This window comes from Monodon monoceros, unplaced genomic scaffold (genome assembly GCF_005190385.1).
Source record: "Monodon monoceros isolate NGI ecotype Baffin Bay Population unplaced genomic scaffold, NGI_Narwhal_1 Super_Scaffold_11, whole genome shotgun sequence".
In the NCBI taxonomy this organism is placed as follows: domain Eukaryota; kingdom Metazoa; phylum Chordata; class Mammalia; order Artiodactyla; family Monodontidae; genus Monodon; species Monodon monoceros.
The window spans coordinates 127821973-127892458 of record NW_021703767.1 but is presented as its reverse complement, the minus strand read 5'-3'; the positions used below and the strand labels follow the sequence as shown (position 1 = coordinate 127892458).

The 70486-nt window shown below is 51.7% G+C and overlaps 1 protein-coding gene across 3 annotated transcripts; it reads right to left on the bottom strand.

The window, feature by feature from the left end:
* Positions 1-32683: 32683 nt before the first annotated feature.
* Positions 32684-49931, bottom strand: AMOTL2 (angiomotin like 2). Of its 3 annotated transcripts, none has more exons than XM_029214770.1 (10): positions 49734-49931; positions 46412-47206; positions 43381-43678; positions 42203-42347; positions 41763-41855; positions 37803-38098; positions 36720-37024; positions 35722-35939; positions 34976-35155; positions 32684-34228 (listed from the first exon to the last, which is right to left on the bottom strand). In XM_029214770.1, the coding sequence occupies exons 2-10, from the start codon at positions 47143-47145 to the stop codon at positions 34170-34172; spliced, it is 2328 nt and encodes a 775-aa protein (XP_029070603.1). In that variant the 5' UTR covers positions 47146-47206; positions 49734-49931; the 3' UTR covers positions 32684-34169. The 3 variants fall into 3 exon arrangements, with proteins under 3 accessions (XP_029070603.1, XP_029070601.1, XP_029070602.1); XM_029214768.1 differs by lacking the exon at positions 49734-49931 and adding an exon at positions 49061-49081; XM_029214769.1 differs by lacking the exon at positions 49734-49931 and adding an exon at positions 49061-49081 and having other exon boundaries at positions 34976-35152.
* Positions 49932-70486: the final 20555 nt, after the last annotated feature.

Genomic DNA, 70486 nt, shown 5'->3' with positions numbered 1-70486 from the left:
AGAAAGAAAGAAAGGAAGGAAGGAAGGAAAGAAGGAGGAAGAAAGAGAAAGAAAAGAAAAGAAGAAAAAAATGCACTAAAATCTCTAGAATTCCAGGCTCCCATATTCAATAGTCTATACAACATCTGAAGAAGTAGCTCAATTTCTACACGTTTAAAAAATGAATTTGAGTTTCTCACCTCCAGTGATCAAACCCTGCTCTTCTTGCAGCCCTACTCAGTTTCTGACTCCTGTTTGTCTGTAGATGACCTGTTTTCCTCCTGCTGGAAGTCTTTAGAATCTTTTTTATGCCAGGTATTTGGAAATCTCTCCACCACTTTTCTTGCTCTGGGTCTTTTTTCATTTACTGTACTGGGTACTTGACAGGCACTTAACTCATGTCCTTCCGTTCAGGGAAGTTCTCTTGTGATATTTTTACATATGATTTCCTTCTCTCCACTTCCTCTGTACCTCCTTTCCTCATTGGGCCTCTGATTGAGCCTCCAAATTTTTTCATGTTTTCTCTCCTGTCCTTTCTCTTTTTAGTCTCTCTGGATGATTTTTCTAATCTCCAAATCTTCCTATTAAATCTTGTCTGTTTTATTTTAGAATCACAATTTTAATTTCTGATTTTTTTTCTTCCTGTCTTTAAAAAATATTCTGATCTAACTTAACAGAAGCCAGTTTCTCGTCTCTCTAAAGATATTATTGTTTTTCTTGACGTTTTCTTCTACTCTGTGCATTATATGCTGTCTGCTTTATTCTGTTTCTTTGTTGTGGTTTCTGTCTTTTGTGGCAGGAGTTTTTTCAAGTGACTGGTGACTCTTGCACATCTGTTCATAATTCAAGAGGGGTGCTCAGAAAAATCTAACGGGAAACTGTGTGCTTAGCTAGAGCTTTATTTCACTGGAGGGTGATAGGAGGACCGGGGTTTGTCTGGGGACAAAGTTTCTGTGGGTCTTTCCTCTGAGGCCATTCAGTTTCTTCTGAGAATGGTATAATCTACCCCTGGTGGGGAGGGCAGGGCTCACAGCATGGCTGAGTGGCAGCCAGTGTTTGGGGGTGTGGGGGGAAAGGCGTCATGGGCGCATCCTCCATTTGTGGACCTTCACCCAATCCCCCGTTTTCAGTGCTGGGTCCCCCTTACCCTCTGTTGTACCCTGGTGCCCCTGAATCTGGAGTCCCCCGGGGTCTAACTTTACAGTCTCCTCTGGGTGAAGGATAAGCTAGTCTGCTTCCCAGTGGGGAGGGAGCCGCGGTCTCACTGCTTGTGCCCTGCTTTCCACTCCAGCCCCTCCTGCGGTGCCTGCCTCCTGAGAAACCAGAGGAGTAGTCGGTGGGCTCCTGATGGGCAGGTCCCTCCAGCACTTGGTTTTAGTTTGTCCATCTGCCACTTACCTTTCCTCTTTTATAAACGCACTAACATCTTTGCTCTGTTAGTTTTTCCCCTCTACCCCCTGCCTTCTAAGGGTCCTTGTGGGACTATATATGATTTTATATATATGTATCTCCCATATATACATATATATATGTAGTTGTGCAATTTGCTTTTTTCACTCATTACTAGGTCATGGGCATTATTCCATACTGCATATTCAGGTCTATCCATCCCCTGAATGTATTTAACTATCCCCCCTTGTCATGACTTCATGTGGTGGCTTGTTCAGAATTTTCACCCCTGAAACCAGGGTTGCTGGGAGCTTCCTGTGTGTCCACAGTGGTGCACCCCGCTCTCCATCCTGAGCCTCCATCTGCAGGACCCTGCCGGTCACAGCTGGATCGGAGACCCTCACACCACGTCTCTGCTGGGAGATGTGCTGAGATGGAGTTGGAGGGTGGCTCTCGCCCTTCCGGGAGAGAGTAGGTGTGCAGGAGGGTGCTAGCGAGGGACCTGGCTTCCCTGCCAATCGGCCCATCGGAGTGCCTGACACTGACTCACTCCCAGTGTCTGCACTTTTCTAGGGAGGAGGCCTCCCCACCTGCCCAGGGCAGCACCGTGAGTCAGAGATGAGGCTCCTGTCCCACCTGCCCCCACCCTCGAGCCCTGGTTCCCAGGTCCGAGTTCCCAGGCAGGCTGCCGCAGACATGCCAGTGAGAGGGTGTCCAGGCTTTAAGATGACCTGGCAGCCTGGGCTAAGAAGGTCTTCAATGGTATTTTTTGAATAAGTAAGATATCCATAGACTTTTTACATTCTTGGACTCAAATATGGTGAAATTGTCCCTCACGTTCTTGTCACACAGCCAGGCAGCTCCTTTCATTACAGGCAACTGGTGCTAATTTCTTGTGCAGTCTTAAAGAGATACTTTAACGGGAAAAAGAAAAGGTCAAAAAAGGTCCACACGTCCCTATCTGGAACCCTCGGGGGCAGGTGAGTTTGGGAATTCGGAATTCAAGGAGTGTACAAAAGTAGTACGTGTATATTATGTCACACTCCCAGCAGAGTCTGTGACAAAACACGCTAGTATTTCTGCACCAGGTAGGATAAATGGAGCCATAATCAGCCTTAAGTAAGTTCAGTTCATTTCAGTTCAAGTTTTGCTACCACATGAGTTTGTGCCAAATTTCCTAAGCAAACAAACAAACAAAAACTTTTTTTGAGAGAGTTTTGAACTTCATAATTGTGGATAAGGGAATGTGGACTTGTGTTTATACTACTCCTTATTTAAAAGCTTACGGTAGTATTCTGTACACAATGGATCAGTACTAAGGAGCTTTTTTTGGGTTGTTTTTTGTTTTTTGTCTTTTTTGCATCCGCATAGTATTCCATTATACACATGCACCAGTTAATTTAACCTTTTCAAGGACATTTGGGTTACTTGCAGTTTTCTCCCCAGCTGCATCAGCGCTGCAGTGAATACATTGTACACTCATTTAGCACATGAGCAAGCGTATCTGTAGGATAAATTCCTAGCAGTGGGATTGCTGGGCCAATTAATAATAATGATATTAACATTTGCATGGCATTTGCTAAGAGCCGGACACTATAGTATGTGCTCTACAATTACTAATATATTTTAATCCTTTCATGAGCATCTCCAGAGGTAGGTACTATTATCATCCCCTTTTACAGATGAGAAAAACTGAGGCACAGAAAACTAGGCGACCTGAACAGCTAGGATTCAGACCAAGGTTCTGGGGCTCCACTTCATTCTCTTAACTATTACATTCTACCGCCTTTGGAAGGTCATGGGAATTTGTCACTTAAAGGGATATTGTCAATCTTCCATACAGCGTTACCAATTCCCATTCCCACCAGCAGTGTGTGAGTGCCCTGTTTTCACACCGACGCTGTGCTGAATCAAAGGTTTTGATCTCTGTCAATCTGATATGTGAAAACAGTATCTCTGTGTAGTCGTAACTGGAATTTCTTTCATTATGAGTCAGGTCGGGCATCTCTTCACCCAAGGGCCGTTTGTGTTTTTTTTCCTATGAACTATCATTCGTATCTTTTGCTCATTTTTATGTTTCGTTATGTCTGTGACTTTTGTTGAGCTTTTTATATCTTGGGAAGGTGAATCCTTGGTGACTCAAGTAATACAGATCATTTCCCAGGTAGTCATTCATCTTTTGATTTTCCTTGTGGTGAGTTTTGGGCAGAGTATCGTGAGGAGGTGAATGAAGGAAAAGGCATCAGCGTTGGGAAGTGGAAAGAGGGAGAAGACAGAACAGATCCCTGAGAGAGATGTCCTCTGCTGACTGAGGCAGGAGGGAAGGAAGGTGAGAGTGAAGGGAACCCTTGTGGAGACTGGAGGACAGGGCTCAAACGCTCCAGGTGTGGTCCACTCAGACTGGCAGGTGTGGGGAGGAAAGGTTCCATGGCAGATGTGAAGATGTCTCTCCAAGAAATGACTGCCCAGATGCAAGGCTGTGGTCAGCTCACAACCTACAGCTGTTGACTCCTGCTACATCCACCCAGCTTTCAGAACAAGTTCAAGGCCTTCTTGGGGGTGGACTTGGCAAATGACTGAGCAAAGTGGTGGTACAAGGGCCAAGGCATTTCCACGCTTCCTCCTAACCCTGGGCTCCTCTAGTGCTCCCTGGTGGGCTGGCAGAGACTGTCAGGTCCACACCGCAGTCTGGAAGCTCCAATCGTGTTTTCTCTCCCTTCTTTCACAGGTGTTTTCTCCTCTGCCACACTTCACCCCATAAGTCATCTTGCATTCCTAACTCCATCTCAGCATCAGCGTCCTGGAAAACCCAAGCAGCCCAGACTCCTAAAATCTTCTGGTAAAAATTGACATAAAAATTTTAGAATTCAAGAGCTATTCCTCAGTTTTAAAAAGTTCACTGAAATATATTTCTTGTTTGAATCTAGAGATTTGCTTATTTGTTTTCCATTTGGTGGTGACTGTAAGTGTCCTTTGGCTTGGGCATAAAACAAAAATGTTGGCCTGTGGGTGAAGCCAGCTGAGGGCAGGCCTACCAACACCTGGGGGTATTCTGATCTCAGCTCAGAGGCTGAAGGAGCATTGTGGAGTAGCCGATCTGGGTCTGGGGTGACTGAACAGGCAGGCCAGGACCTCTGGACGGGTCTCTGAAGTAAGGAATGTGGGAGCACCTCCAACACTGGCCCCAGGCCTGAGAACACACCACACAGGAGGTGGGGTTCAGAAACGTCTTCCCCAGCAGCTACAGGTGGACCTGACTGTGCAGCCCCCGTGGGCAGCCTCTCTCTGGCCCAGCCATCTCTCCCGGGCTTGCTGCCATGCCCTGGCTGGTCTCCAGTTTGCCAGAGTGACCCCATTATAACACTTCTCGGCCTTCAGTTTTGGATGATAAAACCTGGAGTCCATCTCCTTAGCCTGCGATTCAAGGCCCTCCATACACTGGCCCTGCTTTTCCTTTTCAGTCTCTTTTTAACCACCCCCATCCTTTAATCCCTTCATTCCACAGTCACAGGACCACCGGCCAGTCTGAGAACCCAGTGGGCATTGTGTCCCAGCTAGTGTCTCTGCCTGAAACACCCTCTCTTTCTCTCTCCACCCTTTAAGGCCTAGCTGATATACCAGCTCCTCAGATGTGATTTACAGAGAGAGAGGTAGAGAGGAGATAGGAAAGTGTGGGCTCAGTTTGCCATGTTCAAGTTACCTTAAGGGACTGCAGTAAATATTCAAAGTGCTCTTAATTAGAAAACATCTCTCCCCCACCCACTACCCCGTGGAACTGCCACGTCTTAGCAGATGTCCAGTGCAGAGCCTGGACCACATGGGAGCTGGGTTATATGGGTTACACATACATTCCTGGAAGAGAGTCTAGCAGGCAGTTCTTAGCCTTTCTTCCTGCAGCCATTTTCACCCCCTGCTGGCCACCCCCATTTCCTCTGTGACCACAATGACTGATCAACATTAAAACCACTAATTTGTGTCAGACATTCTTTCAACTTTCTTACCAAGATTGCCTGAAATGTTGAAATGCAGTAGAATGTAAGTCAGCCTTACTTACACTTACTGAGCATGTAATATGGGTGATGCATGGTCGTGGGTGGTAGGTCGGTGTGTTACAAGGAAGCATAATATGCAACAGAGTGCGTGCCTCCACGGGAACAGATAGCCCCATTTGTAGACAAGGCAAATATCAGTCCATCAATGGCTGTGCATGGTAAGTGACACAGGTCCTAAGTGACCGGGAACCTCAGAGGAAGGTGCTCACAGCAGCCGAGGCAGCCGGGGAGCGCTTCCCACAGGAGGTGGGGATTGAGACGGCTTTTGAAGAATGGCAGGAGCTGAGACTCTCCTCTCACTCTTAGGGAGGAGGGCCTCGAGGGAGAATGCGGCTCTGTGAATCACTTAGGAGGAGCCCTACTTTGTTTGATGAGCCTGGGATGCATCAGATATCTTTGTTCTTTCTTTCATTTTTTTAAAAACAAATTTATTTATTTTCAGCTGCATTGGGTCTTCGTTGCTGTGCGCAGGCTTTCTCTAGTTGCGGCGAGCAGGGGCTACTCTTCATTGCAGTGCGTGGGCTTCTCATTGCAGTGTCTTGTCTCATTACGGAGCACTGGCTCTAGGCACGCAGGCTTCAGTAGTTGTAGCACACAGGCTCAGTAGTTGTGGCACGCGGGCCCTAGAGCACAGGCTCAGTAGTTGTGGCGCATGGGCTTAGTTGCTCCGCGGCATGTAGGATCTTCCTGGACCAGGGCTCGAACCTGTGTCCCCTGCATCGGCAAGTGGACTTTTAACCACTGCGCCACCAGGGTACCCCAGATATCTTTTTAAAGCACTGGTTGTCAACCATGGCTAATATTTTAATTACCTGGAAGCTTGAAAAAATGCTAATATCTGGGTCTCGCCTCCAAGGAGCATGATTGAGTTGGTCTGGGGTGCGGCCCGGCTGCGGGGAGTTTTAGAAAGCTCTTCTGGTGATGTGCGGTGTGCAGCCAGGGCTGAGAGCCTCGGCCGTATGGGAAGTTCAGGCAACATGAGGCTGTCAGCCTGTCAGCTCTGGCACTTCTGAGGCATGCCTCTCATTCCATCCTCCTGGACAGTAGCCACCCCAGGGAGGGGTCCGGGCCTCTCTTAAATCCCACTCGCACACCTGGCACGAGGTTCCCAGGAGGATTTCACAGTTTCATATTAAGCAGGCACGCAGTCATCAAGCAGGCTGCGAGCTGCTTGGCTTTCCTTCTGCCATCAGTTCCCCTCTTCTGGTGCTTTCCTGAAGCTGTGGCTGTTGGAGGGGGTGGGGGGCGGGGGCAGCTCCCAGGACAGCGCCACGGGCGGGCTCCCTGAGCACACATCTACACGCGCGGGCTGGGCAGGGGCCTGGCACAGACCACAGAGGTGGTGCCAGAGGGGATTTCTCTCCCTGCATTTCCTGGCACTGAGCGGCGCCTGAATAAAGTCCAGATTGCCGTTTGAAGCCCTCTCCACTCAGTGGTCTCAGGAATGGTGCTCCTCATTTCAGAGAACTCTGTAGGTGTGTGGTTCTTGGCTGCACGCTGGCATGCCCATGCTGGGTGAGGACTGGCCACCAGTCACAGGTTTGACCCAAGGAGGCCACGGCCCCACCCCCATGCAGCAGCGAAGGCAGGTGTCCGAGCGACTCCAGGAAAGGGCACAGAGGGGTAACAGCATGATTTTCTGACAAGAAAGATTGCTACACCCTGGGGTTTACAATCCAGACAAGAGGTGAAATGCCCTAGCTTGGTGGTCCTTTTATTTAGTTATTTATTTTAAAATAACTTTATTTTGTTTTTAAAGGATCCATGTTCTTTATTAAAAGGAAACAATGCAAACAGCAACACCCCCAGAAGAAATTGAAGTCCCACTGGCTCAAGAAAGCCGGTCTCTTTAACACTTTGTGAGCATCTCCAAAGGTCAGTGCTGCTGGCACTGGGCGTGTGCGCCAGGCAGGGGCACAGAGAACTCGACCTCTGAAAATCTTCTCAGTCCTGGGCCTGCATAAATGATGCGATGACTGTCTCTCCAAAAACCCCCTCTAGAGGCTTCCCACCACCCTGCCTTCTTGGAGAGAACATCCAGTGCTCCCACACCGGAACCGGTCCAAGCAGAGAGGATGCCGAGGCGGTGGCTCATCTTCCTCGGGTCTGGTGGGAGCGGCCTCCTGGCACTCGTGTGCAGTCAGCTCCTTTGCCTCACAGCCCTGCAACTATGCGAAGAATGTGAACCATTTCCCATGGGACTGGCAACCGAGAAGCAATTCTGAGCCCAGCCTCCCCAAATATCTGCCTTGCAAACAGATAAAACAAAGAAGCATCCTGAAAATGTGATCTTTGGCCAGTCACCTTAGGCGGCGTGCACACCTGCTCGCCTGCTGGGAGTGTTTCTGCTTCCAGAGGCATCTTGGAGTTGCTGAGGCTTGGGATGTGTGTGTTCCCCAAGAGGGCAGAGAACAGAGGACTCTCTGTAAGGGGCCTCTCAGGGGAATGGGGACCAAGTAATGACCCAGGTCCTCTGCAGGGCTCTGCCTTCTATCCCAGTTCTGGGGTCTTCTGGGTGCCTTTTGGCCCCTGAGATGTCTGGGCTGCCTTCTCCGGCAGTAAGAAACCACCTAGAGCAGCCTTTGGCCTGTCCAGTCCACAGCACCTCCGATTCTGTGGCCTGATGAGGCGGGGACAGCGGCAGGGGCAGGGCCAAGACCATGGCAAGCTTGTGAGAGGGGGAAGAGGACACAGCTTTCTGAGTCGCTCTCACCTTCTGAGGCTCCAGAATACCTTGCTGCATCACTGCAGGTATCATGGGGTCCCCACGACCTAAATAACCTTTCAGACGTAGGGCAGGTGGGAGCCCTGACTCATCCCAGGGGAGCCTGCCTTGGGGAGGGTGGAAGTGGGGATTGATAATCCCGAGACGTTGAAACCACCACCATGCTCAGTGATGGCTCAGTGAAACATGGTATGTCCACAGTGTGGAAAATCACATAAAAATCATTACTGTGAAGACTATTTAGCAACATTACAAATGTTCAGGGTACAATGCTAGGTGAATAAAAGAAGAGATTCATGCAGAAAACACTACAAAGGGATTTAAAAAAATAACAGTTGCTACAGTGGTGTGATTATGGACATCATTCTTTTTTAAAAAAATTTATTTATTTATGTATTTATTTTTGGCTGTGTTGGGTCTTCGTTGCTGTGTGCGGGCTTTCCTAGTTGCGGCGAGCGGGGGCTACTCTTCATTGTGGTGCGCAGGCTTCTCATTGCCGTGGCTTCTCTTGTTGCGGAGCACGGGCTCTAGGCACGTGGGCTTCAGTAGTTGTGGCGCACGGGCTTAGCTGCTCCGTGGCATGTGGGATCATCCTGGACCAGGGGCTCGAACCTGTGTCTCCTGCCCTGGCAGGCGGATTCAGATTCTTAACCACTGTGCCACCAGGGAAGTCCCAGAACATCATTCTTTTAAAAGAAAGCAGTGGATTTAATGTCAGACGGATCTGGATTATTTGCTTAGTTATACAGTTATTTCTCATTAGAAGCAACATTGGCAGGTAGCTTAACGTCTCTGAGATTGGTTAATGTCTCTGAGATTGGTTCCTCATCTGTAAAAGGTGCACAATAATTCCTACCTTACAAGATTCCTGGGAAGATAGATCAGATGATGCGTCTCCTCTCTTCTTACCTTCTTTCCTCCTCCTCCTCCTTCTCTCCCTCCCCCTGCATATTTTTCACTAACACAGCACCATGCAGTTACCCACAGAGGATTCCACCACCGAGGTGTCCTTAGGTCTGCCTAACTCTGTCTGTCTCAGGGAAGCGCATTTGCCTGTTTGGGCTCCAAGCAGAGCTGGAGCCCACATGCTCAGGGGAGGAGGGCCACTAATGACAAGAGTCTGGGCCGCCAGGGGCTGGGGAGGCCTGTTTTGTTTTAAATTTAATTGTTATTTTATATTATAGTTGATTTACAGTGTTGTGTTAGTTTCAGGTGTACAGCAAAGTGATTCAGTTATACATATACACATATCCATTCTTTTTCAGATTCTTTTCCCATAGATAGTTTATCACAGAATATTGAGTAGAGTTCCCTGTGCTATGCAGTATGTCCTTGTTGATTATTTTATATATAGTAGTGTGTATACGTTAATCCCAAACTCCTAATTTATCCCTCCCCCACCTCTTTTCCCCTTTGGTAACCGTAAGTGTGTTTTCGAAGTCTGTGAGTCTGTTTATGTTTTGTAAATAAGTTCATTGGCATCATTTTTTTAGGTTCCACATATAAGTGATATCATATGATATTTGTCTTTCTCTGCCTGACTTCCTTCACTTAGTATGATAATCTCTAGGTCCATCCATGTTGCTGCAAATGGCATTATTTGGGGAGGTCTGTTTTGTCTTTGTTTTCAGAGCTGCAACCGTGGTGCCCATCTCCAGCCCCCAAGCAAAGTCACAAATGCCATAAAGGTTGAAGCAGGGGTTTGGGATGCAGCCCAGCTGACACCACACAGCAGACCCTTCTCCCCTCCCTGCTGGTGGGCTCTAGCAGGATCCATGATTCCCAAGGCAGGAGGGCAGAGAAGTGATTTCCAGTGGCAAGTGGACATACACGTTTCATTTCAAGAGTGTAGGATTTACATAGATGTTCGGAAAAAGTGAAGCAGTAGCTATAATGGTACAACAGACCTAAAACTGAACTAACATAAAGGGAAACATTATGTAAATAATGATTGGGGTTGTGCCTGGATATGTCAAACACCAGGAAGGAGCAGGGGGATGACTGAAGCTTGGGGGCCACTGCTCTGACTTCTTTTTTTAAAAATTTATTAATTAATTTGTTTATTTTGGGCTGTGTTGGGTCTTCGCTGCTCTGCGAGGGCTCTTCTCCAGTTGCAGTGAGCGGGGGCTACTCCTCGCTGCAGTGCACAGGCTTCTCATTGCGGTGGCTTCTCTTGTTGGTGAGCACGGGCTCCAGGCGCGCAGGCTTCAGTAGTTGTGGCTCGCGGGCTCTAGAGCACAGGCTCAGCAGTTGTGGCTCACATGCTTAGCTGCACTGTGGTATGTGGGATCTTCCCAGACCAGGGCTCGAACCCGTGTCCCCTGCATTGGCAGGTGGATTCTCAACCACTGCGGCACCAGGGAAGCCCTGCCCGACCTCTTGCATCCATCCTCTAACTCTGACCCAGCCTCGTCTCTTCCAGTGTCTGTCCTGCCGCCCCCCCCCACGACGGCCAGAGGTCTTCCTAAAAAGAAACCTTCACTACAAGGAAGTGCCCTTAGGGAGAGGAGACAGCTGGACTTCTCCTTGGCAAGGCCTCCAAGATCTTCTAGGATGGGCCTCTGCCCGTCTCGCTAGATTCCCTGTCACCCTTGTCCTTTTCCCACTTTAGATTCCTATACGGTGGACTTCCAAACCCAGCTTGCTCACGGCGCCTCTGAGTCTTGGGAAATGCTGACTCCTCTACCTGTGATGTCCTTTCCCCCTCGTCTGTCTTAAGGACTCCTATTCAACCTTCAAAGCCTTTGCAAGGGTCTCCTTCCTCTGTGAAACTGTCTTGATCTCTTTGCAAAGGGTTAGCCCACCTCCCCCTCTACCTTTTCTTTTTATATGTAAATTTATTTATTTATCTTTGGCTGTGTTGGGTCTTCGTTGCTGTGTGCTGGCTTTCTCTAGTTGCGACGAGCGGGGGCTACTCTTCATTGCGGTGCGCAGGCTTCTCATTGCAGTGGCTTCTCTTGTTGCGGAGCACGGGCTCTAGGCACACAGGCTTCAGTAGTTGTGGCGCACGGGCTTAGCTGCTCCGTGGCATGTGGGATCTTCCCAGGCTCGAACCCGTGTCCCCTGCATTGGCAGGCAGACTCTTAACTGCTGCACCACCGGGGAAACCCCTCCCCCTCTGTCTTGAGCACCATTTTATCACATGGAGCCCAAAGCTGCTGTTTCCTTGACTGTCCCATCGGTAAGGTGGCCTCTGTGGGCCCTGAACTTTTAGTTCAAAGTTACTGTACTGGGACTTTGTACGGTAGCTGTTATATGACAGGCACTCAAATACTAGAAAACATACAATAATTATAGCTACTGTTTGTGAAGTGCTCTCCGTGTATTATCTCCCTGAACCCACACAGCCTCCTTAAGAGAAAGAAACTACTGACGCACCCACGTGAGACATGAGGCTGAGAGATGGAACGCATTTACTGCAAAGCTGATAGGTGGAGGGGCAGGACCGAAGCCAGGCCGCCTGACTTTTGTGCTGGGCCCTCGGCCCACTGCTCTCTGCTCTCCTGCGCTCAGAGCTGCTCCTTGGTGGCGTGCACCAAGGCGGGCCTCTGGACCCAGTTGGTTCACAGGACTCCTTCTGGCCACCAGGTGTGGCCACAGCCCCAGGCTGGAGCGCACAGGCTCCTGGGGCTGCTCTATAAAGGGCACAAGGCTCAGGGTGGAAAAGCAAGAGGAAGGAGAAAATAGAGTTGAGTCAGATGCCTTGTGGAATTTCTGGCCTTTTTTGAATTCTGGGAAGAGAAAAAATGGCCGTACTTATTCCAAGTATGTCAAGAGAATAAGGGGCTCCCTACTGTTTACATGAAAAAAATCTCTGGCAGCCAACACCTGCAAGCAAGAGGCTGGGAATCTGTGAGACCCAGACGCCCTGAGCTGGGGCCCCAGGCCCCCAGGGAGGCAGCTGGCCAAGAGGGAAGAAGCATGAAGGGAAAGGGGCTGACAGGACCGTCCTCGCAGCCCCAGCATTTCCTGCAGGAAGAATGTGGTCCCCGTCCCTGGAATGTGGGTGGCCCCTCCTGTGTGGAAGGGGAAGTGAACAGCCACCTCCCTCCAAGCCCCCACTGCCGGCTGGGCACCCCTGCTCTTGCAGACACTGGGCTGTCTAGTCCAGCCTCATTCCTCAGCAGGCCTCTCCTCGGAGGAGAGGCCCCGCGCTCAGAGCTCTGCAGAAATACATTGAGAACAATTAATTAGCTATCTTCATGCACATGTACGTGCATGAATTCAGTCAACAAACATTTATGCCTTCATTCAATATGTGCCCTGGGGCTGGAACTGCTGTCAGGTCCTCAGGAGCTGGAAGCATCTGGGAAGGTCTAGACCGCAGTTTCTCCCTTGGGGGTGGGTTTGCTTGAGAATCACATACATGTGCTGGGCCCCACCCAATCTAGGAATCAAGACTTGTGGGGAGGGGTCTGGGACTGGGCCTGAGGAATTTGAAAAACTCCCCAAGTGATATGGACGGGAATCTCTGGTTCAGACACAATGACCAGATTGGAAACATTTTTGTTCAGAGCTATCTCCACAGTCCTGTCTCTCTGGGATGGTGGAGGCATGATCTCCATCTTGGGTTCATTCATTCATTCATTCGTTCCACCAGTATTTAGTATTTATTGAATGCTAGGCATGGGGTTGCAGGCTGACCCTGGCCTCCCCGGGCTCTCACAGGTGTGAGGTCCCATCACGCCACCCCCCTCCTCTGCACTTCATTCTCACAAAAGCCAAAGTCCTCACCGGGCCCCATGCGGTCTCTTCCCTGGTACCTCTCCCACCGCCCTAGCCCCTGCTCAGACCTTTGCTCTAGCTGCCCCTTCCATTGCCAAGCTCCTCCCCGGGGTCTCCTCTGCTAACTCTCTCGAAGGCTACCACATGCCCCCACCCCAAGCACCACTTTCCCTGCTCTTCAGCTTCTGTTTTCCCTAGTGCGTATCACTTTCTACTTTCTGTCATTTGCTTATTAATTATGAATACTGTTACTGTTGTCTTTCTCTCCCTCTCCTCCAACGGGATGTAAGCACCCAGAGGGAAACATCTTTGCTTTATCACAGATCAGGAATAGCCCCTGGCATAGCGTGGGTGCTCAGTAAATATTTGTTGAATGAATTAAGCAAATAATAACACAGATAAATATAAAATTACTAATATGGTAAGTGCTGGCTAGAAAGAATGATCAAAATTATCTCTGAGCTCCTCCCGGCTTGTCAACTGTATAATTTCACTTTTGTGTTGCTTAGAAACATCGTTTGGTGTTTACAGTTATCCCCTGTGGTCAAGACCATTCCTTTCTATCTTTTCATTGTGTTCTTCCCATAATCCAGGCCTCAGGAGGGGAGAGTATGTTGAAGACCCAGAGGTCTCGGTCGCTCCACTGCCCCAGGAGTGAGGGCAGCAGGGGACCAGTTGGTGGCCGGTGGCCAGTCACGTATTCAGCCAGGACCACTCACAGAACCTGTTCAGAGGATGAGATAATGGGATTTTAGAACAATTGTAAAAATACCTTACATGCCAGCAGGGAATGGATCAGTGGGTTCAAGAGGTGCTAAGCCTTCTGACCTTCCATGGAAGCCAAGGGAGAGAGAATTCCAAGGAAAGTGCTCCAGGGTGTCAGCATTGCATATGTTTGTTTTTGTGTATGTGTGCACGTATTTGTGTAAAAGGAGCTGACGCCAGTGACCCCATTCCCAGAACCCCAGCAGAGATCAGAAAAGCCACTTCTGCAAGGCAGAAGGAGAACCACATCCAAGAACTAACCCATCAAAGAAAGGATGTGTCAGGCAGCACCCTGGCACAGAGGGCAGAGGGGACATCAGCCTTAGCCCAGCCATATGGACCCTTAACCATCCCAGGGATGGGGCGGGGGGCAGCAGGTCAGTGCAGTCTGAGACTCTCAAGACCCTTTCTTCTGTCTCCCCTCTCTCTCCCCAGGCGGCTTTTGGCATCTGCCTATTATGAGTGCCCGGCATTCTGGTCAGGGTGACCATGAGGGTTAGTCTTTGGCCTGGTTGATGTGCCCATCTCCCAGAGAGCCAGAGATGGGCTCCAGGAAAGCTGGGATGAAGAGCAGGCTAGGCCAAGGAGAGAGTGCCCTCCTGTGTTCTCTGGAGCAGGGGCCACCCGCCAGCGTTTTCTGCATGCCCAGGTATTTCTTGGTGCCCCAGAGAGGTTACCCTTCTTTAAATGTGCCGAGGGCAGCGCCTGATGGCGCAGGGAAGTGGCGGGGGAGGATGGCGCCACTAAGGAGTGTGCAGTGAGGGCGGGGAGCTTGCGAAAGCCCGGCGCACGGTTTTCCACCAGGGCAACGTGAGGCCATCTCAGGGCCAGAGGGGGCCTATGGAGATGGAGACACCAGGCCAAGGAGGCTGCAGGAGGCGGGCCCAGGTCAGAGGTGGCATGGCTGGGTCAGAGCTGGCACACTCCAGCAGGGGTGAGACCAGAGGTCACAGGCGGTGACTGAGGTCACGTGGTGGGGACAGGTCCTGGGAGCCCACGGGGAGGAAGGAAAGCATCCCTTCTGCTGGGTATGACTCCAGGCTGGAATTGTGTGTGGATTGATCAAGTCATCCCTGTCTCAAGCACCTTCTGTGGTTCTGATACCCCCAGATCCAAGTCGAAATCCCTCATGGACAGCCTTCAAAGCCCCACCACAGGTACCAGCTCCCTCTCCCAGCCTCTCCCAGCCTCAGTCCCACTTCTTCCCATAACCGCGGCTTCTTCCTTGACGCTTTCGATCTTCTCATCCCTCACCATAAAGTGCCACCAGTTCCCAGAAACCTTTCCCAAACATGCCTGTGCCCTTGGTGACCGGGAATGGCTCTTTTGTCTGGGGTGTCCCTCCTTCAACCACAGACAGGCAATGGGCACAGAGTGGAGAGGGCTCTTGTGAAGGCTGGGCCCAGGGAGCCCACCTTCCCCATTCTCCTCTGCCCAAGCTTGCGTACCCGCAACGAACCAAGCCTCTCAAACACAAGGACAGCACCAAAGTGAGCACACACAAAGCATAAGGCAGGCAGGCTTCCAGAGCCCAGTCCCTGACTCTACCTTCCAGACCAGCAGGCCCCAGAGTGGCTCCTTGGAGACAGCAGCTCTGTCAGGGACGAAGGGATTCCATGCCAAATGCATTCAGAAATCTCTCCGGTGAATCACCCATTAGCACATTAAAGACCCTGAAAAGTCCTGCAGGAAAGTGCCTCTTTGAGTTATTTAAGCCAGCACTTCCCAAGTTTACATGACCAGGAGATCTGTTGTGTATGTGTGTGACACAAAGTATGACACCCATTAACATTGCCCAGAGCTCCTGCGTTGGACAGGCTTGGACCTCCTCTGTGCCTGATGTGCCGCCTGACTTCAGGCAAGTTCGCTGGATGTTCTGAACCTCAGATGCCTATTTGCAGAATAAGTTCCCCGTGTGGTCAATGAGAGTGAGTACGTGTTTGGCTGGTGGTCCCAAGAGGACATACCGGGGCTCCTGTGGGTCCAGCCTTGCAGTTATGGTCCAGGGCTCATGGGGCAGAAGCAGGAGTGAGTCCTCTGGAGGACATGATCCTCGCGATCACACCCAGGACACCCACTTCAGACCCACCCTGTGGCCATCCGGCGAAAGAGGCCCCCTTCCGGGCAGCAGGCATTTCCTGGGGTCCGTGCTGTCCTGGTCACCCTCTCTCCAGGCCGTCTCGTACCCCTTGGCCCTCCACTCTCTGGCCGTATAGAATGGCTGCCAGTCCCCCCTGCCCGCTGATCTCCCTGCCCTCACCCCGGCCACCCGCCTTCCGTCCTCAAACCTCTTCCTTATCTGACAGGTCAAGCTACAGGCCTCAGGTGAGATGCTCTTCCTCTCTGAGTTTTCCTGGCTTCCCTCAGGTCTCTGCCCTGGGCTCCTGTAGAATCTCTGCTTCCACTTCACGAACTTCACGAACGCTTGCTCCACACGTTGTGAGTTTCTCTTATCAGCTGTCTCCAGCCGGCTTGAGCTCCTCTGAGGCAGGACTGCTGCACCATCCGTGGCCAGCATGACAGCAGAGGAGGGGTCAAAAATGCTGTGATTCCCTCTCACCCACTCTGGACCTGTCCTGGCCTCGTCCTCCCTCCTCCTGTGGGAGCCGGAGACTGTGTCAGCCTTCTGCTGCTAAAAGTGATGACTCACCTGTCCCCACATCAGCCCCACATGGTGAGAACCCCCTCCCAGGAGCGTGGAGGAAGTGCTGCAGACTGTGGCTGGGCCCTGTCATTGGGAGCAGGTGAGCGCTGGGTGGCAGGTGCCTGTGCGAGGCGTGGGGAGCTGGTGGGGGGTAGTGGGGGTTGGGAAGCTCCCACCCTCGCCCTGAGCATGTTCTTGGTCTCTGCCAGCTGGGGCTGTGCAGAGGGGCGGTTGTGTGGCCCTCAGCAGAGGTGGGTCTTAGGGACCTGGGCATCCTGGGCAGATGATGGGGGAGGATGGCTCCCAGAAGCCCAGCCCAGCCCAGACTGCCTGACATGCTGTGGGATCCGCGAGCCCCGGGTAGCTCGTGACGAGCCAAGGCCCAGGTCATCCCCTCCTTAAGCCTGAGGGGGGAGGCGGACAGCAACCCTGACGCGGGACAGGTGAGTGAAGGACCTGAGACAGAGCCCTAGGACCTTCTAGCCTGGCCAGAGCAGCCTAATGGGCCACCAGTGCAGGGAGCGCTGGGCAGGATGGGAGGCGTGCAGGCTGGGCCCAGGGCCTCGGGGAGCCAGTGAGCTGCTAAGGGGCTCCGTTTTGGGTGAGGCCCAAGGCCCAAGGGCCACGCTTCCTCCCATGCCGGGGACGCTGGGCCTGAGGGTTCCCATGGTCACTGCCCAGCAGGGAATCTCCCATGGGCAACTTGCCTGCTGGGGCCCCTGGCTGCCTCCCCCATCCCTCCTGTAGGTCACTATTTTGAACTTAAGGCCAGAGCTGCCAAAGAAGTAGCAGGATGCATAGCACTGTGGGCCTTGGGATAGGGATGGCGGGGCCCACAGGGTGAGTCTCCAGCTCCTGAAATGCAAACTGACCTTGCCACTCCCTGCCTCCCATCCCTCCCTGTGCCCTCCAGGTAATCAGGGTAACATGCAACCCTTGCCTCCAGTGATGTGGTCTCCACACACTAGAAAAGCCTCACCTCTCACTCTTCTCCACTTGTGACTCACTTCTGCTTCCCCCTGCCCTGAATGCTGGGTACCAGCACCCAGCTCCATCCGCCTCCTCCTGTCCTTGCTGCTCCACCAGGGGTGACTCTGACCCCCAGCTGCTTCCTCTCTGCAGCCCCACCTCCCCTCCCGGCTGCCAGCTCTGTGCACTGCCAGGTGGGCCCAGATGTCACACTCTTGACCAAGATGCTGAGGATCCTCTGGGAGCCTCTCCCCAGCAGTCCCCTTCTCAGCCTGTGGACGCCTGCACCCATTCACCTCCCTGAGTGCAGGGGCCACCTGGCTCTACCAGGAGTCTCCTACCCAACCGTCCCGGCCACTCCTGCTCCTGGGGGCTCCCTGAGCCTAGCTGTGGGGTCTTGCTCATAATATCCTGGCAAGGTCTGACATCTTTCATGTTGTTCACATTAGGACTCCTCTATGGGGACCCAGGCCCCTGGGTCCCTGTTCTTTGCCCTGAGCCCCTCACCTGGAGATTCTCCCCGCAACACCTTACTCTCCCCCTGCCATCACCTCCCTGCATCTCTGTCCTCCCTGCTCTCAGCCTCCTCTGATAGGATGCTGCTGGTGGGGCAGCCTGAGTCCCCTTGTCCCTCTCCCCTCGCAGAGCTTGTCTTAGATCAAGTTTTGCTGGTCTCAGCTTGCTGCGTGCTCTGCTGCTCTTGTCTGAGACCTGCCCTCCAGTCACTGGGGCTGTCCTGGCCCTGACACCCATTGCTAGCCCTCCCTAAGGTCCTCATGGGAGCTGCTCAAGAGGTCGCTTATCCACTGACAGCTCCCACTGCCGGCCTCCACCCCATGCCAGGCCTAGGCTGGAGCCGGGTCTGCAGTGTGGACAACGGGCCCTGTCATCAGGGCTCTCACAGCCTGCTGGGCAGACAGTTTACAGAATCAGATAGAGCCATTACTGCCGGAGCCGACCAAGGTACTTGGGAGCTTGGTGGGCAAATGGGGCTATGACCGGGAGAGAGTCCAGGAAGATGTATTTGACCTTCTCCAGGCTCTGGCCGTTTGACCTCTGCCCTTCACCTGCTCAGACCATCTCCTCCCAATGGCTTCTGTGATGCTCGCTGATCTCTGATCACAGCTTTGGGGGTACGTGTCCAGACAGTCCCATTGCCTTAAACTGACCACCTGCTCTTGAGACCCCATCATGTGCTTCACATGGGCTGAGTTCTTGGCTGCCCCTGGAGTGAGGGTGTGCAGAATTGCACTTAGGGACTACTTGGGGAAGGAAAGGCTCTGATCCCTAGGAGGGAGCTACCCCTCTAGTCCTATCCAGCTGAGGGGCCTCCATAAAGGTCCCTCTGCCTCCTTCCCATCTGAACCAAAGGCTTCACTTGTCATTTTTGTTGAGGTTGTGAGCAGATGTGTTTGCTGTCAGGGCAAGCTGATCCAGGTTTTTGTGGGAGCAGAGGGCATAGTACCTAGAGCAAAACCAGCCCACCATGATGGTCTGCTGGCCAGTGCCTGCTGCTGAGGGGGCAGCCAGGCTGTACAGAGGTGCTGGCTCTCATCGTTCTGGTAACAGGGCCCAGACATGAGAGCACTGGAGGAGGCTAGCTCCATTCTCCCCTGCTGACCACCTCCAGGTGCGTGTCCCAAGGTTCAGGTTGAAGGCTGTAAGTGGAACACCATGTGAGTGGTCCTGTCAGCCCCTGGGCCTCACCTGGTGCATCTAACACCAGCTAAGGGTGACCCTGGATGAAGATGGAAGTTCCCATTCGAAGCACGTGGTTGGTGAAGGGTGAAGAGCAGATCCCAGGAGGAGGGTTCTGTTCTGGACAGACAAAACAAAGTTAAACATAGCATGAGAGAATGAATGAATAAATGAATGAACCAGGAGCAAAACACATCTTTACAGATGATGGTACAGTTTGCAAATCATTCTTGTTGGTTCTTACAGAAGGCCTGTGACCCCATATTTTACACAGTGAATAAATACATCCAGGATTCCACCCATTTCTGTACCAACTCCCTGGTTTGAAAATCTCTTGCCTCAGTCAGCATTGTGCATGAGGATATAGCTGCTTCTTTGGAGATTTGAGATCATGCCATCCTTGCTTTAGGGTTAGACTATGATCCCTAGCAATGATTATCTGAGCTTGTGACTAGAGCCATAAGGGCCCAAGACATGGGTCATTGTCCAGAACCAAAGATGAGAGGGCCCTTCACCTGGGAATCAGAGAGCAAGAGGATTACTGAGTTTAAACCTCATACTATCTTCCTCTACATACACCAAAGAATGGTGCTTTCTCTCATGCCTTTATGTAAACACACAGCTCATTCGCCAGTGCATCACGATCATCTGTTGCACTTGCTTCTTAAGGGCAGGACCTGCATCTGCTCATCTTATCCTCCCAGAACTTGGGACCTATGGTAGATTGTTTGCAAAGATAGTTTCAACAACCCCTCTCATTCCTGTGTGTATGGCCCTTTGCAATGTGGCTCTGCTGCGTTTTCCATGAAGAGGTGGAGTCTGTCTCCCTACCCCTTGAATTTGGGTTTGCCTGTGATCTGCTTTGACTACTATGATGCAGCAGCCTCTTCCTCAAGAGGACTAGCTTTTGCTCTTGTCCTCTTAGAATCTGCCAGCCTGTGTGTGAACACGCTTGGGCTAGCCTGCTGGAGCATGAGAGACACGTGGAGAAGAACAGTACCATCTCAGATGGGACTCACAAGACTGACTGCCACCAGCACCAAGAACCGGACATATTAATAAGGCCATCTTGGATCTTCCAGGCCCAGTAAAGCCACTAGAAGACTGTAGTCACACTAGTGATCCAGGTGACACTAGTAGAAGAATCCCCCAGCTGAGCCCAGGCCAAACTGCTGACTCATAGAATTGTGAGCAAATAATATGGTGGTAGACAGCTAAATTTTGAAGTGGCGTGTTACACAGTAATAGGTAATGGGTACAGGGAAGTTTGTAGTTGTAGAGGGCTGAACTGTGTGTCCCCCCAAAACATGTTCAGGTCCTAATCCCCAGTACCTGTGTAATTTGGAAATAGGGTCTTTGCTGATGTAACCAAGTTAAGATGAGGTCATACTGTATTAGAGTGGACCCTAAATCCAATGCTGTTGTCTTTATAAGGGAAAGGAGAGAGATATTTGGATACAGAGGCACAGAGGGAACACAGGGAAGAAGGCCATGTGACTATGGAGGCAGAGATTGGGGGTGTGATGCGGCTATAAACCAAGGAAAGCCAAGGATCGCTGGGAGCCATCAGAAGCCAGAAAGAGGCAAAAAAGAATTCTCTCCTAGTGCCTTTGGAGGGAGCATGGCCCTGCTGACACCTTGATTTCAGACCTTCAGCCTCCAGGACAGGGAAAGAATGCATTTCTGTTGTTTTAAGCCACCCCAGTTTGTGGTGATTTGTTACGGCGGCCCTAGGAAATGAATGCACTAGTTCAACACTTTTGCTCAGGGAGTGCTGGCTGGCTGCATGGAGAAACTGAGAAGCACAGAAGCACAGAAGCCATCCTTATGGCACCTCTTCCCTGCACTGGCTGCAGTCACCATGTAGCTGGGTCACCACTGCCCATGCACACGCATGTCCTGCTTAGCCCTTGAGGCCTGGCTCCAGGTCTGCCAGGCATGCTCATGGCTTTCTTTGAAATGAAGATGCAGGGTGCGTGTGTGTGTGTGTGCGCACACTTTTTTCTGCACATAATAGTAGTTTTGTGAGCCTTTAAATATGCTTAGAAAATATAACAAATTAAAAAGAAGAAAAATTATCCATAACTTATCTTCTAGAGACAGCCACAGTCAGCATTGGTTTGTAAATCCTTAGTCTCCTCGTTTATACAAGTATTAACATACTATATGTGTTGTTTTGCGTCCTATGTTTTTCACTCAGTAATATGCCATGGACTTTTTCTGTGTCAGTAACCACGAGTCTGTTTACTCAGCACATGTTTATTGAATACCCCTTGTGTGTCAGATGCATGAAACAGTGCAATGATGAAAATGACTGCATTCACAGTCCCTGTCCTCGTGAAGTTTATAGCCTAGCAGGGGACACAACCATCAAGCAAATAATTACGCAAATACTTTTTTGATTTTCTATTTTGTGACCATTTTAGAATTACAGAAGACTTGCAAAAAATGATGCAGAGTTCTCATATACCCATCACTTAGCTCAGCTTCCCCTGATATTAACACCTCCCACAACTAATATTATAGTTCTGAAGACCAAGAAATTAACATTGGTGCAGTACTATCTAGTACAGATTTTCTTATATATATATATATATATATACACACACACACACACACACACACACACACACAAGAATGGTTTTTTTCTGTTCTAGGATTTAAACCAGTGTCTCATGTTATGTTTAGTTGTTATTTTTCCTTAATCGCCTCCAATCTGTGACAGTTCTTTAGTCCTTCATGACCTTGAGACTTAACAGTACTGGTCAGTTACTTTTTAGAAGGTCCCTTAACTTGGGTTTGTCCAACGTTTTCTCATGATTAGATTGAGGTTATGTGATCAGAAAGGATGCCACAGGGGTGGTGTGCCCTTCTCAGCGCATGGTATCAGGAGGTACATGATCACAATATGTCTTATCACTATCGATGTTAACCTCTTGGTCACTTCGTTAAGTTAAAATCTGCCAGGTTTCTACACTCCAGTGTTGCCATTTTTCCTTTTGTCATTAATAAAAATTTCGTTTGGGGAGAGTATTTTGAAACTATGCAAATATCATTTTTCTTCTTTAATTTTTGCCACTAAGATTAACATCCAGGGGTGGACCTTGCCTGCAGAGATCTGAAGTTCTAATGGTAGTTTTGTATTTCCTCATTCCTTCTATATTTAGTAAGTAGAATTCTTCTGTAAGGGAGAGTTGTCACAAATACTTCTTCTGTGACAGCAGTGAAGAGTTTTATAAGGATGCAATGAGAACAGAAAACAGAGTGACTTAACTCAGTCGGGGTAGTCGGGGAAGTCTTGCCTGGGGAGGTGACATTTGAGAAATTCCTGCAGGATCAAAACAACTTAGCAGGGCAAAGGGTTGGGGGCACAGGGGAGAATGTTCCAGGCACAGGGAATAGCATGAACAAGAGATCTACACCTAAAGCCGATGGAGACTGCATGAAACTGCGTGATCGACTTTGGCCAGGTAGAGACCTTGGTCATCTGGAGGGGCTTCCTCAGTTGAGAGGAGCAGCTGCTTCTTACTCCAGCCAAAGCCTTGCCAGGTGGAAATAAGGGCCTAGAATTGCCGGAATTTCTGGAGTTCAAGAGAAGATGGACATCTGGATTTTTTTTTCCATAAAAATTTTCAATCTTTTTAATTTCAGCAAATAATCCCATTCTCCTTAAAAGCCAAATGAAACCTGCGAGCTGTCAGGGTCTTGGGTTTTTTTTTTAAGACTTTATTATTTTAGAGCAATTTTTGGTTCACAGTAAGATTGAGGCGAAGGTACAGAGATGTCCCATATGCCACCTGGCCCCCACCTCCCCACACAGCTTCCTCATTATCAACACCCCACCCCACAGTGGTACATTTGTTATAACTGATGAACATACACTGACACATCATAATCACCCTAAGTCCCAAGTTTACATTAGGGTTCGCTCTTGGTATTTACATTCTATGGGTTTTGACAAATGTATGATGACCTGTATTTACCATAATAGCATCATACAGTGTGGTTCATTGTCCTAAAAATCCCGTGTTCTGCCTCTTCATCCCATTCCTCTCCCTTCCCTCCCACCCCCAGCTGTCAGGTTTTACCTGTGCATGGCTGAATCACAATTTATTTATCTCTCTCCTATGGCTGGACCTTGAACTTATTATCAGTTGTTCACTGTTGTAAACAACGCTATGATAAACATCCTTGTACAGACAATCTTGGCACCTTCTTTAGCTGTGAAGGTTTGCTCTGAATAATCACCTCTGGCCTCTCCATCACCAGACCCCGTGGCTTTTCCAGGCCTGCTCTCCTCCACCCCTCTGCACCTGATGCCTCCATTCTCCCTCTACTTTGCTTCAAGCCAGAGTTGACCGAGACCACCCTGGAGTTCACACCTTAGTAGAGTCTGTGAGGTGATCTGGGATGTGGTCCCATTGAAGGTGCTTAGATCTCACCTGGGCAGAGGGGCACTGCTGGTCCTGGTCTTAGGGGCATTTCAGGCCAGAGCTCTGGCCTGGCTCATTCTGCTGCTCTGCTTCCTGGAGGAGAAGGGCCCAAGGCCAGCTCTGCAAGAGCTCTGGTTGCTGAAAGGGCAGCAAATACATTCTTGGTAGATTCACTGAATTGCTCTGATAAGGCTGGTATGGAGGAGATAAGGAGCTCAGGCCTGATGCCAGAATCCAGAGAGGAATTCCCAGCACATGGGGAGGGAAGAACCTGGGGTCCATTCTTAGAGCTGGCAGGCAGGGCCCATCACCCCAACTCTCTGGCCATGATCAGGTTTCTTCCAATTGTGCCCCCTTGTGCCTTGGCGCTGTGACTGGGCAGTTCTCACTGTGTGAGTCAAAAGCCAGGCTGCCACGTGGTGTGGGGGAGAGGCAAAAGGAAAGGCAGCTTTCCTTTCCCCTAAAGCTCCTACCTGGGGAGACAGGAGAAAACTTCCTTTCTGGCTTGTCCTGAAGAAGTCTTCATCTGTGTCCGGGTGAGGTGGGGGATACCTCATGTTCTCTGGGTCTTAGATTGGTCCAAGTGGCACCTACTGGGGGATTTTTAAAGTTATGAATAGAATAAAGCTACAAGAGAGTCTGGCTGTCAGTGGACTTCCTTCCAGAATAATTTTAAAAGTTTAAAAAATGACCATAGAAATAATAATGTCCCCATTTACTGAACACCTAATCTATGCTAGACATCATGCTAAGGGCTCTTCGCACATTTTCTCACTTAACCCTCATGCCAGCTTCCAGCGGTTCAGATTAACAGCCCTGTGTTCAGGATGAGATTAAAAACCTATTCAGAAGTTGTATTAAGGCCAGGCCTGTGAGTGGTGACAGGCTTGGCGGCCACAGCATCCAGAAATCTCCGCCCAGATCACAGTGGACAAGACTCCGCTGTCCACCACACACCCACTCATCTGTCTTGTGTCTGCTCTCAGGGGCCCTAGAACATATGTCACCACCCTGGGATCTTGTCATGTTTCCCCAGCTTGGGGGTGGGGGTGGGCTACCTGTGGAGGGAGGGTTCCAAGTCTCCAGAAGCTTCTGCCTCCTGAGTCTGGGCCATCAGGTGAAATACCCTTGACTGACGGAACAAGCTGCCCAGTGTCCCCTCCCCTGGGAAGGGCTTCATTCTAGTTCTGGATTTTTCATAGTCTCCCCTGACTCTGTGCTTTACAAGGATCACGCATACTCAGACATTTGTGATAATGAAATAGACACTATTTCTAACATGGCCTCTTTGGAGGCTCTTGAGATCCTATGCTTTATAGATTCATTTTTTTCATTCATTTCTTGGGGCTCAGTGAGTACTCACTGTACCTGGCACTGCTGGAGGGACTGGGAATACTGCAGTGATGTGGCCCCATCCTTCCTGGGCTTATATTCCTGTGGGGAAAATCCTCAGTGAATCCATATAGAAAAGATTATATACCATGACCAGGTGGGATTTACCCTAGGGATACAAGCTTAGTTTAGCATCTAGAAATCAATGTCATTCTCCATATTAATAGATTTAATAACAATAATCACATGATCATTTTGATAGTTGCAGAAAACGCAACACTCTTTCGTGATGAAAGCACACAAGAAACCGGGAATAAAAGGGAACTTCTGAACTTGCTAAAGGGCATCTCCAAAACCTCACAGCTAGTATCATACTTAATGATAAAAACTAAATGCTTTCCCCCTAAGATCAAGACAAGGATATCTCTCCACTCTATGCTCTATGCTCTCACCACTTCTATGCAGTATTGTACTAGAAGTTGTAGCCAGAGCAATTAGGCAGGAAAATTAAATATAAGGCATCCATATTGGAAAGGAAAAAGTAAGACTCTCTCTATTTATAGATGACATAATCTTGTATATAGAAAATCCTAAGGAATATGCTAAAAAAACTAATAAATAATAATAAATTACTGCACACAGCAAAGGCTCAGGCCCCTGACACAAGCTCCCCAGTGCTGCAAAGACCTAACCAAAGGGCTAGAATAAAAGACAACTATTTAACACCTGATGCTCCATGACAGCTGGGTTTTCCCCAGTTCTGTTCCAGTCAACCTTGGGTCCCAGCATGTAGGCAAGCACTTCTCATCATGGTGACCTACTTGTTGGGAATGCAAAAGGCTGTCTGCTCCTGGCCTTGAGTCAGCTCCCGGGAGCTCTGACACATTCCTGCCCCAGACTGATCCCACCCCAGCATTGACCTCCCGAAGGCCTGGTGGTGAGGGGACAAGCCTGCTGCTTACTCCTGTGTGGCTGTGTTGGTCACTGAACACATGAGTGAACTTTGTCCCATCTCTCTGTCTGCCACTTGATGTAGATACCACATGTTTTATCTTAGTAGAAACTCTCTTGGGAAGAGTGAGTCCATGTGTAAGGAGCATGTGTGCATCTCTGGGGGTTTGTATGTGGTGTGTGCATGGGTATGGATGTAGGCCCACAAGGCTATGTGTGTGTGTGTTTTTTGTGTGTGTGTGAAAGTGTGCATACCCACTTTAGTGTACCTGAAGGTTTACCATAGATGTTGGTGGGCAGGTGTGCACGTGGCCAAGCCCGCAAGTATATTTCAAGTCTGGGTGTGTGTTTGGTGTGGAAGTGTGTGTATGTAACTCTATGTGAAAGTGTGTTCAAGAAGAGGAGAGACTCTCACCTGTCCACTGTGCCACATATCTGGGCTTGGATGCAGAAAAACGTCAGATGGAACCTTCCCTGCCGTCATGGCCCTGCACCTATGTTCACAGGAATGGGGCTCAAATCACCTCCTGAGCTGGAAGCACCTCTTCTGTGCAAAGCTGGAGGTGGATGCACTGAGCAGGGAGGCCCTGCCTTAGCTTGAGATGGATGCTCTGAGGGGGTGTGGATCACCCCAGGCCCACCCTGGGGGAAGAGCCACCCCAGGGAGCTGCAGACCCTGCAGGATTCAGAAAGGTCATCCTGGGGGATCTCCATTTCTTCCCCCCTTACAATGCTCCCTCACTTCCTGCTGCCCTGCCCCTTTCCCTCAAGAAGGCTTCAACCAAAGTCCAGTCTTCATACACATGTGTGACTTTCTCTGTTACCTCCCTCAAATCTTTGCTCAAATGTCACCTTCTCAATAACCACCCCTTTAAAACTGCAACTCTCCCCTTAGCCCCGCTGCCTTACTTTCAACTCCTCATGTCTCTTACACTCGTGTTTTTCCCAAAGCTCTTTTCATCTTCTCGCACAATGTGGACCAGCAGCAGGAGAGGACGTGAGTGTAGAAATGGAGAGTAAGCATTTAGAAACTTCTGTACTACAGTACCTATAGATACTTCAGCATCTATGGCAATTTGACATTGCCCTGAAATCCAAATGCAGACTGGAAAAAAATAAACCGGCTTTTTGCCACAGAATCATTGTTCTAATACACCTATAAAATTAATTCAGTTTCCTGTTTTTCTCCCCACCATCCCACTGCTGCTTGAATGCAAGCTCCACAGGGCAGGGATTTTGTCTGCTTTGTTCCCCATGTTCTCCTAGGACCCAGAATAGTCCGGCACATAGTGGGGGCTTAACTGATATTTGTTGAATACACAGAGATGGTCTGAGAGGGTGAAGGATCATCAGCTCGACATGGGGTAGGAGGGCAGCAAATGCTCCCTGAGCCCCTTCCTGCCTGGTCTGGCTGTGGGCACAGGGCTCCGGTCTGAAGCCTTGTGAGTTGTTCTTGGGACTCAAGTATCATAGGGCATGGCTGGGAACTGTCATCCTGATACAAAGAATTCCATGTTGCCCTTACCCAGAGGGAGCCCGGGGCTGGCAGGGGCAGGTGGGAGCGGCTGCCTTGGAGGCAGAGGGAGTTTGGTTCTACCAGCTATTCCCATGGCTGGGGCTGGCCGGGGCCCACGTGGCCTGCAGTGCCTGGGCCTGCCTCACGGGCCAGCCATCCTGCAGGGCCGGTTCTGGGCTCACACACCCACGGCCACCTGCTCAGCTACTCCCCTCCACGTCTGCCCAAGTCCTTGGGCTCAACCTCTCCTTCTCTGACCCCAAGACTCCACCCGTAGAATCTCTTTCGTCCTCCCTTAGCTCCAGAATGGTGGGGGTTTGGCTAAGGAGAGGGGCATCGGCCCTCTGGCCAAAACATCCCAAGAAGCTACTGTCCAGGAAGTGTTCAGGGCCACTTGTGACCCCAGCATGGGGACAGGAGGAACCTCTGCGTGATTGAAATTATATATTCTTTTTTTTTTTGCGGTACGCGGGCCTCTCACTGTTGTGGCCTCTCCCGCTGCGGAGCACAGGCTCTGGACGCACAGGCTCAGCGGCCATGGCTCACGGGCCCAGCCGCTCTGTGGCATGTGGGATATTCCCAGACCGGGGCATGAACCCATGTCCCCTGCATCGGCAGGCGGACTCTCAACCACTGTGCCACCAGGGAAGCCCTAGTCAACACTTTGACCACCCCTGCGCTTGGCTCAGGATGGGGTATAACAGTAAAAGAGATGGTGGGAACATAAAGGTGTTTGGACACACAATTTGCCTTATTCATCACTGTACCCTCAGTGCCTGCCCCAGTGCTGGGAACATGGCGGGCACTCAATAAACATCTGTAACACAAATGAATGAATGAATGAAGAGATAGCCCAGTCACTTACAGAGAAATAGGATGGAGTAAAGAGAAGTCAGTCTTGCTGAGTCAGAGAACCCAAGCCTTAGAGAAGAGCTTCTGGGAAGGAGGGCTGTTTTTCTTTATTTTATTTTTCATTTATTTGTTTATTTATATGATCACCTCCTTCTTTTCTTTCTCTCTCTCTTTCTCTCTTGGCTGTGTTGGGTATTCGTTGCTGCACACTGGCTTTCTCTAGTTGCGGTGAGCCGTGGCTACTCTTCGTTGCCATGAGCGGACTTCTCATCGCGGTGGCTTCTCTTGTTGAGGAGCACAGGCTCTAAAGCGCAGGCTCAGTAGTTGTGGCTCACGGGCTCAGTTGCTCCCTGGCATGTGGGATCTTCCTGGACCAGGGATTGAACCTGTGTCCACTGCATCGGCAGGTGGATTCTTAACCAGTGCGCCACCAGGGAAGTCCCAAGGGAAGTCCCTTTATTCTAAATTAAAGAAAGTTGCTGTAGTTTTCAGGGTGAACCTCGGCTGTGGCTTCCTCAGTTAATCACTCCGTGGTTGTGATTTTGGTATTTTTGCCGCTGATGCAACTCGCTGTGAGGATTTCCACAGCACATTGTGTTGAGCAAGCAAAAGCTGTAGAGGAGAAATGGGGCAGGGCCTCCTGGAGCTGGAAAAGAAGGCCAAATTGATGCAAGAAGAGGCAAAGCAGTGCAGGGAACTGTCCACATTGTTGCTCAACCACACCTGGAATGTGGCTGCAGGTAGGAGTCTTTGGACTCTCAAGAGGCATTTATCTGAGGACAGCTTGTGACATTTGGCCAGCTCAGAATCAAAAGCGGACAGACAGGCCCTGCCACCATCAAGTTGGCATGGCTCTCCAGGGTACCTGGGGAGCTGACTGTCAGATGCCTGTGTGTCCCCGCACCCACCCCAACCCCATGGCCCCACCAAACTCTGGCTAGGGGGCTGGAGCTTTGCTCGGTGGGTGAGAGCAGGGGGCGGACATGGGCCAGCCATGGGTCTGGTCCTCTGCAAGGCCTATTGTCCGGGCTCTGTGGCGACATCTTTCCGCCAGACTCCAGGCCTCCTGGTTGTAGGCACCTCTGCCCCAGGGGAAAAAGCTGGGTACCCCAGGTGGGTACCGAGAAGTAGCCACTCCTTGTGTCCTGGGTTGGAGTAACTGCAGCTTCATTGATCCCCAGCTCCAAGTTTCATCGGAGAGAAACAAGGATGAGCCCAAATTGAATCATGGTGCCTCCCAGGGCACCGTTCGTTTGGACACTCGATGCCGGAAGCCCAGATGCAGACGGACTGGGAGGTTAATGAAGCTTATGCCTTGAGGCGCTCCCTTGAACAAGCCCCTTCCAAGACTCTAGACCTCCTTCTGTATTTGCCATTTTGCATTCTTCTTCTTCAAGGGGGACCCCTCAAATGATATAAACTTCAGGTCCCACAAAACTGAACCCACCCCTTGACTCTGTAAAATCTTGAGCAGACAGTGGGTGCCTGGTGGCTCAGCGCTTGTGGGCCTCTTGCCTGAATCTCAGACCAGGACTTCTGCCCCAGCAGCCTGAGGGTCAGATGGCGGAGGGCTCCAGCTCAGAGCAGGCAGTGTCCTCTTTGCGGCCCAGGGTGGATGTGCTGGAACTGTCGGGCAGGCCCAGTAGAAGGAGACCGTCAGCTATAAGAAGATCAAAGCTTCATCTTGAGAAGAAGGAGCCGACAAGTGTGAATACACCAGATCAAATAGCACTTCTAATTATGTCCATATGGCCTACTGGCGGGGCGTTTGGTGCTAACCCATGGTTGACCGCTGGCTTAAAATGGATGCTGTGATATAAAATACCCTGAATTGTACACTTCAAAAGGGTGGATTTTATGGTATGTGAATTACATCTCAATAAAAAAAAAAAAAAAAAAAAAAGAAGGCTGAGATCTGGGTTGCTGTGGAGCTGGGTTTCTGGGTCCCGGCTTGGACCTAGACGTGGCGGGTCCATGAAGGCACTGCTTGGTGCCGGGGCTTCTGGGCTGCTTCTTGAGGCATCGGTCACGCACAGGGACCAGTGTTCAGGGACTACTATGTCCTGGCCTGGTCCTCACTGAGCTAGGAGACAAGACGGTGGCACTGCAAACAAGGTTCCTGTCCAGCTCAGGTTCCCGGGGCCCGTGGAGGGGCTTCAGCCACTCCTGGGCTACTGGGCCCCAGTTTGCTGCCTGCATCTTGGCATTTTTCACCAAACCCTCTGAGCCTGGTACCTGCTCTGCTGGGCCCAGGGGAAGAGTTAACCATTAACCTGGAGGCGAGAGAGAGGAAAGGGCTGGGACAGCGCCCACTGGTTGCCTTCCCGCCCTCTGGGGCAGTGGGGGCCCCTCCTGAGCCACACTCCCAGCCCTGTTAGCGGAGGCACTGGGTGCGGGCAGGGCAGGCAGAGCAGAGCTGTCCCTCACAGAGGAACTGGGCCTCCAAGCACCCGGCAGAGCCACCTGTGGGACCCAGGGACTGGCCCTCTCGTGGCCCAGGCCCCCTCACCGCGGGTGCCCGGGTACATGGGCAGACACTCCCCTCCCCAGGGCCAGCCCCCAGCACGCCCCCAGCCCAGAGCTTTGTTAGTTAGACTGCACGTCAAATGGCACTGAGAAGCCTACTCAACCCCTTTTCTGAGAGGACATGGCCCCTCATACTCACTGGTGACCCTGTCTCTAGACGCTGTGGTGACCCGGCAGGGACACCAGCCAGAAGATATCGGTGCCCCTCCAGTCTTTCTCTGTGGGGCACACTCAGGCACACACGTGCACATACACATACACAAATGCACATGCACGTGTGTGTGTTGTACACACTGGTTTCTTCTACCCCCTGGTCTGTGCCAAGGAAATATTAAAGTGACTCTTCATGGACTGGCTCCTGCCAAAGGCACAGATGCTTTGCAAGCCTCCGGCCCAGGTCCTGGGGGTGGGATGGTGCCCTCGTCAGGCCTTACAGCACCGGGTCTGAGCTGCCCTCCAGGGCTCTTTTGGGGGCAGGTGGAGGTGAACAGGAGCCTCGTGGCCAGGCTCTTCTTTGGAGCGCCCTGCCACAGGCGCTGCCGTTTTGTCTGGACACCACATCTTAGCGAATGTCTCTGTGGGCTGGTGTGGCCGAGGGAAGAAGATGGGAGCAGCAGCTCCACTGTTCGGGCCACCTCCGAGGACCAGGCCTGCATCTGAGGAGGGCAACCTAGCCACAGTCCACATAGCAAGTCACAGTCCGGGGCCTGGGAAGATGGGCATCGATGCTGCCCACGTGGTGGGAGGTGGCCTGGGGGGGCTGGGGTGGAGGCGTGGCCACGGGGTGCATTGTGCTGGCCGGGGAATCTGGGGCCCATCGCTGTCGCAAAGTTGCTAGAAGGTCCTTGCATGTTCCCAATTCCTCCACCTGTCTGGCTCCATCTCTTGTGGGCAGGTCGGCCGGCTCGGGAAGCTGATCTCTACGATCCTGCTCGGATACCCATCAACATGGCTGCTGAGTCCCTACACCAGCCCTGAAAATACTTGGCTCACTGCCGTGGAGGTGACCGTTCCCATCACGGGCCTGTCTGGCCGCCCTCTGCCTGGTGGTTGGCTTCTGACTGACAGCCTGATGAGGCTGGTTGTTCCTGACGGGGAACCTCAGTGTGCTGACTGGCTCATGGCGGCAGGGGCTTTGTTTCTGATACAAGGACCCCTGAGATTGAGATGTTTTCTCTTTTGTGGTTTGGAGTGATATGCTTTCCTGGAGCTTGGGCAGGGGTGCTGAGGCCACAGCCAGGGAGGGAGGCAGAGCCCAAGATCCTGCCGCACACATGAAGACCCTCTGCAGGGCTCCAAGCAGCACGGCTCCCTGTCTCTTGGATGGTCCCAGACAGGAACTCCATGCTGGGCAGGGGGAAGGAAGGGTAAAGCCACCTTTGGACACCCCTTCCTACTGTGGAGTAACCACAGCGTGTGGGCAAACAAAGTCAGTTAGGACAAAGTTACCTGGGGAGGCTGCCCCTCTGCCAGACTCTCCCAGACTGAGAGAAATGTTCTCTGGGGAAAGCCAACCACATCCTCATTCCAACCTTGTCCTTAATGCAGCCTCACAAATTCCCAGGACTTGTGGGTCCTAGAAGAAATCACACTGTATAGCCTCCTAGCCTTGCAGATAAGGAGGCACCAGCCTTGCCCAAAGGTTTCCCACAATCAGAAAATGGAAACCAGCCTTCACTCCTCTTGTATGAGAAATGGCAGTCACGCTGAGCTGGTGGTTTATGGACATGCTCTGGTCAGTGTTTAAGAACCAAGGCATACAGGAGCATGGGGTGGACGAGTAGGGGTCCAGCTCAGTGCTGAGAGTGGTTGGGGACTATGACACAGGCGGCCCCCCCCAAAGTTCCTACCCCCTCTCCTTTCCCTCTCAGTGTAGTCTCTCACCTGTGCAAAGACACCGCTTTTAATTAAATTTTTTTTTTTTAATTAAAATACTGTTATACCCAGTGGAATGCAGCAGCAATCCTGGTACAGGGTGGCATAACAAAACAGCCATGTTTACATTTTAAATATTTACGATAACTTAAACATACAGACACACATCATGGTCTTTGGCAGAAAACGTTCACAGCACAAAAAAATACTTTAAAAGAAATACCAAATATTAATCCAAAATATATTAAGTTGTTTTTTTTCTTCCACAATATTTTTTTGCCTTTTTTTCTCTTTTTTCTTTTTTTCTTTGTAAACAATGCATATGAACCAAATGCATTTTTCAGCTTTCAAGAGGGGTAGGGAGATTTAAAAAAATATGCAATTGTCCAGCAAATGCAAATGTTTAAAAAGGAAACTTGAGGAACCATGGGAATAAAATAACACATATAAAACCTAAAAACGGTAAAGGAAAAAAAAAAAACAACAACAAAGATTCAAGGAGAACTAAAAACAGCCAAGACAAACTGCTAAAACCCACCAATCGCTCCTGGGGCTGAGCTGGGGGACTCTTTAAGACCAGAAGTCAAAGTCACGGCCACTGGCAGGCTGCCATTGGATGCTTCACTCCAGTTCTCAAGCGCCGGCCCTGCTTCAGGGCGCTGGGCACGGGTGGCTCGAGGAGCCAGCCTCACGGCGCCATGCTGTAACGGGGGCTCCATTCAGAGGACTATCTGAGTCACGTCTCCCAATCCCTCCAGGGTGGGTGGACAGAGACCCTGATGAGAACAAGGCCATGTCTCCAGTTTCCTTTGGGAGAACTGGTGCTGGGAACCCCACCACAGCAGACTTGTGTGGTAGCTCACTTCACCTGGCTCAGGGCTCATAACCAAACTGACAGGATGTCCCAAGGACAGGAGCTGTGGAGCCATTTCAAGAGGCTGGTGATGGTGGTGGTGGGGGAGGGTCACGTGGGCATTTCAAAAAGGGTTCAAGATGGGGAAAAAGACAGCCAATATCCCGTGGATCAACTGGATCACGGGCCAAGGGCTTGAGAAGGGGAGATAACTGGGCGGAACCGTGACAGCAGAGATGGGAGCACAGAACGAGGGGACAAATCTGAAGCGGCCCGCTTCAGTCTTCTGTTCCACAAGGAAGGGAATTATATACAAACCACACGGCGCATCCCAGTCCTTTCCAAGTGAAGGGGTGAGGCTGTGGCCTCAACGGGCCCCACAAGATGCAAGTGTGGGTGAGCCCAAGGAGGTGGTGAGGGGCTAAGGAGGTTGGAGGGACCACACTGAGCCAGGCCTGACTAGTAAACCAGCCCACCTGGCGTCCACGGGCAGCCATCCTTGGCAATCAGCCCCCAAATCAACATATCTTGTCCCCCTCTGCCCGAGTGTCCACTGGGGGTGCAGAAGGGGCTGCTCCCTTCTGAGCTTTTGGTTGTTACCCTGGCAGCAAGCCTTGGGCTGCAAGCAGGTTAAGGTCCAGTCCTCATTCCATGTGGGCCCAGGAGGAATGTGGGGCTAAGGAGCAGAGTCTTCTGGGGGCCGGCTCACAGCTCCCCTCTCCTCTGCAGCATCCTTCCTCAGCTCCTGGGACCAGATGGTCAGTGGGAATGAGTGCTGGGCTGGGGGACGGTGAAGCAGCCTCTGGCGGGGCTGCTGGAATGGCCACGTGGCAGAGGGCAGAGGAGAGCAGGGAGTGGTTCGGAGTCCCCAAGGCACCACCTCCTTCAGATCAGTATCTCCACCATGTCCGACAAGTCCTGGACTCTGGATGTAGCAACAGAATCTGGAGAGATAAGAACACAGGCACATGCCAACGAGCATTACCACACTGCTCTTTTAAATCCTACCACGTTTGAAAGATAGGATCTATCTCCACCAACTTTTCCCAACTCAGCTGCCCAGGTCGCCATAACTTGGCCAACCTAAGCACAAAGCTCTGCTCCCTCTGGGCTCTCGGTCCAGACCACCAGCCTCCAGAGTGGAAGACACAGTTGTTTACAACTTGGAACTGGTCGGAGGGCTCGGAGGGAGGGTGGAGAGCCCCAAGGGAGGGAGGCTGCCGCATTCTTTTCATGCCTGTGGTTTTCTGAGATGGTGAGGCCAGGCAAATATGCAAAGGCTAATGTGAAAGGGAGCAAACACAGTAATGGCATCTTCTCAAATTTCTCCTTCCCGGATTCTTTTTAAACAAAGTCTCCTAACTTGAGTGGAAGGGTAACTCACCAAGCTCCATTATCTTAGATATTTAGACTGGCAATAAAAGAAGACTTCCAAAGAGAAGATAAAGAGCTTCCCAGGTGGATCTGTCTGTAATCAGGGTTTTCAGTTCCCCTATTCATGCATCCAACCAGCTCTCATGTACTGTGGTGGGCCTCACACCCTGCTCACCCGTCCCTGTGCAGGGCTCCCTGTGGAGTGTGGGCAGTGAGTGGGGCCGGGTCTGGGAATAAAGGGTCAGGGGCCCCAATTCACACCCCAACATGCCCTCAGCCCCGCAGAGAAGTCGGGGGTGGGGGGGAAGGGGACTTACCCAACAAGGCTGTCCTCTGGCCACTGCTGCACCCCAGAAGGCCGTCGGGCTCCAGGCCCAGGCAGGCGGTGGCGCTGTCTGGGGGGCTGTCAGTCTGGGTGCTCCCATCCCTGCTCCCATGTTTGGCGTGGGCAGCTAGGGGAGCCTCGGCCACTGGCTCCTCCGCTGGGGCCCTGTCTGCTGGAAAGGCAGGAGGTTCACAGTTATTGCCTTGTCCATAAGATGGAGCCCCCAGGAAGAACACCCCTACTTAACAGTACCTATTAGGGATGCGAATTGCTCTCGATTTGCAAGAACTTCGATTACAACTAAACGCTCCTGTTTCCAAATGGGAATAACTATCAGGTTGGATTGGGTTCCAAAAACTTCGAGTAGAAGAGGCTTTCTTAAAGGGGTGTAGATTAAATCTTAAAACCAGTAGGGACTCTCAGGTTTCTGTGGCATCTGCTTAGAAGGGGGAGTGGAAGGGCTGGCCCAGAAGGTACATCTGTACAGGGAGCTCTATTTTTACTTAGATGGTAAGTGGCTGGGGCCAGGGTGGTGGAATTTCCAGAGATGGGGGCTACAGCCTGCCTCTTCACACCAGGGGGACAGCTGTGGGCTGCAGGATCACTGGAGCCAGAGTATAAACCAGCTTCCCTGGGTGAGGGGCTGGGACGCCCTGGCTCCTCTGAGCCTCAGTTCTGAGAGGAAAGGCCTGAGGACACCCTAGCCTCTGCCTCTGCCGCTTACCGGCCTCCTCTCACCTGCAGCCAGCCGGGCAGGGGCATCCACCTGCCGCTCGCTGGAGGAGAGCCCTTGCCAGCCCTGGGCCCCTGCTGCTGCAGCCACGAAGATAGATGGCACCGACTTGGCGGGCCTCAGGGAGCCCTGGGTGGCCTTGCCAGGATCCTTCCTGGAGCGCTGCTGAAGGACCTTGATCACCGCATCCTTCTCCAGGATCTGGGCATGGAGCACCTTTAACCTGAGGGGTGAGAGGTCATGCTTGCATCTTCAGACCTACAGATCCAACAGCCCCCATCCTTCCCGCCTTGTAGACGTTGGAGGGAAAGCCTTTCCTACAACCAGGCTGGGCTCTCCTGGCCTTGCAGCAGGGGCAGGAGGGGGCCTTCAGAAATGCCATCACAGCTCTGGAACTGGATGCTCTGAAAACTGCCCATGCGTGAAGTGCTGGGCCCTTCTCACACCAGCAAAGGCAGGTCATCAAAGGGCAGGTTCTGGGTTCATCCAATGACAGCAATGGTACAATCCCTGTCCTGGAGGATCACCCCCAGGGCTGTTGACCAAATGGGCTCAGTCAACGTGCTTGTGCTTTTGAGCCAGGTATAGGTTAAATGGAAATCTTGTGGGGCCTCTGAAATTGTTTTTGGAGAGAAAATACTAGCTACCCCCAGGCCGGGGGCCTCGGCCACATTCCTTCTGGGGGTGGTACATGGTGTGGACTCAGTAGGAAAGTCTTACTCTCTGATTTACATGGGGGAGGGGGAGGGGATAGAGTCCCAGAGCCTTGGATGGCATCCAACAGTGGGGTCTCCTGGGCAGACCAAGGACTTTGTTGGTACCTCTGGGAAAGAATACGTGTATGATGCCAGGTACGCCAAAAGCACGGGGGTCAGCTCAGAAGTAGGAGGGATTGTTAGGCCAGGTGGGGCGAGGGGTGTTTATCACGGATTAAGGACGGGGCAGGGACTTGACATCGCCACCCCCCTACCCCCACCCAGGTACCCAGCCTGTAATGCCCAACCTGCTTTCCATCTCCTGATGCCTGTGGCCACCGGTGAGCAGGCCCTCGTTGAAGCTGCTGCTGGGCGAGGGCTGGGGGGAGTGCCGGATGAGAGTGGTGTCGCGCTGGGCGGCAGCCGTGGCAGCCGCATCCATAGCAAACTGCCTCATGGCACGCTCCTCCAAGTACTTCTGCTCCCACTTGGTCATGTCGGCCTCCAGTGCCAGGACCTGCTCCTCCTTCTCTCGTAGCTGCTCTGACAGCCGCAGGGCACTGAGCTCCGGGGACCCACCACCGCTACCACCACTGGGGCTGCCCGCCTGTCTCTGCAGAGAGAGGAGCACCGTGGTCAGGGGCGGCAGCTGGGGCGCGTCGGCCACAGGTCTTTGCCTCCACAGGAGGACTATCACCGAGCCTTGGGCTTGGTCAGCCTCCCCGTACACTCTTCGCAGCCCGCTTCCACCCAGAGACAAAGGGGAGGTGTGGGTCCCCGCACCCCCGCCCCAAATCCTGCGGCCAAGGGTGTGAGAAGATGAGGTCTGCCTTTGCATAGCGACCACATAAATTATCTTCCAATCCGGGAAAGGGGTGCAACTCAATGACACTGGGACAACTGGTGTAAACTAGGACAGAACTGGGCAATCCAGGAGGTCTGGTCACCCTATCTCTGTGGGAAGGGTAAGGTTGGGAGTGGAGACAGAACCCTATCTGGTCTGTAAACACAAGAGCTATTCACACAGTCCAAAGTGAGGATAAAGACTCAGGATCTGGGTGACTATCCTCTCCCAGGACCCTGAGGAGACACACAAGAGGTGGCTAGTCTCCTCCATCAATGCTCCTGAGTGACTTTCTCTAGAGACCAAGTGTGCCAACCTGTGCTGCTGCTGAGGACAGAGGCCCAAGTCCTGCGTCCCCGAGGTCGGCACATGGCCCCGTGGCAAAGCCTCTGCTAAGACTGGTGGCTGGGAGGGGCCTTCAGCAAGGCCGGCACAGATCACCCTGGCTTTCCAAGGGGGCTCGGCCTGGATCTCAGCAGGGGCTCCCGAGCTGGCCTCCTCTGATGCTGCTCCAGTTCTGCCACCTCCGTGGGTCTTCCCAGCTCACCTGCTGCGCACGCAGGGCCTTGAGTTCCTGCTCCAGGCGCGTCCGCAGCCGTAGCTCCAGCTGCTCACGCTTCTCGCAGGCAGCCTGCAGCTGCCCCAGGGCCTGCTGCAGCCGCTCCACCTTCTCCACGTAGGCCTGCTTCTTCCGCAGCTCCTCCTCGGCTCGTGCCGCCCGGCCCTGGGCATTGCTCAGAGCCTGCTCCAGCAGCTCGGCCCGCCGCCGCTGGTCCTCGATGGCTCCGCGCAGCAGTGCCACCTCCCGCTCCAGCTTCTCCTGCTCCTGCTGCTGCTCGTAGCCTGCAGGGACGGAGAGGGGGGGCCTGGTCAGTGACGGCAGCCACCTCGCTGGCCCCACGGAGCGCCCCCCACGTACTGGGCTCTGGGCTGACCACTGCAGCAGCATGACTGCATCTTATCCTCCCCGCAACCTACGAGTTAGGTACCCTTATTAACCCCATTGCATGGGCCAGGAAACTGAGGCTCAGGTTAAGTCATGAGTAAATGAGAGTGCCAGGCCGGGGCCCTTGCAGTAGTCACTGGGCTACACTGCTCCTCTGCTGGGACATGGTCTTGCCAAGAGAGAGCCCCAAACACTGCCCTCTTGTGCCAGGTGTCACCATTTCCAAAACACATTCACAGTTCCCCTCGAGCCTCACGGTGACACTAGAGACTGGACCGGTAGGAACTGTGACGCCCATTTGCAGATGAGAAAACGGAGGCTCAGGTGGACTGTCGTGTGGTCATCATTCAAGTGGAAGAATCAAGGAGAGGGGAAGAGACCACCGTGTGCTGCCCCAGGAGCCAGGCACTTATACATCTTATTCCACCAAAGCCTCCAGTAACAGTCCCTTGAGGCAGGATTTGTGACCCCTCAACTTAAAGGGGAGGAAACATAGGAGGTGAATGGTGCTGCCAGGATGGGGACCCAAGTCAGCCTGCCTCTGACGGATTAGGCTGCTTGGCTGTGGTGTGAGGCCCTCACACCTAGAGGGCTGCTGAAGTGGGCTCCAGGGCTCACTCTGCGGACCCAGGTGCCCCTACCCGCAGAGTGTGTGGGCTTCCCGCCTTGCTGGAGGGCAGAGGCTCTGGGGCCTGCCTGGTGGACTCAAAGGCACTCTCTAGGGCAGCACTATCATAGCACAGTGGAGTTTCCTGTCGTAATGGGCTGGTCCTACACCGTGCCAGCCAGTGCAGTAGCCACTAGGCATGCGGGGCTACTGAGCACTGGAAGCGTGGCTAGTGTGAGGGAAGAGCCAAATTCTTCATTTTATTTAATTTTAATTAATTTTGATCTTTGAGCCATCTTTAATCTTTATACCTATCACATAGGACAGTACAAGCTCTGGAACAGACGAGTGAAGGCTTGGGACCTGGCAGGCAGAAGGGAGGATTCATTTACTCAGGGCCCTGGGGCAGAGAGGGAGGACACAGGCGACTGACCCAGGTCAGCTCTGGTTCACGCTGGATTTCAGAAGGCTGGGTCCAGGCTGGCCTCATTCTTTGGGGTGGAGGGAAAAGATGGCAGAGCTCAGTAACACTGAAATTGAGCCTTTCATCCCAAGCTGGCCTGACCCCTGATGGAGTGGAGGGGGCAGGCGGGAGTGCTGACTGGGACTTTGGACCTGGAGGTAGTGACCCCATCCTGGCAGGCTTCACAGAGCCCAACAGCTTACAGAGTTTGCATCTCATCCCAGTCTATGATGGCCCCATCTTACAGCCTCAGAATCTGAGGCTCAGTGGGAAGAAACTGCCCAAGGGGGACAGGGCTGGGAGAACCAGGCCTCAGGACTGAAGGTCAGCTCCCCAGGGAGGACAGGGCCTGACCTGAGCTGGAGGTCTGTATGGCTTGCCTAGTAGGAAAAGCAGATGGCACTGGCGATAGTGGCCACACTTCCCTACTAGTGTTGACTGACTCCAGAAAAAAGGTGAGATCAACCAGAGGCATCTTCCCTGAGAATTCTGGTTTCCCCATGGCTATTGGGAGCAAGGAAGGGCTGCATGGCTTCCGTCAGCCCTTGGGGAGGATCCCCAGGACCCAGCCTTTGGCTTCCAGAAGTTCCTGCCACCTCCCACACCTCTAAGGCCCCGGTAGGGGCTGGGAAGTCTGAGACCTTGGCCATTCCCAGCCACCAGGATAAAACCCTGGGCCTGTCTGGCGGGCAGGGGGCGGGGGCGCTCCCAGGCGGGGTGGCCGCGAATCAGGGAGACAGGGCGAGGGGCCAAGGGCGAGCGAGCAGTGGAGGGAGCAGAAGGCCTTTCCCCCTGGGAAAGCGAGGCCCCACCGGCACGTCCCAGTCCCTTTGTCCCAGTGTCCTCCCTCCTCCCGCAGTGCGGGCGGGCGGGGCGCGGGAGGGAGCGGCGGCGGCGGCGGCGGTGGGGCGGGGCGCAGCGGAACAGCCCGGGCTCAGGAATGCCTGGCATCCAGGTCACCCGCCGCTGCCAGATTAATGGCTCCAGCCCGGAGCCAAGAACAGCCTGGCGCTCGCTCCCCGGGGAGCGGAAACGCCTCCAGGCCGGCCTCCCCCTTCGCCCCTCCCCTGCCCGCTCCCAGAAACCCGCCGGTGACTTCCTTTCTTTGGCAGAGCCCGGCCCCCAAAGTCGGCCCTCTACTACAGGGCGCCCCATTCTGCCTCCTTCCAGAAACCCGCCCTCCCCGGACTCCAAACGGGACCCCCGGGGCCGTCCCCTCCCCACCTCCCAGAGACCCTAAGTCATCGCCTCCCGCCAGTACAGCCCCGCCTGCCCCCTGCCCACCCCTACCCCCCAGCCCTTCAGTGCTGGGCTCCGGTCGGCCCTGTTCAGGGCCGAGCCCTCCTTGAGGAGGGAGGTGCTGCCAGCACAGCTCAGCCCTCAAGCTGCTCCTCCACTTCTGGACAACCCCTAAGTATCCAGCTTCAGCACAGCAGGCTTTCTGAATGTGTTCCTCCTTCCTCGAAGCCACCCTCGCCCGGACACCAGCCGCCCCCACTCCACTCCTTTGCAAACACCCTAACACCACTATAGAACGTAGTAAGAGCATACAGGAGGAGTTTAATAAATAACTGCCTCTCTGTCTCTTCTGACTGCTGCAGCTTCTTCCTACTGCTGAGCTCGGGGCTCCCTTTGTCCTCCCCCTTCCCCCAAACTCCCTGCTCGAACCTCCACTTGAGCTATCCTGCTGCTTCTTCACCTGTGGCCTGCTCCCCACCCTGCTACCCCACAGAGCCCCTCTCTCAGGCTGCTGGGGACCTCTCCTCATCTCGCCTCTGGGGCCAGGCCACCCTTGTTGCCTGAAATCCGGGGTGGGAAGACCCTGCTCCTTCCTCAAGCTCACTGCCTCTCTTGACCTCCCTGCCCTGGCACCTTCCTGACCTGTTCCTGCTGTGCTCCATGCCGGCCAGGGGCTCAGCACAGCTGTGCTAGTGAACAAATGAGTGACTGAACGGATGAGTCAACAATGAACTCATCTGTTCTTCAAGAAGCCTCTGACCACCCTCTTTAGGGGATCCTCCTGAGCCCCTTCTTTGGGCTGCCCTGTTGGTTACGCCCCATTTTTGGCTGGTGCCTCCACCTGTTATGGCCCAGCCTCACCATGCTCTCCAGCTTCCCGCATTCCCCCGGGCACCCCCTGGGAGACTCAGACTCTTCCTTCTCTCTCATCTCACCTGTCTCCAAGGCTCTCTGGCCTCCCCCATGCTTCTGAAGGACACCGAACCGATGGTCAGCACCACAGCTCAGCAAACCACAGCTCCCCAGCTATCCCTCTGGATCCGCTGATTTCCCCAATACACAGAGAACCAGATCTTTTTCCTCTTCAGAAACTACCCCTCCCCTAGGTCTAGTCCACTGCTGGGTGTGTAGTAGACATTCAGTAAACCCAAGCTCCAAGCACTGCTTTGACAGAGGAGGCCGATCCTCCCTGTGCTGAGGGGCTGTCCTGGCCACACCTCTGGCCAGGCTCCTGAGTGGGACCCCTACTCACTTTGAGCCAGCAACTTGGCCACCATGTCCTGACTGCCTGCCTGCGCTTCCTGTGTCTTGCTTGCCAGGCGCCGGTTTGCAGATTCCAATCTCTCTGTTTCAAATAAAGAAAAGAGGTTTTAAGGAAAAATGTTTGAATACAGGTGAAGCCGCCTGCTGAGGTGTCCCCTCGGTCCTATCTGTCGGGCTGCATTCTCCAAGTTGGGGGTGGGCTCGTAGGGAAGCTCCAGGTCATCCTGGGCCACATGGGTGGGAGCTCCATGAGGGGCCCTAAGGTCTAGAACACAGAGACAAGACTCCCCAAGGAGTCTCAGCCTAGTCTCCTTTGAGTCGATTTATACTATTATTGCAGAGGACAGATTCTGAATTATTCCCTAGAACAGTGGGATCAAGCTGTCCGCAGGCACTCCCCACCCCTCCACCTGGGTAAGCCGTCCTCACCTCTCAGATCCCGGTTGAAGTCCTGCAGCCGCCTCATCTCACTGTCCATCTTGTTCCGCATAGTCTTCTCCAGGGCCTCCCGCTTGGAAGAGGCCCTCGTCAGGCTCTCGTGGGCCTCAGAGAGCCGCTGGATTTCGCTCTCCAGCTGCAAGAGGCAGACAGCAGAGATGAAGGAAGGGGATAGCTCCCAGGGAGGGAGTGGCATCAAGGTCCCCTCCACAGACCCCGGCTGATCTGCTATTCTCCATCAGAAAGGGTGAGAGAGGAGAGGATCAAAAGCCACAGCAAAAAAATCCACCTAGTTCTGGTGGGACGGGCTGCAGCCTGTAGCCTCTAGAGGTGGACCAGACTGCTGGAACAGGCAAGCGAGGGTCCCTTCAACTGTCCCAAGGTCCTGAGCAAACCCAAGGCCAGGTTCTCTGGAAGTGGCTGCCTGCAGCGTGACTAAGCGCAGTTTTCTGGGGCCCACTGTCCAGAAAGAAGCATCTTCCTTTTGTCTGGCTTCTACTGAGAAATCTGAGCACAATGGGCCCAGGAGTGGGCACTCAGACTCCAACCACGGTCTGGAGGGTGGACTTATCTTGGACACCACAGGATGGCCTCGGGAGGCCTGAGGCCACCTGCTAAGGCTAAGCGCACAGCTGGTAACCCTTCACTAAGAAGGGAGCACCAGACCCCAGCCTGAGCTGCCTCTGCTTGGAGGATTTGCCTCTCCAGCCACCGCCATCCACCCCAGAGGGCCAGCCTGGCTGCCCCTCCCACTTGGCGGCTGGCAGGTTCCGCACGTGCTCTTCGCTGGCCTGTGATTCCAATAAGTCGCTCGTTTTTTCCAAGAGGAGGGGCTTCCTCTGTGGCCAGGGCTGGCCTGGAACAGACTTGCTGTTGTGTGGGGGATACAAAGGGCTCTCTGTGGGAGGTGTCCACGGGAGGGGGTGTGTGCAGGGGAAGGGTGCGAGTGTGAGGGAGCCGTGAATGGGCTCTTTCTAATCACCATTGGGCAGCAACAGCTCATGCTCCAGGCCTGCTGTGCCGGCTGCTCCCCAGCTGTCTGGAGTCAGCCAGGGAGGGTGCACGAGGGATGGGGGCGGGGGCTGAGGGACGGCTGAGAAGCCCAGCCAGGCCAGCCCCGTCGGGGTCCCTTCTTCCCCCTGCCCCTCCGAGGCCCCAGCAGGGCCTACCTTCTCGATGCGGCCGGCCTTCTCTGCCGAGTTCTCCAGCTCCCTCTTCAGCCTCTCGTTGTCCCTCTGCAGCCTGGCATTCTCCCTCAGCACAGTCTCCATCTGGGCCAGGTGGGCACTGCCCGAGGAGGCCTGGGTGCTTGCTGGGGCCTCCAACCCTGGTAGGCTGAGGGAGCCTAGCAGGCCCTGGCTGAGGGGAGCCGGGGATGGGGGCGGGGGGTGCTCCTGGGGCTGCTGCAGGTACTGGTACTGCTGCCGCTGCTGGAGGAACACAGGGGGCACCTGGGCCTGCAGGATCCTGGGGAACAGAAGAGTAGGTGCTCAGAGACCGAGAAGCCACCCCGAGTCGCCCCAACCTTCTTGGGCAGACAGCCTCCCCACAGTGTGAGGCAGCGACTGGTGGGGAAGGCCTTTCCACATGGCGTCCCCAAGACCTTCAAGGGCCAGGGGAGCAGGGCTGGAGGGGATTAACATGAGCATGCTTATTTCATGCCCAGCCTCACTGTGGCCGAGGCCCTGGGGATCAGCCTGAGCAGACCTAGCAACCCGAGCTTAAAGAAGAGATCTTGAAAAGTGCACTCCTGACCCTTCTCATCAATAGAAGGCTTTCTGAGTGTGGAGGTCACATCCATCATGAGTGAACACACAAACTTCCAGGCCCCTGGGCCACTTGGTGTCTGTTCCGGCCCCTGGTGTCAGGCCCTGCGCTCACACGCACTTCTTCTCCCTCCTATTTTGGGTCCCGTCACCCCTTGAAGAAACATTTTTAGAAGACTGCGGCTAAGGTTAGAGCGGCGAGACAGATGTCAGGGGTAGAGTCTGGGCTCCAGAGTCTGACAAAATAGGCATTCAAACTCCAGCTCCAGTGTTTAAGCCCATGGTGCGGCAGGACTCTGCTCAATCATGAAAGTAAGGCTCTCAGCCTCAAGGGGGTTTGTGAGGGCTACATTTGCCTGGCAGAGTGCTGGGCCTGCAGTGGGCGTTCCCACAATGACGGCCCATCCTCCGTCTCTCCTAGTGGAGACCACAGCGTACTCTCTGCTCAAAGAGTAAATGTGACCCAAACACTGGATTTTCTGGGGCATAGTGGTTGCCTCAGGACTATGACAATAGCCTGAGTTTAGGGACAATGTCCTACTGGTATAACGTCAGCCTCAGGGCCCCATGTCAAGGGAAGGAGCAAAGAGTAAGAGGCCTGTGGGGTCACAGAGCCTTTCTGGGGCCTTGTGGCTCTAAGTGTAAAAGAGGTGATGGCCTCAGTTTCACCAGGAACTTTCCCAAGTCCCAGAAGCCCCACATGAGTCCATCACCTCAGCACTTATGCCTGCCCTTCCCCTCATCCCTCCCCTTCATCCTTCCCCCTCCAGACTCCGGGCTCCCCTGCCCCTCTTATGACCCTAGGCTATAAGAACAGTCCCTGCCCCCAGTTCCCAGAAAACAAGCCTCATCGGATCAGCCAAAGGAGAGGCTGGCAGATGTATTTCTCTTACTGCCCAAGGTAGAGCTTCCAGTGAGAGCTGAGGGTCCCCATTGGAATGTGCAAACTCTCCCTGTGCTGCTAAATGTGGCATCTTGGGGTTGCTTCTTGAACTTGCTCCCCCTGCCCTGGGCCAGGCAGACACAAATGGCATTCTTTGGGGATGACTTGGCTCCAAGAAAGAATACAGCCTCCTTTCCTTCACACTTGCTCTCCCTTCCCCTTGTTCGCCCCTCCCCCTCCCTCTTTTTTTGTTCTCCTGCAAACAGTCTACTTCCTTTCCACGATATTATCTTTTCCTGACAGGGCTCAATAAGGCTGGTCCAAGAGAAGAAACCACGACTCAGCTTCCGAAACTCTCCCAGGACGGAGCCCTGAGAAAGGAGATAAGGTAGGGGGGCCTGGGAGGTGGAGGGTGGCGAAAACCCACAGGCTCCATCTTCTGGTCCCTTCATTCCAAGCTATCACGTCACTCATTTCTCGAGAGCTAAGAAAGCCATCTTTCCCGGGAACGGGCACACAGTGGGAAAGTGGGTGACTAAATGAGGACTCAGCAGGCACGAAGAGAACCAGACTTGGACCTTGGGCCATCAGAGGAAGAGGGAGTCTGCAAACCTTCAGGCTCCTCTGGTGGGGCTTCCTGGACCCCTGTGCGGGGGAGATGCAGGGCGTGTGAAAAGGGCATGTGTCAGCTTCTCAGGAGAAGGTGCGGGGCCAAGCGATTGCCTCATTTCTAGGAACCCTATTTCTGCAAACTATCTGGGCTTCCTGCCCCTCCCGGGAATCCCTGCTTCCATTCTAGCCTCTAGAATCCATTCTCTACATGCAGCAGAGGAACCGTTTTAAAAAGGCAAGCCAAATCGCATCCTCTAAAGGCTTCCCTTCACACTGAGAATCAAACACTAAGCCCTCCCCCCCCAGCAGCCTCTCCGGAGCCTCCACAGAAAGGGGCTCACCTGGACCAAGAATCCTCTCCCACTCCAGGCTCCAGCCACATGGACCACACAGAAAAACATGAAAGGAAATGAATGGTAGGGACAGGGCAGCTCCCGCCCTGGTGCAGGAGCGGGGAGAGGTGCCTAAGGAGGCCATCTGGTCCTTTCTTCCTGCCTACAGTTAGGAATGCCTCCCAGTAATCACAGAAAGCAAACATGTCCACTTGTTCTTAGAAATCTCCAGAGAAGGAGGTTCCACCTTCTTCCCACTTAACTTGGAAACAGCTTGGCAATGATTCCCAACCCTTGTCTTTGCAAGTTCTTTCTGAAACCCAACCTTTAACCCCCTGCTGTAATTCATAGCCTCTGAAAACCCTAGTTACTCAACTGCTACAGACAATTAGACAATGGTGTCCACCTCCAAATTAAAGCAAGGGATGCCGCTAAGTTCTCATGTGACCCTGGCTAAATCCCTCTTTCCTTCCAGCATTAGCTCCCATCTTGGGAGGGAGAGGGTATCATCGGCCTTCCTCTGGAGCTCGCCAGGATTCTGGAGGCTCTTCACCCTGGGAGAACTACGCTGGAAGCCAAGAGCTTGAAGACCGAGGCGGGCAGTTACCTTACTTCCGCATGCTGGAAGTGCGGGCTGCCACGGGTGCGGTACCGCGGGTCGGTGACAGCGGAGGTGGTCTCATGAGCTAGCACGATGTGTGGGTACTGAGGTGGAGGTCCGCGGGGCTCCGGGCCCTCTGCAGGGGCGCCCCTGGGCAGGGGTCCCTGCTGGTTGCGGGCCAGCTGGGGGAAGCTGTGGGAGGCGCTCATGTGGCTGGGGGTACGGGCCCCGTTCCTCTCCAGGGACAGCTGCAGGAGCCGCTCGCTCAGGGAGCGCACGTGCCCGTGCCTCAGCTCACGCAGGGCCTCATCCTGCCTCCGAATGCCACCTGGGGCCCCGCGGGGATCCCGGTCCCCCATATGTGGCTGGGGCCCCGCCTGCTGGGCCGCATAGTACTGCGAGTGGGCTTTGGCCTCCTCATAGGTGGGCAGCTCCTCGCCCTTGCCAGGCTGTGGGCACAGCCGGTAGAGGCTGTTCTCTGCCAGGTGGGTCTCGGTGCCCTGGTGCTCCTGGCCCTGGGGCTCCTGCCTTGTGGCCTGCTGCAGCACCTGACTGTCCTCGGGGGCCACGATCTCCAGGGGGGCCTGGGGGCTCCCTGTGCCCCCAGCCCCAGCCCCACCCCGTAGGGCCTGCTGCTGGATGGCCAGCAGCGTGCGGGTCTCGGTCAGGTTGCCATAGCGCAGCTGCTCCTGGATGAGGCGGTGCAGGACCGTACCCGAGGAGTCTTCCAGTGTCCTCATGCTTCCTGGGCTTGCACACAACCGCCTGGACAAAGGCCAGCAGCACCTGGCCCCAGAGCACCTGGGAGGAGAGAAAGAAGACCACTCAGTGGGGGCACATGGGAAAGGGGGGGACTTTCCATTACTGTCTGGTCAAAGGCATGATGGTAAAGAGCAAGGCTATGGAGGGGCACACAAGCCTGGGTTCAACTGCCAATGCTGCCATCTACTGATTAAGGCAAGTCACTTAACTTCTGAGCCTCCGTTTCTCCATCGGAAATATGAAAGAATAATGCTAGCCTCACAGAGTTGAGAATTAAAACAGGCAATGGCTGTTGAGCTCCTGGTGTACTGTAAATCCCTGGCAAAGGACTGCCATTATAATCATATTCATGGAGACTTACTGTGCCTAGAGAAAAACACCAATAACCTAGACACCAGGAACCTTGGCCTCCTGCAGTCAGCTTCCCATCAAAGAGCCTGATGAGTGACTCTAGCGCAGGCCTAATTCAGCTCTAACCACTGAGCCTTCCAGTCCAGGGGTGGACAGGGCCCCAGTTTATTGGCAGGTGATAAAGAATGATTCCAGCCTGGTAGAAGCCCTAGGCAAACAGCCCCCAGGACCGTCTAGGATGAAGCATGCCTTGGCACAGCTAACTCACCACCCTTTACTCTGCTGAGCCCTCCCTGTCATGGCAGTCACTCTGCAAGGTGAACAGGAAGAAGGAAAAAATGCATCTGGATTGGTGAATAAGGGATGAAAGAAGAGAGACTATAATAGGACAATGGTTTTGTGAGATGAGGCAAAAAGGTGCCACCCATCAAGGTTTGTGGGCCAGTCACATAGTCTGTACGCTGACAGTAAGTGCACACGTGCTCCAGATAAAAAGAAAGGGTGGCACGATGTCTTCGATTTTATGATTACCACCCCCAGCTACACACACACTTGCTCCTTGGATGTGCCCTGATGGCCCTCTAGGCACGCAGGGGATGATGGGCCATCAGCATCTTGACATCGGTAACACCACTTGAGCCGACTGAAGAAGTAAGGGAGCGAGCGGGGAGGCTCTTGGCTGCAGGAACCTGGGGCTGGGGGCTCTGAGCCTAAACTGCAGGGAGATAATATCTCCTGCGGAAGGTGTTCCCTTCTGAGCCTGGGCTCCCAGTGGCTCATGGCCTGGCAGGCTGCCCACCTCACCCAGCTTCCTTTCCACAGCCTCCTCTACCACAGACCTCCAAACTGGGATTCAGGGAAGACCAAACAAAACCCACACCTCCAGAGGTCCTGTGTGCACGGGAGGAGGACAGTAGGAGGAACGCAGCCCCTCCTCTGCCCCAAAACTAGCCCCAGTGCCCTGCTCAAGTTAGGGCTTGGCCAACTGGCAGAGCAGCCATTCCACTCCCTCCTCCCAGCTGCCCAAAACCGGGGAGAGGGAGATGCATCTGGAGGGTACTCTGTATTCATCCTTCCTGGCACCCCCTCATTCCCCCCGCCCCAAACACACAAGGAGGGGAGATGCAAGACTCTAGAGCTACCCGAGGCAAAACAAACCGGAATCAATTCCCCCTAGCGTTTCATCCACCGGGCATTCCTAAGTTAATCACTGTCTGGGCTGACTGCAGCCGAGGAGGACCGGAGAATGCAGCTTTCCGGACAGATTCCAGGCCCTCTCCCCACCAACAGTGTGCCTGGGTGCAGGGAACACCTCCCGCGCCTCTCATCCCGCGTTTGTCCCGGTCAAGACCCTCGGATGCACATCCTTTCAGCTGAGCCGTTACTAAAATCTGCGCCCGCGACCCGGGCCGTGCACCCCTGCTGCACTAGCGCGCCCAGGTCTCTGAAACACCCTCTTCTAAGCAAGCACGCAACTCCGGCCTTTGCCTGGGCTCACGCTCACCTAAGGAACCAAAGCGAGGGTCTCTAGTCAGACCGCACCTCATCTCGCCCTACCCGGACTCCTGGCTGACTACGAGCACCCGGTGGCCGCCGCTGCGCCGGGAGCTGCGTGGACGATGGTAGCCCGTGGTCCGGAGAGGTCTTTAAGCGTCGTGGAGCCGCCTCCCTCCCTCCCTCCCGAGCCCTCTTTGTTTTCCAAATGCTCCAGCGCTGACGTCAGCGGGCTGGACGGCAAGCTGCATTCTTTCTAAGTGAGAGCCGGACCGTGGCTCAAGAGAGGATTTTCCAAGGAAGACAAAGAGGAATTCTTGGGCTAGTTGGGGGGCAAAGACACCTGTAACCCCTACCTAACCAAATCAGCCCCCAGGGCGCTGCAAACTGAGCTCCAAGCGGCGCCTTCCGCCCAGATCCGCATCCCCTGGCATCCCCTCTTCCCGACCCGCGACCCCAAACACCCACTACGTTCTCCCCAGAGGCTGCCCCCCTCCTCCAGCCCCAGCAGACCCGCGCGCCTTCGAGAGACACCCCCGGGCGGAGCGGTCCTTGCCCTGCTTCGCGGCTGCCGGGAAAGGCGCGCTGTGCCTTGGAGGACGCTGGGTCCGCTCCGCTCCCGCTCCCGGAAAAGCCCAGGCTGCGGCGGGGCTCGGGCTTCGGCTGGGGCGAGTCTCTGCGGTCCCGCGCGCTCCCCAAAGCGCCGAGCGGCCTTCCTTACCGCAGCGGCCCGCGGGTGCTCGGCGCTGTCAGACCCGACGACCCGGCCCGGCCCGGCCCGGCTCGGCTCAGCGCGGCGGCTGAGGTGTGCTCTCGGCCGTGGCGCCGACGCTCTGGCCGCTTGGGCCCCAGCACGCAGACCCAGGGTCGGCCAGCGCCGGAGGCGGCTGCTATGCCAGGAATGTGAGAGTTTCAGGTTCCCCCTCGGGATCAAAGCGAACCACAAATAACCTCGCAGCGCGCCGCCCTCCTCCGCCCTCCGCCTCCTCCCACCCCCTCTTCCCCGCCCCCGCCTTCCTCCGGGGAGGCGGCGCTGAGGACCCGGAGGCCGCGGCCTCCTGGACTCGCGGCGACCCTTCCCGGCCTGCACCCTCTGCTCTGCCTTCGGAGCTGCTGGGGACTGAGTCCAACTTGGCCCCTGACCTCGTCCAACCACGTCCCTGCCTTCCTCTCTCCGCCAGCTCCATTGGCCGGACGACACAGTGGGCTATACATCGCATGCCCCCGAGGGACTCTGGGTGTTGCTTCGGGACGTGGTTGGGGGTGAGGGGGCTTGGTGTGTGTGTGTGTGTGTGTGTGTTGTGTACGGGGAGGGAGGACTGCAAAGATGTCCCCATGTGCTCGGCTTGAACCTTGCCCCCGGGGAAGAGATGACTCTTGCTTCCAGCCCTAAGCCTCGCTGGTTGTCGCCGGCGGCAACCTTCGAATTGCACTTTTCTTGTTTACAAACACCTTCGCCAGCTCTTTTCGGATCTGTCTCTACAGGAAGGGTGAATCTGGGTTGAAAAACTTGGTTAATTTGATCCACTTAACTAGCTGAATCACCCGCCGCCAGGTGCTTTGTCCAGTTCTTCCCGAAGAAGTTAGTGAGGAGCAGCCCTTTACGGAAAGCGCGCGCCGTGCTTCTTGGGCCTGGTCGTCCCATCCAGCCCTTCCAGTTATCCTCCCAGGGATTTCTGTTATCACCCGTGTTTTATAAATGAGGAGTCACACAGAGAGTAAGTGATGAAGCCAGGTAGCCAGCGGGCTGCAGGTTCTCATTCCCAGAACTTTTCCGCAGCCACCAGAATCCAGGTTCCCTAGGTGTACAGGGAAGGCCCTGGGAGCCCTCCTCTCTTCATCTGCCCTCTCTCTGTTCTGGTTTCTTCATTTCCGTCCACAACCCTGCCAGCCAGGAGCCCTCCCTTGTGTCCACTTCTGCTGCTTCTGCTGTTCCCCCTCTGGATGGAATTCTGGCCTCTGCCCCTGGGACCCTTCCTCCCCAGCCTTTGCACTAGGCTGGTCCATCTGTGCCGGTGGAAACCCCCCTTTCTGAAAGCCTGCTCTGACAGATCCTCCTGGGCCCTCACCACACTGGGCCTCTCAACACCTCCATGTGTGAGGCCCAGGCCCCTGTCCATCCTGAGAATGAGGGCTGACTTCCAGCCCTGACTGGGTCCTCTCCACCTCCCCTCACGGTGGAGTTTGCAATTGCGAGATTCACTGGAAGGGACTGGGACAAGAAAACTTGGTAAGTTCAAAGAGCTGTTTACTAGCCAGGGACATTGTTAATTTTTAATAAAACCCTCCCCCAAAATGTGTGTATGTGTGTGTGATTTACTTGGAAGCCAAATATTGTGTTTCAAACACAGGAGTACCTCGTTTCAGTGTGCCATGCTTTGCTGCACTTCACAGATACTGCATTTTTCACAGATTGAAGGTTTGTGGTAACCTTTCACTGAGCAAGTCTATCAATCAACACCATTTTTCCAGCCGCATTTGAGCACTTTCTGTCTCTGTGTCACGTTTTGGTAATTCTAGCAATATTTCAATTTTTTTCATTTTTATTATATTTGTTATGGAAATGCGTGGTTTTTGATGTTACTATTTCACAAAGATTATGACTTGCTGAAGGCTCAGATGATGAGCAATAGAGTATTTTTTAATTGAGGTACGTACATTGTTATTGTAGACATAATGCTATTGCACACTTAATAGACTGCAGTATACTGGAAACATAATTTTTATATGCACTGGGAAACTAAAAAATTTGTGTGACTTGCTTTATTGCAATATTCACTTTATTGTGGTGGTCTGGAATTGAACCTGCAGTATCTTCAAGGTATTCCTGAAGTGATCGGCTAAGACAAATGAGAAAATAAGTCATTTGTGTCAAGTTAGGGGATATTTGGTCATCCAAGGACCACCTCACCAAGAGGAGCTACGGCCAAGATGCCGCTGTCCCGACTAGATACAATAGGTAGGAATTTTAGAAATAAAAAGAAACAGAGAAGAGGTACCCATGTGGCCTCTTACCCTGTGGACAGCATTCTTCTTGGGAACACTTGGTGGAAGTGTGAGAGTGGGTGTGGGCATGTGCACTCCGGTTGCAAAATCAGGGAAAAGGTCGCGTGGTACAGCTCTGTGTTTCAGGGGCATTTGTGGCGACACTGGACAAAATGCTGGGCAAACATCCTTGAGATGGTTGCAGAAAGGGGCCGGCTCAAGATGGCTGGAGTCAGGAGGTACATCTTGGATTGGGCAGGCCTGCTGCAGCCCTAAAAGGGACCCCCTGATTGTGTACCTCTGTGTTCCCGAGACAGAAGCGGGAGAGAGATCCTGAAACCTGGATGGGAAATTTACACACATTTTTCTTCTTTTTCCCTTCTCTCTGCAAGGATGGAGGGCAGGGCCTCCCAGGCAGGCAGGGCAGGGCAGGGCCAGGGGCCTCAGTGGAACCCGCCTGGCTCTGCAGGGTGGTTGGGTAAGAGGGTCATCACAGCTCAGATGTGCCAGAGGCAGGTGTGCACAGGTGGGCGCTGGGCTGGCCAGCCGGCTAACACACACACACACACACACACACACACACAGCAGGGGAAGAGAGGCTCGCCTAGTAAGCCAGTGCTTTCTACTTCCCAGCTTTGTCCGTCTCTGTCCACACTGCCTCCCTCTCCCTTAGCCCCCTCTCCCTGCAGGTAATGATTCTTCCCAGGTGAGAGTGTGGCTGGCTGGACCTGGAATCCTGCCCAGGAAAGATGCAGTGGTGACCCAGTTCTCAGAGTAAGCCAGGCTTGATGCCTTTGCTCAGGAGGGTGCAGCTCCCAGGGGTGTGGCTGCCTCATAGGCCTGTACGTGGCTTAGCAAGGGATCCAGGCACCCACACCCTCATCCCTGCTTAGCCTGGGCCTGGGCTCCGGCCTGGGTCTGTGCCTGTGATGTGGCCTCAGTCTGACCCTGCCACTGTTCCCCACTGCACCCAACAGGAAAAATAAAGGCGAGTTCTAAGCTAGACTCTAGCAGCCCAGGTCCCCCATGGAGCTGGGAAGGGAATGGTCCCCTTACTTCCCAAATGGTTGATAGGCGAAGGAGGGGCTCCAGGGCCCAGGGGGCAGCATCAAAGGAAGACTCTGCTAGTTGTGAAATCCTCCCTTCCAGCTTCGCCTGGACACTTCCTTTGACAGGTTTTGGGACACAGGCTGCCCACCAGAATCTGGAGCAGGGAGCAAATTCACAGGAAGAGCCTGGACGTTGGGATGGAAGTTCCCATCTCCACTTCCAAGAGTCAAGCTGGGGACCTTCTTCTCTTTGTCCTTTTGCAAGTCCCCGTGGCCCACTTTCTGCCCCCTTCTCGGCCCTCCCCCACCCCAGGTTTCCCCCTAAGTCTCTCCTTCCACCACCACCTCTCCTTCTATTCCAGGCATCAGGCCCGAATCTCCATCAGGCACTGGCTGCTTCACAGGGTCTATGTCTTTCAGGGGATTAATTCCTCCAGAGTTGGAGCATTTTGGAAATTAGGCCCCACAATGGTTGAGGTAAGAGGATGTTATCCTAAAAATTGAAGGAGTCCTAACTTTCCAAACTGTACACGCCCCTCAAACCCCTGGCCTCCATCCATGCCCCTTGGCTTCTGATGTTTCTGCAGGCCCAAGGCTGGGATGATTCCTGTGGGCAGTGAAGTCCCCCTGGGGCAGGATCTCTGAACACTGCTCCCATTTCCCCTCCCTGCTCTGGGGTCTATAACTGCCCAGAATTTCCACTGGCCCAGCCCTGCCGACAGGTGTGTCCAGTGTATATTGTGAATAAACGGGTAAACTGCAGGAGTCCACTTTTCAATTTATTCTTATCTGAGCAGCCCTCAGGCTGGGGAAGGTGATGGGGATGGAGATCTCAGAACTGGCATATTTGAGGCAGTAAAGGAGGGAAGATCGTTTTGAAATATCAACGTAACCCCAGACACCGGTCTTTTCTGCAAAGCTACTTTGTACTGAGTGGGTACTGATTTGGTGGATGCTCACTGCTGCTTGGAAAGAACCTCTGCTCTTGGCCAGAGGCCGCAGGGAATGTGAGGAGGCCCCAGGGTTTGCAGGGTTCCTTGAAGAAAAGAGCCTGGGGCAGGTTTCTGTGTCTGCTTGGGCAGGGCCAGTGTAATGGAAGAGTGTCCCCTAGTGAGACTCATCCCTGGCTGCTGGGGACAGCTCTACCCAGGGCTCCCAAGGTGGACCTGGGGTCCCAGAGCCGGCCAGCAGGGATGTTCTGGACAAGGTTTCATTCCAGGGACATGTATTTCCCAGGTCCCTCCAAGAATGGACTAATGGCTCCAGTTGTGTTTCAGAGCTTTCCTCGCATTTCAACCTCTCCTGGGCTTTCCCTTTTTCTTTAAGGAGATACCATCTTTAATACAAACAATCTTACATCATTGACATCATTGGGAAAATACCTTTCATTTACTCACCCATTCACCCTTCTGTTCATCTCTTCTGTCTTCTATTTCATGTATTCATTCAACAAATACTTCCGGAGCATCTGCTCTAAGCCAGGCCCTCTGAATTGAAGGGGGTCTCCATCTTTGTGGAGGTCATGGATCACTGGGCACGGGAGAGAAAGAGGCCAGTACACTGCAGAACGGAAAGTTCTGGAGGCACAGGGAGGGAGTCAGGCAGGCTTCCACTAGGAGGTGCTCCTCAGGTTGAGCGCTAAAGGCCAAGATGGCCTGTGAGGTCTTCCCCAGCCTGGCATCTGGAGAACCTGCACTAGAAACACAGACCGAAGGGGGAGGTGTTGAGCCATTCACAGGTGGTTCCTGACCTCCAGTCACCCATACGTCCCTGTCCAGGAATGATCCTGGGTGGGAGGGACTACAAAGGGACACAAGGAAACTTTGGGGGAGTATGGTGTGCATATGCCCAAATTTATCAAATTGTGTACTTTTAATCAGCATTGTTTATTATAAGTCAAGTATACCTCCATAGAAAAGAAAAACATTTAAAAAAGTCAAATAGCAGTACAATGTAAAAAGCAGCACCCTGTCATACTCTTCTCCCCACCAAATTTCATTCCAAAGAGACAACCACTTTCAAGTCTTTTAGATGTTCTGTTATTTACACCTAAATTTCTAAAAAATCTTCTTTTATTCCATGGTGTTTCTGTTTTAGGTACTGCCTATCTACTTCCTACTACTTACTCACCGCATACACACACAGACACTTAAACACATACACACTTCTCCATCCTCCACATGGAAACATGACAGTTTGGTTAAATTACTATTCAGTGTTTATGTTATTGTGACTGTGTAAATATTGCTAAAAGCTGAATCACCTACTGTGCCATGAGTACACTTCCTTTCTTGTACAACTCTTGTTTTTCTTGGAGTTAAATATTTGCCTCATTTTTTCATTTTCTTGGCATGCTATATATTTAGCATTGATTTGTGCCCAAAGGGATAGACAGAACCCTAAAATTCTACTCAGTGAGGGTAGACCCACTGGCGTTCAATCAGGTCCATTTTGGCCTTGGCGTCATCCCTCCTGGAAAGTTGGGTGGGCTGCTCTCTAGTCCCACCAAACAGCTTTCATCCTGAGATCTCCCTTCATCTTCACCGTGGGTCCTCCCCTCACTTCTGTTTGGTTCCTTGTTTTCTGGATCCCTTGTCTTCATCTTCCTAAGAATAGAACTGTGGGAGGCAAATGTTTTTAACCATTTTATGTCTCAAAGTGTCTCTACTCTACCCTCATACACTATTGATGGTTGGCTGGGTATAAAATCCTAGGTTAGAAATAATTTTCCCTCTGTATTTTGACAGTGTTGCTTCATTTTCTTCTTGCTTCCAGTGTTGCCATTGAGGAAAATGATGTGATTCTGAGTAGTGATCTCTGGATAGAAACCGTTTTCTCTCTGGAAGCTTTTAGCATTTTCTCAGCATGTCCATTGTCCTGAAATTTCCCAGGGATATTTCTTTGCTCTGGGCCCTCGATGGGTCCATCATTCTGGCACTTCAGGTCCCTAAGCACTGGGAAATTTTCTCTTATGATTTTGTTGTTACTTTCCTGCAGTTTAACTGTTCTCTTTTTTGGAACACCAGTTGTTTGGATGTTAGAACTCCCAAAATGCTTCTCTAAGTTTTAAATGTTTTTTCCTGTTATCTCCATTTTTCTGGAAAATTTCCACCCCTTTATATTTCAACCCTTCCATATTTTGCTGTCATTTCTAATTTTCAAGAGATGTTCCTTACCCAGTGTTCTCTTTTATAACATCATCCTCTTGTTACATGAATTAACGATCTTCTCTTATCCCTCTGGAAGTGGTGATTATAATGAAAATTGTTTTTCTTATTGCCATCTCCACATTATCTCTGTTTCCTTGGAGTTCATTTTTTTCTGTTTGTTTGCTTTGGTCTGTGTTTTTCGTAGTTAAGGCTTCCCTCAAATGACTTTGATTCTTGGCTGTCTGGTCCTATTTAAGAGGGAGGCGGTTAACAGCTGAGGGAAGCCCCATGTGGATGCAGAGCCAGTTTCTTGGTGGGTCTCACAGATAAAGGATGGGATACAGTTTTGGCCCTGATGTGGAGGACCCCAAAATATCATAATATGTAGGTCGATTCCCTTGATCCAGTCAGTTTCCCAGTGAAGGATCCTCTGAATTTCCTGCTGGAGGCTGGAAGCCTGGCTCCCTGTGTTTGGAGAGCCGAACAAGAAAAGGGAGCAGAAGGGGGTTGGGGGAGTGAGCTGTGCCAGACCCCAGGGCTCCGACCACAGCCTTCAGTCTCTAGATGCTGGAGGCTCCGTTTGCTAAGAGTGTCTGAGGCTCCACTGACCTTGCTTCTTTCCCTCCCGGAACACTCAGCAGTGCGGGGAAAGCTAAAACCTCATCTATCTGCTTTCCCTTTTCCAGAATTTTGTTGACATTCCTCTCCTGCTCTCTCCTCCCCAGCCTTCTTTCGCTGAGGGGTTAGGCTTTTCCCTTTCAAGTCTGTCCTGTCCGGGAGGCGGGGCCTGGGGCGGAGCCAGGGTGAAGGTGCTGGTCTCTGCTTCCTCCCAGTTCGGCTGGACTGGGTCTCCTCCTGGTTTTTCTCACCGAGGTGGCTCATTCCACGCCATGTCGGGACTGGTGTGGGCACTTGGGGCAGGAAGCTGGCAAGCTCAGGGTTGTTGAGCTAGTTCTACAACTTCGGGGCTTGCTTTCCCTGCTGTGGTGGGCTGGGTCCCCGTACCTCCGCCCAGGATAAGCCGGGCTGGGGGTGCTTCCGTGACGCGAGCTGTCTGCGTGACGCACGCTCCGGGGCTCTGCCACTCAGGCCCTGTACGGCTGCAGCTAGGACATCGGACAGGAAGACTTGAGGCTTGGGGTTTCAGAGCTGCAGCTCCAGGAAGTGGATGACTCTCCTTCAGACACCGCTCCGTCTTCCGAACTTGGGTCTCTGGGCGAAGGCTGGCCTGGAGCTGTCCTTGCTTCCCGTCTGACCCCTCTCCTCTTGGTGCATTCACGGGAGAGGGTGGTGGGGAGAACACTGCCTCTCCCAGGCCCAGCTTTGCTGCCTCCTGAGGGCCGAGTCTCTGGCCTTTCAGCCCTGTTGGAAAGGTTCTGTTGTTCGAATGGGTAGGGGATGGAGAGTCACTTGGGAAACATCACAATATCTGGCTTAGTTCATGCAAGAGGCTCTCAGGGTGTGTTGTGTGGGTACTGGCCCTGTGGGGTGCTCCACGAGCAGTCAGCTGTGCCAGGGAGACTCCATAAACAGTATTCCTTCCTTAGAGATCCACAATGGCATCAACCTGTGTGGAGTCTGAAAAACATCTGCAGGAAAGAAACCATATCTTTGTTTAAGGCACCCACATGGGTGAGGACAGGCTGAAAGAAATTACACTGTCTGAAAAGGTATCAGGCAGTAGACAATTGGGAGTGTCCAGTGTATCATCCTGGTGGAAACTAAGGTGGCCGCAGAGTTGGAGACAGTGAAGAATGTAGCCCATATTTAGGCCAGTCCTTTGCTAAACTCTCCTGAAAGCCCAGTGGGTCTTGGCTTTCTGGCCTGCTTTTTCAGACCCTTTTGGCAAACTCCTCCCCAAAGCAGCCCAAATACAAATGGCTGGTGCTGGAAGAGACACGGAATCTGGCCCTAGGACAAAGAAGTGATCTTGGAGAGGTACAGGGAGAGTGCTTCCTCTGAGGTCAGCAGAAACAAAAGGACATCAGCCGTGGGGAGGAGATGGTAGAAAGAGGGAGAGGCAGGGTCGTGGGTCAGGCAGATCAGTTATCATTATTTCTGGACAAGATCTTATATCTTAGTAAGATACAATGTAATATAACATATATAAGAATATATATAATATATAACAAAATTCGACCTTTTTAACGTACAGTTTGATGGAGTTTGATAGTTGTGTACGGTGGTATAACCACAATCACAATAAAGATTTAGATTTTTTCTATCTCTTTAAAGAGTTTCCTTGCACTGCTTTGCAGGAAGTTTCCTCCCTTGATCCCCAAGCCCCAAAAACTGCGGGTCTGCTTTCTGTCACTACAGTTTTGCCTTTTCTAGAATTTTATTTTATTTTCATTTAATTAAAAAAATTTTTTTTAGCTGCCCTGCGTGGCTTGCGGGATCTTAGTTCCCTGACCAGGGATTGAACCCACGCCCTAGTCAGTGAAAGCACGGAGTCTTAACCACTGGACCGCCAGGGAATTCCCATAGAATTTTATATAAATAGAATCATTAATCATACAGCAGCAGTCTTTGGCATGTAGCTTAATTTCTTTCACTTAGCATTATTCTTTTTAGATTCTTTCAACTTGTTGCCTGTATTAATATTCTGTTCCTTTTTTTTTTATCAATGAGCAATATTCCAGAGTAGGCATGTATCACAGTTTGTTTGTCCTTTCATCAGTTGGTGGACATTTGGGTAGTTTCCAGTTTTTGGTTATTATAAATAAAGCTGCTATGAATATTCACATACAAGTCTTTGTGTGGACACACATTTTTATTTCCCTTGGGTGACCAGCTAGGAATGAAATTGCTGGGTATGTGGAAAGTGTGTGTATCTTGATAAGATACCACCACACTGTTTTCCAAAGTGCTGAACCATTTTACATACTCACCACGAATGTATGAGACATCCAGTTGCTCCACATCTGTCTACACTTGGTATTATCAGCCTTTAAAATTTTACCCATTCTAGTGGGTCCATGATGCTGTCTCATCATGATTTTAGTTTGCAACTCTCTGATGAATAGTGATGATGAGCATCTTTTCATATGCTTATTTGGCACTCATACATCTTCTTTTATGAAGTGTCTGTTCAAATGTTTTGCCTGTGGCTTGCCTTTCCTTTTGAGCTGGAGATGGACCACAAACTCTCTGGGTAACCTTGGGCAAGTGACTTAACTTCTCTAAGCCTTGGTTTCCTCATGTGTAAAATAAGAATAAAAATGGTATTTAACCATAAATTTGTTATGAGAATTAATTCATAGTAAGATAAGAAGTCTCCCTGGCACTGCCTGGGACAAAGTGGGCTATTGTTTCCAGGGGAAACTTGCTCTTCCAAGCATGAAGATGAGGTGACAACCACCGTAGAGATACCCATGGCCACTGCTAGTAAACTTGACAGATGACCTGGTGCCAGGCTACATGATTGTGGGCCTAGGAGAGGCTGGGTGGGCTCCATCTGGTATGTGTAGGGATACTCTAGGCCAGTGGCCTTGAAATATTTTCTCACATACACCCAGCACTTTTGAACATTTTTTGCTCTCTAGCATGCTTTTAAGTTAACATTTAAATTTATAGCAGAAGTTTAAATAGTTCCAACTGATGTGATTTTCAGTAAAAATGATATTTAAAAATAAGACTGCTCAATTGCTCTTTTAAATGTATCATATGGGCTCTAAATATTATCACAATTTGATACTCACCAATATGCTTTAGGGAAATAAAATTACATGAAAGAACTTTTTTTAAAAAATCAGAAATTCTAGTTAGTTCTTTTCTTCTTGAAATCGTATTTCTATTCTCTTTTCCACAGAAATTTTTCTCTTCTAGTATATTTTTATGCTAGAAAGTCTTTTAATGATCCCTCCTTGTTCCTCTCTTCAATAAAAATATAAATTAAACTTTAAAAAAATTATATTTTTATTGAAGGGGTAAAGTAGGAATTTGGGATTAACAGACACACACTACTATATATAAAATAAACAACAAGAACCTACTGTATAACACAGGGAACTATATTCAATATCTTGTAATAGCCTATAATGGAAAAGAATCTGATAAAGAATATGTATATATGAATAACTGAATCACTTTGCTGTACACCTGAAACATTGGAAACCAACTATACTTCAATAAAAAAATTTCCAAAAATAATTTGAAACATTTAAAACTTGTCTGTGATTGTAAGGCTCTAGGAATTAAACATTTCTATCCTGAATTGAGTTATTATTGCAATTATTATCAGTGTACAATTGATCAAAACAAAACATATTACACATTTTGAGAAATAATTATTAAACAAAGTAACGTTTTGTTGGAAATCTATTTCTCAATGATATGGAGGGGGTGTGTGTTAAATGTCCTCTTGTTTGGGATTCTGGCCCTGGGTGGGGCAATGCACATGCGTGAGACGGCTTCGCCCTGCGGAGAGGGTGAGGCTGAGAGTGGGGATGGGAAGGAGTCCAGCAGGACACCTCTATCACAGGACTCCCAGGTAGGCCAGTTTTAAGAGGTTGTACAAGTAAACTGAAGATCAGGAAACCGGTTCTGTTAAAACACTGGTGCCCTCATAGTCCTTGGCAAGTCCATAGACACCCCGGGAATGTGCACCAGTTTGCAGCATGCCAATGTAGGCTACACAGAGGCCTGTTTGGCCTGTGTCCCATGCCAATGATGCAGACATCTGATGCATAGGGTGAGTGTGTGTCTGGAGGTGAGTGGGGCATGAGTGTGGGGTATGAGGTGTCTATAAGGAGGCGATAGACCAGTAACACACAAGCAGAATAAATAAATAATACACAATAAAATGCTTGGCGTATTTTATCAATGTTGCCTCCTCAGCAAAGCAAATGGCAACACATTTTCCCCCCAGAAATGTTTTTTTTTTTTGCGGTACGCGGACCTCTCTCTGTTGTGGCCTCTCCCGTTGCGGAGCACAGGCTCCCGACGCACAGGCTCAGCGGCCATGGCTCACAGGCCCAGCCGCTCCGCGGCATGTGGGATCTTCCCGGACTGGGGCACAAACCCATGTCCCCTGCATCGGCAGGCGGACTCTCAACCACTGCGCCACCAGGGAAGCCCGAAATATTTGTTTTTTATGCATAGAAAAAGAATTCATATTGAATTGAATTCACTGATATAAAAGGCAACTTAATCTAAGTAGCTTTTTTTTAAGAGAAAGGTAGCTGTGGTGGTTAATTTTATGTGTTCACTTGCCTAGGCTGTTGTGCCCAGCTGTCTGGTCAGACACCAGTCTAGATGTTGCTGTGAGGGTATTTTGAAGATGTGATTAACATTGAAATCAGTAAACTTGGAGTAAAGCAGACTGCCCTCCATAATGTGGGTGGGCCTCATCCAATCAGCTGAAGACCTTAAGAGAGAAGATTGAGAACCCCAGAAAAGGAAGGAATTCTGCTTCCAGACTACCTTCAGACTCAAGGGGCAACATCAAATCTTACTGGAATTTCCAACCTGCCTACCCTACAGGTTTTGGACTTGGCAGCCTCCACAATTGTGTGAGCCAATTCCTTACAATCAATCTCTCTCCCTCTCTCTCTCTCTCTCTCACTCTCTCCCTCCACACACACATCTTATAGGTTCTGTTTTTCTGGAGAACCCTGACTAATACAGTAGCCAATGTTATATTCATTGGATTTTTAGATTACACACAACCTGCGCTGGGATTTTTGTGAGAAAAGAATAAATTTCTTGTTTTTTAAATTGCCGCAACTTGGGGTTTATTTATTATTGCAGCCTGGTCCACAGTAATACACAAATCTACTATATGCTGGACACTGTCTGGGGATAATATTCACCTCATGTTGTTTTTTTTTGTGTGAGAGTTTAATGAAATCTTATCTGTGGGAGAGTGGTTTGGCTGCACAGGGTCTCTCGTGAGGTTGCAGCCAAGACACTGGTGGGGCTGAAGTCCTCTGAGGTATTGACTGAGGCTGGAGAATCGACTCCCAAGGTGGCTCACTCGCATGGGTAGCAAGTCGGCGACCCAAGTCCTCAGACCCTCTCCTCTTGGTCTCTCCTTTGAACATGCATCTCCTGGGGATGCCCTGAGTATCTCCTTTCTTTGCCTGGGAGACCCAATGTATCCTTAAGGACTCAGCTTGGTGATTACTGGGAGGAAGTCTACTGACTTCTTGAAAAAGTCAACTGCCTACTGGGAGGGATTCCATTCTTTAAGTTTCTAAATAGCTTCATTGCCAGCTTTTACATTGACATGTCTGAACACTTTGTTTGTGCCATTACTTTCCTTCTACAGGCACCACTGGTGTCATGAGTGTGATCCACTGGCACGGCCTTGAGCTCAGCTGCAGGCATTGTCATCTGCATCTGAGTAGGTGCAGGTTTGGAAGAGCCCCCTGAGCTCTCTCCATAGCCTCCTATCCCCACTGAGGTGGAGTTGGCCCCTCCTACCTGGTCCCCTGTACCTGTACAGACCTCTCTCTCCACACTCAGAAGAGCAGCCAGTGAGCTTGTTCCCATGACCATCTTCTCACTGGACACCTTACAAAGGCAGGGACACGGGTCTTACTCATGTCTTGGCACCTGGCACTTAGGAGGTGCCTAGTAAATGCCCATTTCTCTCCAGCGCTACTAATTTTACCCTAGTCCACACCACTGCCCTCTCTCTCCTGGCTCTGCAATCGTGTCCTCACTCATTTCCCTGCTTCCACGACTGCCCCCTTCAAACTATTCTCCCCATCACAACTGGGGTGATCTTTTAGAAACACGACTTAGATCACAGTAGCCCCTTTCCTGAAAAACTTGGTCAGGCATTCGGAATGACATCAGAGTCTTTTCTGCGTGGCCCCTCTCGGCTCTGCTGCCCCGCCTCCCTGGAGCTCACAGTGCTCCAGCCGCTCTGGCCTTTTATCCCTCACGCTGGGGTCTTTGAGCCTGCAGCTCCCACCACCTGGAATGCTTCTGCTCCACCTCTGCCCGTGGCTGGTCCCTTCTCTTCCTTCATGTCTGATCTCAAATGTCACCTCCTCAGAGAGGCTGTCCCTGACCACACTACTGAAAACACCCCTACCTGCCATGCTTTCCAGCACATCTTACTTCTTATTCTCTTCACAATGGAACCAGCGATTCCATTACCACCTAATATTTTGTGCGTTAGATTGTTTCCTCATTGTCAGTCTTCCCCTAGTGACAAGTAAACCTGATGAGGAAGGATTGTCTTTCTTCACTGCTTTATTGTCAGTGCCAAGCACAGTGCCTGGCAAAAAATAGTTGAATTATAAATATTTATTGGATCAATGCATACGAAGAAGAAAGGGAAAGAGGAAAAGAAGAAGGGAAGAAGACAGAGCGAGGACTAAAAGATCAGAAAGAGAAAACTGGGGAGAGGGGAGGGGAGAGAAAGACCACATCACAGTGACTGAGAGCCAGGGCTGGGAATTCCCTGGCGGTCCAGTGGTTAGGACTCCGTGCTTTCACTGCCGAGGGCCCGGGTTCAATCTCAGGGAACTGAGATTCTGCAAGCCGTGCAGTGCGGCCAAAAAAAAAAAAAAAAGAGAAAAGAAGCAGGGCTTTGCATCAGCAGAATCTTGAGCGTGTGACCATCTCATTTCTGTCTCAGCCCCTCCTCTATGAAATGGAGTTTCCCTCACTGGGCTGTGGTGAGGACCAACCACTTGATAAACAGGAGGGAGAGAAAAGAGGGAGAACTTTGGGCCTCCTCTCATGCGTATTCACTTGGGAACTCTATCTCCATTCGGGGGAGTGGAGCCCTGAGGAGCATCCCGCTGCTCAGACATCTTCATGTCCTGGCACACACTGGCGTCCAGCTCCTGGTGGCTGAGATGTCCTGTTTACAAAGAGCAGATTAGAGGGACTGAGCAGGCTCCAGCTGGGGTTCCCCAGGAGAGCTAATGTCCCCTGCACATTCCAGACCCCTCCCTTTGGGTCGGGGCCTATAAAAGTGCCACCAGGAAAGTGTCTGCCCCTCAGCCTCATTTCCATGAGGAATAAGGGCCTAGCAAGGAAGGTCCAGGGGAGCAGCTGGGTGGGGCAATGGGGTCGAGGGGTGGGATGGGGCCTAGGTGAGGGCAGAGCCCCTTGTCTCTGCAGCTGCGAAGCCCTTAATGCTAAGACCTGGCCCTTTGTCCCCTGCACCTGCGCTGCCACCGGGCCCCTGGAACCACAGAACCCATTTCAATGCTTCAGTCAGAGGAGGAGGGAAACGCTCAGTTCAGGCTTCCAAGGGGGGCCAAGACTTCTTAGTGTTCCCTTCTCTTTACTTCTTCTGCATTCTCTGTAGCCCCTGCCCTTCCCCCAATGCCGGCCTGATGTCGGCCCTGGAAATAGGATGAGTGGGTTTCTGAGGTGCTGAGGGCATCAACGAGGGAAGCTTCCCTCCCCATTTACTAGCTTTGCCACCTTTGGCCAAAAGATGAACCTCCTTCTCGTCTTGTGTAAAACGAGCATCACAATAGAACCCATCTCATATATAGGGTTGTTCTGAGCATTAAATGGAACAATCTTTCTAATGGCATCCAGAATGAGTGTAGTAATTACCCTCACCACAGAGCAGTTCTGTAAATTCTCACCTTACACTACTTTGCAATGGGACCTCCCATATGCTCGATTGCCCCTCCCTAAGACTTAAGGGCAGTTCCGAAGCAAGCAGCACCCTCAGCCAAAGCCATCCATGAAGTCATGTTGTATTTTTCTGGAATCTTTCCTCTTGCTTTGCCATGAGTGGGTTGAAACATTTTGCCCATGTCTTTTGTCTCCTACTTTCTCCATTCAGATCTTTTATCAAACATCACCTCTCAGTATGACCTTCCCTAATCATACTGAATAATCATTATTTAAGTTGCAACCTGGACTGCCCTGGTGGCACAGAATCCGCCTGCCAATGCAGGGGACATGGGCTCGAGCCCTGGATCTGGGAAGATCCCACGTGCTGCGGAGCAACTAAGCCCGTGCGCTACAACTACTGAGCCTGCACTCTAGAGCCCGCGAGCCACAACTACTGAAGCCTGCGCACTTTGACCCCATCTCTGCAACAAGAGAAGCCACCGCAATGAGAAGCACGTGTACCACAACGAAGAGTAGCCCCTGCCTGCCACAACTAGAAAAAGCCCACGTGCAGCAACGAAGACCCAACGCAGCCAAAAATAAATAAATAATAAAATAAATTAATTAAAAAAAATTTGCAACCTACCCCATTCCCTGTTCTCTTTCCTCCACTGTTTCTCTCCATCAACTTATTACCGTTCTATATGCAATTGATCTCACTTATGTATTTGCTTATTGCTTCTCTCCCACACTAGAATGTAAACTGCAAGAAGCCAGGGAGTTTTGTGTGTTTTGTTCATTGCTGCATCCCTGCTGGCTAGAACAATGTTTGGCACATAGAAGATGCTCTATAAATATTTGGTAAGTGGATGCAATGAACTCATGGACATTTGTTTTTGCCATGGGAAGATCCATGTTGTTTTATGATTGTTGGCTGCCTATAAGAAATCACTTTCCCCCGCTAACTCATTTAAGTTGCTTATACCCCCATAGCAACATCCCTCTGAGTATGAGAGATAGGAACTTATGGGGCATTCCTGTGGCTGGCCCCAATCCATTAAACTCCCCTGCAGTCTGATTGGTCCAAATGGTCTAAGTTACATTGGGCTCATTAGAGGTTTTTCATGGTACACAACCCAGTGGTTTTAATTGGTTTAAGGTTAGTATCTGACACTCAAAGGGTTTTGCAGATGTAATATCCTCAACCTTGTGTATCAGGAATTGTGCTTAGCCACAAGCATTGGACACCACACACAGAGTGGTTTAAACTTTAAAAAGTTAGGGATTTGTTTTTCTTTCATAAAGCATGAAGTTGGAGATGTGTTGTCTAGGGCTGGTATGGTAGCTCCACAGCATCTTTAGTGTCCCAGCCTCCTTTTTTCTTTCTGCTCATCCATCCTCTGCCCACAGCTTCTAGACTCAGCCTCGTGGTTGTAAGATGGCCACTGAGGCTCCAGCAATCAAGTCAGTCTCCCAATAATTAAGAGGGTTAAGGCTAAGGGGAGCAAGGCAAAGGGGTGCATGCTCCCTAAGTCAGCCTTCCTTTGAAATAATCTGATAATCTTTGATCTTAATTGGAGTATTTAGCCCATTTATTGAATATATTTAATAAAATTACTAATATCTTTGAGTTTAAATCCATCATCTCACTATTAGTGTTTTATTTGTTTCACTTGTTTTTTGTTTTCTTTTTCCTCCTTTTTTGCTTTCTAAACACTTTTTATTATTCCATCCCATTTAACTTATTAGTTACATATTCTTTTATTATTTTTTAGTGGTCACTCTGGAGATTATAATATGTACCTTTGACTTATTAAAGTTTAATATAAATTAATATTTTTACCATTTTCAGGACAATGCAAAGATATTGGAACACTTTAATTAACTCCATTACTCCCCTCCCATCTTTTGTGCTCTTGTTGTCATGTATTTTAATTCCATATATATTTTAAACGTCACAAGGCATTATTATTATTTTCTTATATATTATCAATATTCATTTAGTTTTACCATATATTTACCCTTTTCATTGCTCTCTATTCCTTCCTTCATCTCCATGCTTTTACTCGGGGTCATCTTCCTTTTGCTTTCTAAGTGTTCCCTTAATGTGGGTTTGCTGGTGACAAAATCTTCCCATTTTTATTGGTTGGAATTTGGTCTTTATTGGTCTTTATTTTGTCCTTGCCTCCTGTCTGGAGAAACAGAGCACTCTTGGCTGCCAAGGTGGGGCCCTTGTAGAGCCAGGCTGTCCTGGATACCACAGGCTGGAGAGAAAGTCCACCCCTTCTTTCTAGGATGTGAGAGGCATCAAGCAAAGCCAGTGTCTGACAGAAGTCAGAGGCAGGCATTTGATTCTGACTTGGACCAAGGGATCAGATCTGGCTCAGGTCAGATTTTGGCAGGAGAGCTGCTCTTGGCACCTCCTCTCACAAATCACCATCTCCACTGAGCAGCTCTGGTGTCCAGCCTCACTCTGGGCAGGTGGGGTGGGAAGGAGAATCACTGAGTGCACCCAGACGTCCACTTTCACACACAATAGGATAACTTTATCTGGCTTACTTCCTTCACAGGGCAAGTAAAAAACATTTTGTAAACTGGTCTTCCCTTGAATTCCTCAGATAAGCCTAAGGGCTGTGCGGATGGAAGTGAGTGGTCGTCAGTGCCCCTGTCTCCAGCCAGCTCTCAGCAGCTGGAGTGGCTCTGGATAGATGTCTTAGACCCTCAGGGGGTCTGGCCCAATGTGAATTGATAGCTCGTCCCAGGGATTTCAAAGTGAATGGGACCGTTCAAGTCTTCTCTAGATGGTATCCCTCTGGCCTGGGGTCCCAGCCACCCAATCCCTACATCCTATACTCTGTATCAAGTAAGAAAGCCACTCCAGGGCAGAGGGCGGGATGGAGAGGCATTAGGCGGCGTCCTTCCCTCTCTTAAAATCACAGAAGCCCCACCTGCCAAGGTGAGTAACTGCCTATATTGAGGACACAGGAAGCAAACAAAACAGAAACACAGCTTACCTCTGTCTGGACCCAGAGCTCTCTCTGGAGCAGGAGGAAAGTTGGAATGCATTTCTGGTGGGCTGCCTGGGTTTGGTTATTTTTCCTACAGGCTAAAAAGAGAAGCCCAAAGCCTTTCCTTCTCTAAATGTTATTTTGCCAAGCAAAACAAAAATGTATTCTAGACCATTCCTTCTGTAAGGAACACTTTCCGCTTAGATAGCCCATGGCCCACGCTTTCACTGCTGGTCTCTGCTCAGATGCTACCTTCTCAGGGAGGCCTTTCCAAATACCCTACAACTACTGTCAACCCCAGTTGCTGCTTACCCGAGACCCCGGCGATTTCCCATTCCCCTTCACCAGGCTTTGTGTATCATCTGCCTCCCCTCACTAGGCTGTCAGCTACATGAGGGCAGCGTTGTGTGTACGTTTTGTCCTCTGCTATGTCCCAGGACCAAGAACAATGCTTGACACATTGTTGGTGTATGAATCATGCATTGCTTCGTAACAAATTACCCGCAAATTTAGTGGCTTAAAACGACAACGTTTACTGTCTTATAACTACTGTGGCCAGGAACCTGGATGCAACTTTACTGGATCCTCTGGCTCAGCATCTCTCACTAGGCTGCCATCAACACGTCGTCCGTGGCTGCAATCTCATCTGGAGAACTGAGTGGGGAGGAGGATCTGCTTCCGGCTCACAGGGTTGCTGGCAGGATTCAGTGTCTTGCAGGCTGTTAGACTGAGGGCCTCCATTTCTCGCTGTTGGCCAGAGTCCACCCTCATAGGACATCTCACAATGGGGCAGCTGACCTCACCAGAACGAGTAAACAAGGAGAACCACAGAGAGTGCGAGCAAAGTGGAAGCTACTGTCTTTTGTAAACTAATGTTGGATGTGATGTCCCATCACTTTTGCTGCATTCTGTTCATTAGAAGCAAGTCGCTAGGTCCAGTGCACACTCAAGGGGAGGGGATTACACAAGAATATAGTTACCAGGAAATGGGACCATTGGGAGCCATTTTAGAAACTGCCAACCACATTTGATTTTCAATTACTGTTTGTTGAATGGATGAATGAATGAATTTGGATAAATGCAGAGGGAGCATAGAGACGGGTGGGAGCATACTGGTGTTAAGAACTTGTCTCTTGAGCACACTGCAAAGCCAGGGACCTGTGCATCAAAGGGCTCGCCAGTCTCCACTTGTCACTTGCTACATTTTCAAGATCAGTTAATTTCTACTCTGATTCCATCCTCCTCATTTACTCACAAATACATGTGTGCATACAACATACAAACAGGAGGGCAATTCATTCTTTAGAGAGATGAAGAAAAGAAACTGGCGAGCTTACACACTGGGCTCAGAGGTTCGTGAACTGCTTTCAGAGGAAAGGCTGGGGGAATTTGTTAATTTTGGGAAAAGCACATTTTTTCCCACTTGCACAACTCAAATAAGTCTGAACACTCCCATGTTGGAATTTTCCAAACCATTTTCATTTCTCAGATGGAGAGGGGAAAATTTGGAGAAAACAAAGCCTTGTTTTTAGGGAGAAATCAGCTATATCCGTGGTGTACCTTTTGTGTGCTCAGCTTCATCTTGACTCTCAAGGAGGAACACCCAGGATGGGACCAGACTAACAGCAGGGGGTAACAGTGGAACGCAGAGATCTTATTGCCTCATTTATGAGGCTCAGATGCTGTGTGCTCTTAGAGCTCAAGAAGAGGGGCTTCATAGGGCTGATGTGGGCAGGGAGGGGTTCTAGAAATATGTGGGTTACAGCTTTACCTTTGAGTATGAAAAATGTGTGAATAGGAGGAGGGCATTCCAGGTGAGGAGCAGCATGGGAGAAAAGGCACAGAAATAGGAATTGGTGTGTCATGATCATGGGCAGAGAAACAGGCCTGAATAAATGGAAGGTACATGGTAACGACTCAGAAAATAATGAGAGACTGCGGGCCATGACTTTTCTGAGTTTAGGAGGTGGGATTAGCGGGAGGAGTCTTGGCAGAGAGATGAGGAAAGTACTCAGTTTGGGGGGTAATTAACTCATCACTGGGCCCAGGGACGGGCAGCCCCAGGAACGGCTGTGATGGGGCAGTGGGGAGAGGGGGGCTGCCATGATGCCCTCCTCCTGTCCAGGAGAAGCTGCTGAGAATACAAGCGGGCCTTGGATACAGCTGCCGAGGGAACAACAAAGTTCACCCTGATTCCTTGTCTGCTCTAAGATCAGGGGGAAAACCCATCACAGGTGAGAAAAGGGCGGGTCATGCCAGGTGACTCCACCTCTTCCCTCCCAGCTCCACCCACCACCCATTCTTCTACCCTTGCCTCCTCTCCTGTCTCTGCTTTATTTTTCTTCACTGCACTTACAGCCATCTGACACACTGTGTGTTTATTTATTTGTCTTGTATTTGGTCTGTTTTCCCCACTGGAATGTAAGCTCCATGAGGGCTGGGATTACCAGAGACCAGAGCACCTGGCACGTGGTAGACACTCAATTAATATCTGTTGAATGGAAGAGAACTTGTTACAAAGTGAAAGCTTGGCTATTATAGCTTGATCTGGTCTGGAGGACAGGGGTGGTGGGGTCTGCTCCTTGCCCACAGTCGGGGCAGCTGCGCGGGCATATGTGTGCGTCTCCACCTGCAGAGAAGAGCTTGCCCTTGCTGGGATCAGCCCCCACCTTGGTCTGGGCACCCGGGAAAGCCACAGATGACACAGTCTCCCCCAGGGTCACACTGGGGTCCCCATGCTTTAAC

Excerpts from the sequence above, each read along its gene's own strand:
- AMOTL2 (XM_029214768.1), bottom strand. Across the intron at positions 37,025-37,802 it reads AGGCCCTGCGTGCGCAGCAG|AGACAGGCGGGCAGCCCCAG; the intron begins GTGAGCTGGGAA and ends CTCTCTCTGCAG. Across the intron at positions 35,940-36,719 it reads CATCAGGAGATGGAAAGCAG|GTTAAAGGTGCTCCATGCCC; the intron begins GTTGGGCATTAC and ends CTCACCCCTCAG.